The sequence below is a fragment of the Sander lucioperca genome, chromosome 23 (genome assembly GCF_008315115.2).
Source record: "Sander lucioperca isolate FBNREF2018 chromosome 23, SLUC_FBN_1.2, whole genome shotgun sequence".
Lineage (NCBI taxonomy): Eukaryota > Metazoa > Chordata > Actinopteri > Perciformes > Percidae > Sander > Sander lucioperca.
In genome coordinates this window covers 14,780,300-14,852,295 of record NC_050195.1, presented here as the reverse complement: position 1 = coordinate 14,852,295, position 71,996 = coordinate 14,780,300, and the positions used below count along the sequence as shown (strand labels likewise).

The following is a 71,996-nucleotide window of genomic DNA, read 5'->3' as shown; positions in this document are numbered from 1 at the left end:
GTTTTTTTCTTTTTATACAAATAATGTGTTTCACGTCATCATACTTCCACAAATCTGTTATCGACCTCGCGGTCTGTTAAAGAAAGCCGTGAACGCGCATCTATCCAAATGACTTTATCCTGACTCGACCTAGTCTCTCCTCCTCGGCCCGACTCCACCTAGTCTCTCTTCCTCAGCCCGGTTCAATCTAGTCTCTCCTCCTCAGCCCGGCTCGAACTAGTCTCTCCTCCTCAGCCTGACTCCACCTAGTCTCTCCTCCTCGGCCCGGCTCGACCTAGTCTCTCCTCCTCGGCCCGACACGACCTAGTCTCTCCTCCTCAGCCTGACTCCACCTAGTCTCTCCTCCTCGGCCCGACACGACCTAGTCTCTCCTCCTCAGCCTGACTCCACCTAGTCTCTCCTCCTCGGCCCGACACGACCTAGTCTCTCCTCCTCAGCCTGACTCGACCTAGTCTCTCCTCCTCGGCCCGACACGACCTAGTCTCTCCTCCTCAGCCCGACTCCACCTAGTCTCTCCTCCTTAGCCTGACTCCACCTAGTCTCTCCTCCTCAGCCCGACTCCACCTAGTCTCTCCTCCTTAGCCTGACTCCACCTAGTCTCTCCTCCTCAGCCTGACTCCACCTAGTCTCTCCTCCTCAGTCTGACTCCACCTAGTCTCTCCTCCTTAGCCTGACTCCACCTAGTCTCTCCTCCTCAGCCTGACTCCACCTAGTCTCTCCTCCTCAGCCCGACTCCACCTAGTCTCTCCTCCTTAGCCTGACTCCACCTAGTCTCTCCTCCTCAGCCCGACTCCACCTAGTCTCTCCTCCTCAGCCCGACTCCACCTAGTCTCTCCTCCTTAGCCTGACTCCACCTAGTCTCTCCTCCTCAGCCTGACTCCACCTAGTCTCTCCTCCTCAGCCCGACTCCACCTAGTCTCTCCTCCTTAGCCTGACTCCACCTAGTCTCTCCTCCTCAGCCCGACTCCACCTAGTCTCTCCTCCTTAGCCTGACTCCACCTAGTCTCTCCTCCTCAGCCCGACTCGACCTAGTCTCTCCTCCTTGGCCTGACTCCACCTAGTCTGACGGCCCGCTTTTTAGCTTTTTGTGACGATGCATTTTTCATTTTATTTTTTTCGTTTTTCTTTTTAACCCTTGTGTTTTCCTTGGGTCAAATTTGACGTTTTTTTAGTACAGAAATATGGTTTCTTATAAATCTAATTGCCCAAAAATAACAGGGATGGTTCCATAAGTTCTTCAGGTAAAATCAATGATTACTTTTATTCAATCTTGGGTGTTTTATTCAATTTTATAGCATTTACAAAATGGTTTTAAAACAGTATCCTGACTAAACTTTGACATAAACCAGTCTGTGATTATCCACTCAACATCCTCTGAGCTTAACTATTAGTCAAAATAATTCAAAATAGCAGTGCATTGTGGATATTTTATAGTGTACCATATAGTGAATGAAATTAACCGCGGAGAATTCAAGCTGTGTTGCACCTGGTAGGGCGGGACAAATAACAGCTTTGTCATCCTTATTGGTAGAAAATATTTGTGACCTAATTAAAGCTGCAAGCAGTGATGAACAGGCCCTCGCCTTCTTGCGTAGGGGGTACTGGCAGACGCAACATCACATGTAGACCACACATTCTAAGTTTCATGTAAATCGGAATAACTTTTGCCAAGATACAACTGTCACCTGTCAACTGTCTATAACAGCCACCTACAGGAAGTTGTTCCTCTGTAACTTGCGCATTGTGTTAGCTATCAAAATTATTTTGATCTTTATCCAAGTTTTTGTGTAGATTGGACTCACGGCCCAGGAGGAGTTAGACAAAGTAGGTTTCCCATATATCGCGATGTGGCTAATTAATAAAAAAAAATTCTAACAGCGCCATTTAATGGACAATTCACTCTAAATGTGGCATGGATGCTCAAGCCCTTATGCGGAACAACTGTGTCATGTTTGGTGTCAATCGGAATAAATCTTGGTAAGATACGCAACTTCCTGTTTCCACACCCACCTACAGGAAGTTGGTCCTCTGTAACTTGCGCATTGTGTTAGCTATCAAAATTCTTTTGATAACAGATACTACCTGCAAAGATTCAAGAAGATTGAAATCACGGCCTAGGACGAGTTCAAAAGAATGTAAAACACATGAAAAATGCATAATTAAAGGTAAATGGGAAATATGTCCGCAATGATTAGAGCAATATGTGTATTAAATCTGGTGAAGATCAGAGCAACTATGTCTAAGTTAAGGCCTTCCACGCATTAGGGGGCGCTATGGAGCCCGCTTACAGGTATGGGCCAAATCGCTGTACAGTCTCGCAAAGCTCCCAGGTGTTTATGTGGGCGCCAATTCTTGTGAGTTTTCGTATATATTGAGACCGTCAAAAATGTGCCCAAGAGCTAAAACCAATTAGGGTCCCATAGGCCGGTGTGGCACTTTGACCAATCAGTACCTTACTGTAGGGGTGGCCTCATGAGTGGCCCTAGATGGTACCCATCAAATTTTGTAAAAATCGGATGAGCCGTTCATGAGCTATAAACTTTATGTACTTGTAGCACCCGCTAGTGGCCAATTTTCGTAAAATGTGTGGGGCACCTCCAGAGGGTCATGGCAAACAAGAATCTTAAGTTTTGCGTTGATAGCAATTATTTTGGTCGAGATATGGCAAAGTTGGTGTTTTCATACTTAGCTACACAAATTTGTTTGTGCATAATATGTGCAATTTTTATCCTATAAAAATTCTTTGGATAACTTTTTGTCAGGTCCATCTGGAGATGCTACCTGCCAAGTTTCGTGCAGATCGGTCGCACAGTCTAGGAGGAGTTCGGCAAAGTAGGTTTTCGATAAATCGCGTTTTTTCACGCATAAAAGTCTAGGCGGAAATGGGCGTGGCCTATATCAGGAGATTCGGCTGGATCCAGGGAACGCGAAAATATATGGTTTTTGAATGTGAGATGTACGATTTGGGAGTTATAGGGCATATAGGCACCGTTAGGGCCTTGCACTTTCGTGCTCGGGCCCTAGTAAGTTCCCCTCTAAGCTCCAGCCCACCTTCAATCTGAGGAGAGGTGTAATCAGACAGAATAACTGAAACAAGCCTATTAGATGGTCAGTTATCACCATCTAGTGGACACATAGTAGAACTCCATCTGATGTGTGACTTCTCTGACACTGAATGGGCATCATCAACATGTTAGAATCAGAATCAGAATCAGAATTGACATTGTCATTGTTAAGTACATACAACCAAATTAAAAGTGCTACTCCATGGTGCAAACATAAAAACACACTAAATTAAACTAAGAAAATGGATCAGAGAATGTGAAGATGGTAAAAAGTAGACGAGTCAATAGTAAAGTAGTGATATAATTAAGTTAAAAAGTAAAATAATGCACTCGTATTGCACATTTTTACGTGAAGTGCAGGTGCATAGCAGCAGAGTGGATGGATGTGCTTATTTTCCCTTATTTAATATGCAAATAGCTTGTGGAAAAATTGTCCCTGAATCTGGAGGTGCGTGTTTTGGCGGACCTATTAACACCTCCCAGAAGGCAACAGTTCAAAGAGTTGATGGCCAGGGTGGGTATAGTCTTTTATGATGTTAGTAGTCTATATTCACGACTTTACACTTCCGGGATTGGTGCGATGCCGTCGGAAATTCCGCCGGATGTCCCTCTTTACGGCCGGATGTCCGTCCCCTTCCTCTTTCTTTGTGTTGCCGTTCTAACCTCCGGTGGATTTGTGAGGACTATGGTTAACTGCTCCTCAGATCTCTGGAGGGTAAATCCAGACAGCTAGCTAGACTATTGTGGTATCTGACGATTTACAATTGTGATCTAAGTTCTTGGTATAAGGAGATGCATGAACTATACCCCACATTTACTGAAAACATATGGAAATTGTTAACATGAGCAGAGGTCCCCCCAAGACAGAAGATACCTTTTTTGGAGTTATGCCAGATAACAGGCATGGATTGGTCAGTCTTCTGTTCCAATCATATTCTCACATATATCACGTTTTATGTTAATACGAGGCATGGAATATATACTGTGTACACACAAAGAAAAGGCAGAGCGGCAAATTTTGAGGTTTGGGTCGGTCGTCTCTCCAGATGTCCATGGCGTCTGTAAATTGATGCTGAAATCTCTGATATAATAAACCTTTTTATAATCAAGAACAGTGTCAACGAAGTTCCTTCTCCACACATCGGCAACGCAGTGCTGCCACTAAAGATACCACACTATCTGTCCAATCTGAGTTTTCTGTTGCACGACTAAAACTACTTTTGAACGTACACATGTTCCACCAAAACAAGTTCCTTCCAGAGGCTGTTTTGCAGCGGCACTGTGGCTCCGTCCGGTGCTTAGCGTAAGTGTATAAGTAGAATATCAGCAACAGGTTAGACTGGTCCTGACATCATTCTGAAGTTCTGAGGCTGTGCCGGCGTCCTCAGATCACATGCACAGTGACACCACGACTGACGAGGGAGAATGAGCAGCTTCTTCCTCGACACATCCGAATAAGAATGAAACATGAAAGTAGAATGTATCTGTAAATTGACTTAAAGTTATTGGGCCTCATTCACCAACCGTTCTTACGAAGAAATGTGTTCCTAAACCCCACTTAAGCACTTTTTACGAAGATTCTGACATTCACTAATGTTTTCTTATCTTGGATTTGTTCTTAGCTAAGAACAAAATCTACGAACACTCAAGAGCTCTTACGCACATTTGAGTGATGACAGTTTGCTCCAAATAATTGGTTACTGCGGAGGGCGTTTTCTTATGCTAATTAGGAACAACTGGCACGCGCTTTCAATTACGAAGACGTGGGATTCATCAATCCTAAGAACACAGCTGCGAACAATTCTGCTGTTTAAGAACACGTCATGAATCCGATGTAGACTTTTCTTAAGGACTTTCTTAAGATCATATTTAAGAGAAAACTTAGGAAGATATTGGTGAATGAGGCCCATTGTCCGTAAGATTTTCATCTAGTTAATTGTCTGTTAAGTTCCCTATCTATCAAAGAGTGAGTTAAAACAATGGTGATTGAGCATATGACCCATAGATGAAAGTGATTGTATTTGCTGCTTTGTCAAGTAATAGGATCTGAGTGTCAAACGCGCGTGCACCCATGGTGTAACAAGGACAGGTTCAACAAGTCTCAAGATAAAAGATAATAGATACTTTAAGTTCGAATTCTGTTGATTCTTTTAAAAGCAGTTGAAGACTTTGTTATTCAAACAGGCTTTTAGTTAGACAAGGCTTTTTATGGCCGTCTGATTTTATGTAGGCTACTTATGTCTTCTAATTATTGTATTTCACTTTATTGTGAAGCACTTTATGATTTTTATCTGTGAAAAAATATATATAAAAAATATATAAATAAATGTATATATTTATAAATAAATAAACTTTACTTACTTACTTACTAATGTATACAGATAAAGATAAAAAAAAAGTGATATATACAATTAGAAAAGATAAAAAAAGAGGCTTCATAATATATACAATACAATGAAGAAATTATAAAAAGTGCAAATGTAAGGCAAAACCGAACAGTAGTCTATAGAATCTAAATATTTTGAAAATGTGAAGAAGAAGAGGGAAGAGGGAACAGATGTACCTCCCCTTCTTCTCCTTCTCCTCCTCCTCGTTCCTTCCTTGTTCACCATTGAATTCCTGACATTCGTCGCAGTATGCTGTGGAGTTTCAACAATTACCATGTGATGGTGGTATAGTGGTGAGCATAGCTGCCTTCCACGCGAAGGCCAGTCGCGTATAGGTGTAGAAGACTTTTTCGAAAAAAAGTGAAAGAAAAACAAAAAAGATGTTTTCCTGACCGGAAGCCTCTCCAAAAGAACAGGGTTCGAATCCCACCTTACCCCCAAAAAAATGTCCTGTATTTAGTTCAGAATATTATGCTACAGCATGTCTGTATTACACAAAACAATTATATATATAGTTTTTAACCGTTTGTTAAATTTAATTCAATATTTTTTTTTTAATGATGTGGAAACAATAAGTCTTTTAGGATGATAACACCTTATGATTTGAAGGTTATGACAATAATAAGTTAAATAAATGTTGCTACTGGTAAAAGTTAAATTGAACTTAATAGTATATTAATATATAATGATATAAAATTCCAAAGCACTGTATATATTTATATGTATAATTTTATTTCATTTTCTATCACTTTTACTTCCTCAATTAAAAGACAGTCACAGTGATGCTCCCAAGATATTTTATTAAAAAACAACCTCATTCTAAAACACACAAAATAAAAACTGACATTGACACATTGCTTCCCCAACTTTATAAAACAAATTAACAACTAAATATAGACATACGTTTACAGAATTATTTATTATTAAAATATTACACATTTACACACGTAGAGGGGACACTGCATGTGAAGGTGCTAACTGAGAGACTATTTGATAATGATGATGATTAAATGATTCAGACCAGAAATCCAGTGAAGGTGAATACAGTTGAATTAAACTAAATATCACAATTGCTTGGCTATGAAAACAAAGAAACAGTCCTGACAATGCACAGTGGTGTGTCTCGTGTACGTGCGTGAGTGCGTGCGTGCGTGTGGTTACGTGCGAGAGGGTATATTTGGGGTTTGGTGGGTTAGCAGTCAATTTGTCTCTCTTCTCTGTGAATTTTTGTGTCTCTCAGCCTCATAGAAGTCAGGCAGTTTGAACTCCCCCCAGGTCATCTCCTTCCCCATGCCCTGTGCCTTGTAGAGGGAGAACACTCTGGAGGGGCAGTAGATGTATTTCCCTGGTACCCCAGGGAAGCTGTCATGTGTGTGAGGGCTGTCAGGGCCCTGCTTTAGAGGTTGATGACAGAACCTGCACAGGCGCCCTGTTGGAAGCTGCACCGCTGACTTCCTCTTCGCCCTCTCCTCTGCCTTCATCTACGACTTCAGCTGACTGTAGGCTAAACAGTTCCTGGTCATCTTTTTCTGCTGCTTCGGCGGCTGCTGCTGCTGCTGATGATGTTGTTGTTGTTGTTGTTGTTTTGCCAGGATGTCTGACCCAATCCGCTCCACCGTAGCCTGGCTCAGGGACTCCTCCTGGTGCGGAGCAACAGGTGAAGGGCTGAGAATGGCAGGAGCATATGTTTATATGTTATAAGTTTCTTACCAAACTCGGACAAAACATGCATCAAAAATTGTTTGAGGATTGTGTGAAGAGTCGTTTGAAATAAATTCAGTTAAAAAAACAGTTCAATTTGTTACATTTGTTATATATTATATTCCCCCATAGTTTTGACATTTTGCATAGACTAACTTATTACTTATTCAATATTATTAAGCCAGTTTTTTTTAACTGTGAGGTCTGTAGGAGGATGGTAGGTAGGTTATTTGAATGACCTGTATCCATCAAAGACTGCCTCTGGTAGCAGCTGTGTGCTGGGACGGCTGGGACCGGGAAACTGCTGAAAGACAGGATCAGCACCGCTCCAACTGGATCGTCACTGGTCTCCTGAAATACAGCATCACATATAGTGATTTAGTCAGTCTAAGCCTACAGATCAGAATAGTTTGCATTCATTTGCTATTGAGTCATATTACTCTCAAATGCAATTATACACGTTCATTGTGTAAATCCCTTCATGCTAAATAGAGCAACCAACAATCACAATAACCTATCACACATATATAAGATACATAATAGTTATGTGATATTGCTGTAAAAGTTGTAAGCTAAATGAGGAACAATTCAATTTACTCACAATTTTAAACACATTTACACTGCAAGTGTAAGATTGAATTTACAGCTGTGGAATATAGAGCATGCAGGAGACAGACTGGGGCAAGAGCCTCCCCGTGTAAGAAGAAGGGGCATTAGATTGTGGGCTGGTGAGGGGGAGAGGAGTGTGGGCTGGTGAAGGGGTGAGGAAGAGGGAGAGAGGGGCACGATGACAAAGAAGAGCCAGAAAAAAGGCAAAGGCCCAGTGAAATATCAAATGAGATACAGGCAACAATGATAGACTGTAATCAACCATGGCCTAAGAATGACAGAGGCTGGGCGGAGAGTACAGCCTCTTTTCTTTTTACCTGCACTTATTGTACAGCAGTTCCTAATCATTTTGCTGTTGTACAGTCGTGGCCAAAAGTTTTGAGAATGACACAAATCTTAGTTTTCACAAAGTTTGCTGCTAAACTACTTTTAGATCTTTTTTTCAGTTGTTTCTGTGATGTACTGAAATATAATTACAAGCACTTTATAAGTTTCAAAGGCTTTTATTGACAATTACATGACATTTATGCAAAGAGTCAGTATTTGCAGTGTTGGCCCTTCTTTTTCAGGACCTCTGCAATTCGACTGTGCATGCTCTCAATCAACTTCTGGGCCAAATCCTGACTGATAGCAACCCATTCTTTCATAATCACTTCTTGGAGTTTGTCAGAATTAGTGGGTTTTTGTTTGTCCACCCGCCTCTTGAGGATTGACCACAAGTTCTCAATGGGATTTAGATCTGGGGAGTTTCCAGGCCATGGACCCAAAATTTCAACGTTTTGGTCCTCGAGCCACTTAGTTATCACTTTTGCCTTATGGCACGGTGCTCCATCGTGCTGGAAAATGCATTGTTCTTCACCAAACTGTTGTTGGATTGTTGGAAGAAGTTGCTGTTGGAGGGTGTTTTGGTACCATTCTTTATTCATGGCTGTGTTTTTGGGCAAAATTGTAAGTGAGCCCACTCCCTTGGATGAGAAGCAACCCCACACATGAATGGTCTCAGGATGCTTTACTGTTGGCATGACACAGGACTGATGGTAGCGCTCACCTTTTCTTCTCCGGACAAGCCTTTTTCCAGATGCCCCAAACAATCGGAAACAGGCTTCATCGGAGAATATGACTTTGCCCCAGTCCTCAGCAGTCCATTCACCATACTTTCTGCACAAGATCAATCTGTCCCTGATGTTTTTTTTGAAGAGAAGTGACTTCTTTGCTGCCCTTCTTGACACCAGGCCATCTTCCAAAAGTCTTCGCCTCACTGTGCGTGCAGATGCGCTCACACCTGCCTGCTGCCATTCCTGAGCAAGCTCTGCACTCGTGGCACTCCGATCCCGCAGCTGAATCCTCTTTAGGAGACGATCCTGGCGCTTGCTGGACTTTCTTGGATGCCCTGAAGCCTTCTTAACAAGAATTGAACCTCTTTCCTTGAAGTTCTTGATAATCCTATAAATTGTTGATTTAGGTGCAATCTTAGTAGCCACAATATCCTTGCCTGTGAAGCCATTTTTATGCAACGCAATGATGGCTGCACGCGTTTCTTTGCAGGTCACCATGGTTAACAATGGAAGAACAATGATTTCAAGCATCACCCTCCTTTTAACATGTCAAGTCTGCCTTTCTAACCCAATCAGCCTGACATAATGATCTCCAGCCTTGTGCTCGTCAACATTCTCACCTGAGTTAACAAGACGATTACTGAAATGATCTCAGCAGGTCCTTTAATGACAGCAATGAAATGCAGTGGAATTTTCATGGCAAAGAAGGACTATGCAATTCATCTGATCACTGTTCATAACATTCTGGAGTATATGCAAGATATTATTAAGTATATTATAAAAACTTAAGCAGCAACTTTTCCAATTTCCAATATTTATGTAATTCTCAAAACTTTTGGCCACGACTGTATATCTTTTTTCTGTACAAGCTTTCTTTATGTATTTTCGATAACTGGTATGTACACACAATGACAAGATACATGTTTTGTTGAAAGTATAGTGTGTGCCACGGCTGACATCAATACTTTTCAGTTGCCTCAATATAAAATGTTAGCCTTTGGACAATATTTCATAGTGGGTAACTATCACACTTTCAGAGTACACTGTCAATAGACGAGATGTCTTTGCATTTTGACTGTGTTGGTCTAAGCAATAATAGATAATGATTGTTTTGATGCCAATGATTTATTCAGGTCACATAGATTATTGGCGTGCTGAATGTCCGACGTGTTGTGAGGGTTGTACTTAAGAGTTTTGACAATTGTAAATTTGGTTCAGTTAATGTGGCAAAGAGTTTGAGAAAAACTGTAATCTGGATTACCTGAAATTCTGTGGCCACCACAGCAGCAGGGCAGTGATCCTCCGTCTCCATAGCTACAGCAGCTGGGCTGTACCCTGTGCTTGTCACAATTTAACACACCATGACGACAGCCTGGCTCCACATGCTGAAGTCCACATATCATCTGAGCTGAGGAGGGAGAAGGGGCTGGCAGCGAGGCCTTCAGCCTGGCTGTAAGAACATTTTGGTCACAACAACATTCAGTGCATTCATGATGGTTCAAAGTAAGACGCAAACTAATATAATAACCTTTCACAGAAGCAACAATCCCAGAGGAGTCATCAGGCTCGGCAGGTCTGGAAACTGTAGCTGTTGGCTCCGTCCTGTGTGCTGTAAAAACAATTCGAGTCATTTACCTCACACAGTCAAGTTTGTTTATGCTTCACAATGTGTCTTTACCTGTCGTCTCTCTAACAAACTGAGTACAGACTGAAAACACCATATTTCCTTAAATTATAAATAGCTATTTATTTGTAATGACAAAACACAATGCTTTTAAGAAAACAGGTAAAGCACAGAAACAATATCAATACATAGTAAGCACCCTGCCTGTCATTCAAAGATGTGGCATGGCAAAAAAATGCCAAATCCTTGAATGACAGCCTGAGAAAAAGCATGCAAAAAAGAAAACACTTACCATCATCGCTGACATGTTAATTCCTTAGGTTAGTGGGAGAGTAAGAGAACACAAGCATCAGAACAGGCCTGAACACGGCCAAAATAACAAACTAGTTGACGGAGAACAGTAATAGCAGGAGGATTCTACACTGATGGAGAAAAACATGTTGGTGGAGACACAGCCGGGGCTCTGGAGACTGCTGCTGCTGGCCCTGAAAGCACAACTGACATTAGACTATTATCATGAACAGTAGGAGGAAGAATTTAAAAAATACTTTTATTAAACTAGATCCACCTACTTAGTTCAGTGTCAAATTTCGATGGAGAGAGATTCAGCATCCCTCTCTCCAGCTCCTTGTCCTCCTCCATCACCAGGAGATTACTGTAATGATAACATTTATTGGGTGTCAGGTATATTACCTGATGGAGCCTTCCTGAAAGACACCGTAATCTTTCCTAGAAAGAAGTTGGATGTCTTCTTCAGTATATCCTGTGCACAGCAAAACACAATGCATTTTATATAGTAATACTTATTAATATAATCATACTATTATCCTAGACAGACAGACAGATAGATAGATAGATATATAGATAGAGAGATAGACAGACAGATAGACAGATAAACAGATAGATAGAAAGACTGACAGATAAATAGACAGACAGACAGATAGATAGACAGACATAAATAGATAGATAGATAAACAGACAGACAGATAGATAGATCACCTATTAATCTTAACAATAATTTAATATTCTGTTTGTCATAGCACCTACCCCATCCTAGACATGCTGTAGTATTTAACGTTACCCATTCAAAATATACACTATAATTGCCTGAAATACGAAGTATTCACAATGTTTCAGTGTTTATATGATTTGTAAATACAAAACATGTATTTACACGACACTGGAGCAGTGTCAGCAAGAGAGGAAATGACTCTAAAATATAACGTAATGCATGACGTTTATGTATTAACCTTAATGTTAGCTAACATCATACCGTACCTTAACTAACAACAGTTAGAACCTGTCAATCATAAAACAATAACACTAAACGTAACGTAAGTTTCCCATATAAACAACGGAGACACGTACATTTACTACTTACGTTTGATAAGTTTAACAGCTTGTTAGACGACAGAACAGTGATTAAAACGCCGTACATGGCAGTGGCAGTGGCCAAGTGACACGGGTTCGATTCCCGGCCATCGCAGTTCTTTTCGTGTAAAGGCAGATAGAGCAGACGATGTTAGTTTGCTGTCTGTCTAGCAGCGCTGCCATCTCTGTACTCGCGCATCACAAACTGCGTTGAGTCGCACTCGCATCTTCTGTTATGTAGCCTATCATGCTGTGAAAGTGTGAGGTCTGAGTTTACACTGTGTTCACTGTCAACAGCAGCAGACAGACGGGCTGTGGAGTCGTTTTTTCGACCTTATTTAAGTATCATGAAGAGTTCTCGCACGTTCAGTGTGGTGTACATGTTTACCGTACCGACGCGCTACACGGAGGGTTTAGCTCTACGCATGGATGAGTCATTACTCCTGCAGTAAATGCAGTAAGTGCATTAGAGATTTGCGATGACCGGGAATCGTACCCGAGTCAACTGCTCGGCGCGCTTTACTCTCTTAACTTGTACCATTCGTTCTCTATGGTAACTCTTAAAGTACGGCCTATATGTCATATATCTGTGGCCACAAGCCGGGTTTTGGGGGCGCTGTTTCCCCCTGTGGATAAAGTTAAGGAGAGCCTCTTTTTTTCTTGTTTCCTTACAAACTGTCGGACTTTTATGAGGCTGCCAGACACAAAAAGAGCACAACTATATTCTCAGAAGGCGAAGCACTGCTACTTGGGCGGAGTGATTAGCGCAACACCTGAAAAGCACCGTCTGCTCCTCACCACGGGGCTTCTCAGGTGCACTGTAAACCCGAATAAGTTACCAGAACTCAAAAAATGTGAGGCAATCAGTTGCCACAATTTTTTTAAGTTGATTAACTTAAAAGTCAAAATTTTCCAGAACTTAAAAGGTTGGATGAATTGCTACATGTACCTTTTGATAACAGTTAAATTAAAAGTGCTCATTTAACTCAACTCAAATATTTGCAGTTAATATGACTTACAGTTTTCTGTTAAGGCAGCTCAATTATTTTCAGTTATTATGACTTAAAGTTTTGAGTTTACAAACCACAAGAATAAGTTCACAGAACTTTAAAAAAATAAGTACACAACCACACCAGTTTATGTTAACCAAACTCAATGTTTATTAGTTTGTGTTGTCATTGTTTTAAGTACACATTAGTCAAATATGTTGAGTTTGTTTACTTAAAAACATGTGACTCAAAACTTAAAAATTTTGTGGCAACTGATTGCCTCACTTACATTAAGTTTACCTAACTTAATATATCTAAAAGTCATGAAAGTCCACTTTTGAACAGTTAAATTTAAAATTAAATACAAAAATAAATAAACATTTATAAATTAAAATAAATAGAATAAAAAAATAATTTTAAAATATACTTAAATAAATTGTATATAAATAAATAAATACATTTGAGAGATTTTTAAGAAGAAAAACTTCTAGCCTTCCAAATGTGTTCCTGGTCACTTAAGGAACACACCGACTTATTGGGACTTTAGCTTAATCCCCATATCCCTCAGAGTTAGATAAGTCCGTACATACCCTTCTCATCTCCGTGCGTGTCTGACGCACCCACTGCTAGCTGCTGAGAAACAGCCATCTTCTAACCGTATACATACTGACAACTATTCTCAGAAAGGGTGAAGCACTGATACTTCTGCTACTTGGGCAGAGTGATTTGCACCTGAGAAGCCCCGTGGTGAGGAGCAGAGAGTTCGCCTGGAGTTCTGCAAGCAAATCACTCCACCCAAGTAGCAGTGCTTTGCCTTCTGAGAATATAGTTCCCAGTTTGTATACGGTTAGAAGATGGCTGTGTCTCATGTGACCTTGTTATTCGTACACGCTGTGACTATACAAATCACAACATGTAAATAGGAAAATGTTGGCGTTATTTTGTCACTTATTAGGAGCATAGATGGAGCCGGTTACCTCCAGGATCTGTGCTAAGCTAGGCGTGGGTGCATCAGACAGAGTTACGACACGCACGGAGATGAGAAGGGTATGTATGGACTTATCGAACTCTGGGGGATACGGGGAATAAGCCCCAATAAGTAGGCGTGTTGCTTTAAGGCCCTAGGAAATAAATATGTATCACAAATTTCTGATATTGACCAGACAACTAATCAGATAGTCAGGAAAATAATCGGAGTAATCAAAAACAATAATAAATAATACCAAAATGAAATTATTGTTTGCTACAGCTGTAAAAGAAAAAAAAACACTGCTTTTGGCTTCCTGGTTAATTCCTGAGTAAGGCAACAGGGCAGCAATTTGGGTGAAATTTCAAAAATTCTATAGACTTTAAGAACATTTTCACTTAAAACTCTAAAATGTAAATGTTTTACATAACCAGTATCAAATGCACAGTGAAATGTGGGTCATCTTGTGCAGCCCACAATGGTTAAGAAAAACATTAAAACATACAAAACATTAGCGTTACTTTTGCATTATATTAATGAGAACAAAGGCATATTGTGTAGTTTGGGCCTATTGGCTGAACACCTGCAAAGTAGTGCAGTAACTTTTTGAGGCATTATTTAGACAAAAGGAGATAACTTTGAACTAGCCTTTTATAATGCTTTACCCTGCAGCCTTTTTTCAGATGAGTTTCTACATCATTAAGCCATTCTTGAGGGTCTGCAACCTTGGTGGTAGTTTACCACTTTCTAACCTGTTCACATCTTTAATGCAATCAGACAAATGGCAAACATAAAGTGGACTAATTGCAAAATTCACAAAGCTCATTTGAATCATTGAACCTGTTCAATGTTCCACTGGGTCAACCTATGAAATGTGTAAACATCTATTTACCTGTTCATCATTGATTTTTTTTTAATTTTAGCCAGAGCATCTGCTGTCTTCCCAGTTTTTGATGCCTTCTGTCTGAATAAGGTCATCGGTTGAGGAAGATGGCGGTCAAGCTCAGCATAGCATGTGTTGGGCAGGTTCTGATTTGTAATCCGCTGGAACTCTGCATACAACTGCATAGAAATAACAGCAGGAGGAGAACACTTAAAAAAAACAGTCCAATTTGACGAATCTAGCACACATTTATAAAGCAAAAATATCGGCCAAATGAGTAAGAATCACAATTTTCACTTTAAAAGAGAGAGCTGATCCATATTACCTCAGACTCTATTTTGAGACCAGGCCAGAGGTCCATGAGCTCGTTCACTGGTGGGCAGGATATCACTATGGTCTGTCGGCATAGGGGGAATGTGGTCTCCACCATCTTTCTTCAACAATATTTGCAAGCAAATACAAAGTAAAATATGATCTGTTCAGTGCCAAAGGTTAAATATCAATTAGGAAGATGATATTCGTGAACAGAAGACATTCATGAACTGTTGACTTGAATACGGCAAAAAGCATTATTTTGATCAAACAGGCAAGTAGAATAAACAAATGATATGTGGGAGTGTGTATGATTTAGGGTTACCACACTAAAACATTGTCTGAAAAAAAAAACAATTTAAGTTACTGGTATTTAGAGGTGTGTGTGTGTGTGTGTGTGTGTGTGTGTGTGTGTGAGAGAGAGATTCATTGGATTACCTGGTATCTTTATCACATCTCCAGTTATCTTCCTTAACTTTTTGAAACTGGAACAGAGAGATGCAAAGGCATAAACTGATCTGAAACTGAACAAGTAAAAGCATTCAAAGAGTGTCGAATTATAAATACTTATAAATGTTCCCTGTTAATGATCTTTTCATTTGATCCCTAAAGTGTGAAGTTACTAAAGCCATCAAGCAAAATTAACATTACTGTAAAGAAAAGCAGCAGCACTTGAACCTTACTGCATGCTTAATCAACAATAATGCCATTTCTACAAACCAAAGCTTTACTGTTAAGGGTTTTTACTTTATTCATCTTTGTCATGAAAAGCAGCTTGCCTCCAGCAGGGTCGTTTGTTTTAAAACCGACGCAACACAAGTGGGCGAGCACGGGCAGTTGACTCGTGTTCTGTTAATAGCAATCTCCGTGTCTCAGACAGTCTGCTCACACAGAATTTAAAACGAGCGTCCCTAGAAGCTACAGGGAGCGCGGACTTGCAGTGTAGGAACTCAGTTTGACTCATTATGCTCGTTTATGCTCTTTTAATATGATATTGGACCTTAGCGGTGCACTATTGAAAGTTTCCATCAACAAAAAACTAACTATCGCATATGAGGTGTCTGTTAGTGCTTCTACTAACAACTCATTTTCTAACACCACCTTTAAGCGGGGAATGAGCGTGTGATTACTAGATTCATCCGTCGTAAAATTCTTCAGTGAGTCTGGTAGTGGTAGGTCGCTAGCTGTGCTGCTGGAGTGTGTAACGTTAGTGGTCGCGCTAATTAGCTAGCTAGCTCTTTAGCATCTAACCTATATCTGACAAGTTGCCAATCCCTACAAGACTTCCGTGATAAGCCAGTGAAGGGCGGGGGCTTGGAGAAGTTCTACACTCTCTGAGACAAACGCATGTAAAAATGTATAATGTATAAAAGAAGTAAAAGTGAATGAATATTAACATTCAAAACTTACAGTAAGTCCAGTGAGGCTGATTGCTGCTGCGTAGGTAGTAATTTCTGCAAGCCTACTGTCTGTTGCTTCCCGCCTTGCTGCGTTGTTCAAACTTTTCTTCTTCTGTTTTTTTCCAAAGAGCGGTAAGGAAGGTAGTATGCATATTAGCGCCACCTTCTGTTCGCAGGTTGAATCAGAGATTAACTCGGCATAAAAAATTATCCCTGCAGCTGCTCAACACTTAAATAAAAATAAAAAATATATAAGCAACATTAAATTGATGACAATAAAAATGCAAAAAATAAATACATTTTGTCCTCCACTAATGTCTAATGCATTTCAGACCATTTGCCTCAATCAAATTGTTTTAAAAATACAAAAAATAAATAAAATAAATACATGTTGTCTTCCACTAATGTCTAATGCATTTCAGACCATTTGCTGATTGCAATTTATTTATTATGATCAATTTTACTTATTTGGTGAAGCACTTTGAGATTTTATTGTATTTTAACATGTGCTATATAAATTAAGTTTTTTTTTTTAAATCACCCCTATTTGAAACAATAGAAATAACAGGACTTTATCATTCTTAGTATGTAATTACTTAATTCTATTAAGTTGCACTTAAGTTATGTTTTTAAGTTATGCTTACTTATACACAAAATAGTTCCATTTAATCAAAAATTATTAGTTAACAATACTCAAAAATGAAGAACATGTTACACCAACTTGACAAAATTAAGTTAGTATAACTTTTTCTAAAATTTTGAGTATACCCCACTTAATCTATTTAATTACTTTGAACATTCGGGTTTACAGTGTGCTGCGAGCAAATCACTCCGCCCAAGTAGCAGAGAGTAGCAGTGCTTCGCCTTCTGAGAATATAGTTCCCAGTATGTATATGGTTAGAATATATCATGTGACCTTGTTATTTGTACACGCTGTGACTATACAAATCACAACATGTAAATAGGAAAATGTTGGCGTTATTTTGTCACTTATTGGGAGCAATAGTCTAGAGCCGGTTACGTCCAGGATCTGGGCTAAAGGAGAATTCCGATCGATTTCAACCCGTAGCTCTGTTATTTGTAAATGTGGAGTCAGTAGCGAGAAAAACGAAACCAATCGGTGCTGCCTACACCGTGTTATCCTCCTGCTAGAGTTAGCACTCAACAGGCTTAAACAGGGCAAGTTTTAAACGTATTTTTAGCCTCTAAACATGTTGGAGATGTCATTAAAAGTGCAGGGTTTCCCGCAGAAAACTTGTTAGTTAAGGTGGTAGGGTTGCCATCTGACGGGGGGGGGTCTGTAGTACTAGTAGTAGACTCTATACTACACACTACACTAAATATTACATTTAAATAATAATAAATAACCAGCTTTTCAAAACAATAGTTGCAATGTGCAATTTTAAGCTCATTAAACTATTTTCAAAAAAAGTGCTATAACAGTGTTACTGCCATTGCTCCCATTATCCTCGGTGACACGCTCTCTTCCACTTCACCTGACAACTCTTCTCCAAAACAAACAGCTGTGAGATAACAGAGCTCAGCCCACAGCTTCACTCACTCCAGCAGATAGTATGCATGAAATAAAAACAGGACACATAATTTCACTGTGTGTAGTGTTAACTATGCTAACTAACTGTGTGTTGTGAACCGCGTGTAGTGATTAAAAAAAAGACCGGGCAGCAGCAGCAGCCGGGACGTTGAGAATCCACCGTGAGAGGTGATGATAGTTCCAGTCACTTCGTCATGTATTCACTTGGTTGAAACAAGAGAAGAAAGCCTCACTGATGTGAAGAACAGGACAGAGAAACATATAGAAATGCTCTCTGCCTGCTATATGCCAACACTCCGGTAAGTCCATCACCCCGTCTCTGCCCGGGCAGTGGGCATGCCCCAGCTGCCCGCACATTTGTTGACAAACTCCGACGCACATGCGACGGTGAAATGGCGATTTATCCCTTTAAATGTGAATAAACGACAGTTACACTCACCGCCAGCAAATGCTCTTTCCATTGTGATTGGTGGTATCTTTACAACTGGCCGTTACCTTGTTTCCTACAGACTGTGTTGATGAGACAGTACATTACAGCCACTCAAACAGGACAGAGTAACACAGCGGATATATATTTTTTGAAGACTCAGTTAAGGCGGCATGCGCGTGTTGTTAAGGCGGGCCGCCTAAACTGCAAAGGGCTGTAGGAAACCCTGAAGTGCCTACCCATGTGAAGTGATTCCTTCCGAGGGAACACAGTGAATCTGGCTGCAGTAGATGTGAACAGTGTTGCCAACTCTTTTCCAATGAAAGTCGCTAGCACCAGCTCCAAAAGTCGCTAAAAGTCGCTAGATGACGTCATACACTCATTTGCATATTTTTGACGTCATTACGCAATCATTTGTATAAAGCTTAGTGGTTGTGTCAGCAAGGTAGATAGAAAGAAATAGAACTCTTTAGCCAAATAATCACAAATTCAATACAGGAATTTATTTTACCTTATAATTATTACTTAGGTAGCCTATCTTTGAAGTAAAAAAAATAAATTCTACAAAGAGGAAAAAGATTGATAAAGAATTCTCAAAGAAGGCTGGCTTGCCCAGGACCAGGCCAGCTCAGCGGTGTCTTTCTCCCGTCACATCCCGCTGTCTCTCCTACCTACACCGGCCCCCGCACACCCTGTCCCCCTCAAGGGGGTAAGCTTCTCCTCGGACCGCGAACCTCCTATGTCACCATTTTGATGCTACCAAGCTATCACCCCCCGTTAGCATCCCATTGACTGCCATTCATTTTGACGTCACTTTGACAGAGAATAACTTTACATCTGAAGGTTTAAAGACTCTATTTGTCCATTGTTTATTTCTAAAGAAACACGACAATGTATAAAAGGCTCCATTACCTTGTAGCTCACGTTATGGCTCCGTAGCAGACGTTTTTATAAAAATAGGCTAACGATTGGGTCATAACCACGAGACTTACTGTCTCATAGTAGAGGAATTACCGTATAGTACAGGAGAAGCTCTCAGGCAGTTTGGACTTCCATTAGCTGTTTAAGTTTAATCACTAATGTTAACTATCATTTTAGTGATCAATAATTAGCCTGTGTCTATGTTATCTCCTTACATATACCTACGCTCTCCGTCTCTGCTAGATTGGGAATGATTGAGATTTCTCTTGGCACAGCTACCAGAAGACTTCCAACTTTCAGACAGGTTGCTCACGGCACATTTACGTCGTCTCTCTCAGTTGGAGGCTGCTCAGTAACGCTCAGCCATCACCAGAAAAGTGCTTCTATTGGCCTTCACTGGTCTCCGCCCAGAGCAACGGGATCTGTTGGTCCGCTCTTAAATACAGTCTATGGTTCCCCTCCCCTTCTACCTGCACACTGTGCACAGAGCTGCTGCACATGAGGAGAGAGGGGAGAGGCTGCTGCTCCGCTGCTCCTCTGTCACAGAACAGAAGACTGTTTTGGCGGCTACAGGAGAGAAATACCTCGCGTGCTCGCTGGACAATACTGGTGACTTTTCTACAGAAAGTCGCCAGATTTGTCACTAGTTGCTTTTTTGAAAAAAAGTCGCTAAGGTGGTCTGAAAAAAAGTCGCTAAGTTGGCAACACTGGATGTGAAAGAAATGCATAAAAGTTTTGCTAATTCAGCTCTGTTTAGTTCCGGTGTTGAGACGGCAAGACGAGTGCTTAGGGACCATCTAAAAACGACACTGAAAAGAGATAGCTACAAAAATATTTTCAAAAATATGCATATGCTTATTTTTTTTAAATAGGTGCTGTAGTACAACTAGTAGGAGACAAGTTATAACTGAGGTAAGTTTGGAGACACTACCTTATTTAATCATTACATTAATAAATATTTTTGTTGTATCTCTTTTCGGTGTTGTAGTTTGTAGACGGTCCCCAAATCTTGCCGTATGAACACCGGAACTAAACAGAGCTGAATTAGCACAACTTTCATGCATTTCTTTTACATCTACTGCAGTCAGATTCACTGTGTTCACTCAGAAGGAATCACTTCACATGGATAGGCACTTTTAATGACATTTCAAACATGTTTAGAGGCTAAAAGCACATTTAAAACTTGCCTGGTTTCAGCCTCCTGGGTGCTAATGCTAGCAGGAGGATAATGGCGTTTTTCCATTACGTGGTACCTGCTCGCCTCGCCTCGACTCGACACGCTGTGCGTCCGTTTTCCATTGCAGATTTTAGTTCCGCCTCAGCATGGCTCGTCGTTATGTCGGCTCGATGCACACACCAGCGCACAAGTATAAACATCAGGCCACTTGAGCTTGTTTTACAGTTCTGTGGAGGCTCCACGCAGGCAGAGCTTTCACCGTAGCCTATGTAATATGTGGCCTGATGTATACATTTGTCAGCTGGTGTGTGCGTCGAGCCAGCATGTGTGTGTGTACTTAGGATATGGCGAAAGCTCTGCTGGAGCCTCCGCAGAACTGTAAACAAGTAGCGCAGTAAACTACTGTGACCTAACGCGACACACACACACACACACACACACACAGAACGTGGAAGGTGAGTTGTTGCCAGAAGACACATTTAGTTTCTAAAGAAGCTGGAAAAAAAAAGGGGGGGGGGGGCGTCAGACAGAGTTACGACACGTACGGAGATGAGAAGGGTATGTATGACTTATCTAACTCTGGGGGATACGGTGAATAAGACAAAGTCCCAATAAGTCGGCGTGTTCCTTTAAGATCTTAATGTTAGCAATGAATTGCAGTCAAACAAAGAAACCGTGATTATGTAAAAAATTTGACAAGAGACAGTCCTTTTAAAGAAAAATCATTAAATAAATGCATCACTTGAAACTTGCTCTTTGCATCAAATCATGTATAACATTCATGAATGTAACAAAATCAGAGGCAACATGTTTCATGCAAAGACTTTTATTTATTTGTTTATGAACAGTATGCAGTACTGTACAATAGCACACACTTGTCTCTATTTCTGATCATCAACACTCAATGATCATTTCAAATATAGACAAACGTGCCTTCAAAACAGTTCCCTTTTCACAATAATCTAAAAAATACCTTGTTCTGTTTTAAATATGTAGAATACTTTTTTTGGAAAATAAAATATACATTTTATGAAATATAACAGTTGTTTATTGGATAAACTATATAGTACCAAATGCAAATATATGCAAATATGCCTTCTCTCTGTGACTTCTTACGCATTTCATGCACAACAAAAAGGAGAAAAAAATAAAAATAAAATAAAGATGCCGCGCATACAAAAGAAGCTGTACATACTTCTGTATGAAAATAGAAAATATCAAAGCAAGATGTGCACCAATAGTCTATATCATGTTACAAAGAACTTGCAGTACAAAAAAGACCTACGAATGGCCAGATAAGACATTACCTGGAACACAGAGGTACGGCTACTGGGTTGGTAACAGGACAGAGACGAAACCTCGCGCTGAGCTTCCACTAGCCCCTTCTATGCAAGTCTACAACCACATCCAACTAGGTTCAACATCAAATACTGGAGCAAAGAGTGACAGGGTCAAACAAGCAAACCAGAAGTTGCAGTTTTTCAGCTTTGAATTTTGATACTAAGCCCAGTAAATGTAGGTGTCCAATGCATAGCAAAAAGTTTGGTTTGGTATGTTTTTTAATCTTCTTGTATTGCTACCCCATACGTGAAGTGAGTGTAAACCCATTGCCAGTTATGCCCACAACACACAAACAACACACTGATATGTCAACACGAAATGATTGAACATGTTCAGATACTGTGAGTATTCCAACAGCAATGTTCTGTACAGCATCAATATTAAGCTTCAACAGATAAATAGTATTATTATTATTGCCAAAAACAACTCCCAAATGTTTTCATTAAAGTAAAAATGAATCACTTAAGTCCAGTTGAAATTAAGAGTCGTAACAACTGACAATACTGGATGTGTTACACACAAATGAAGTTCTCCACAGAAACAGTGTGTACAAGGCACACTGCAATCAATATAGCTACATCTGTTATTTCCCGCCCAAAAAAGCACTTCTGAAATCACACATGAACTAAGATGTGGACGAATGAAAAACAGGGTTAAATATAGACTTCAGGTAATGCCACAAAATATACATTTTCTTCTTTAACAGTATGAGAATGAACAAAAATAACACTTAAATCAGACGCTTTGATACACGTTGCTGATGCTGAGACTGACGGCGGTGGAGAACGGGGAGGGTGCCAACAGGAATCCCTCCAAGTGTAATCTCGGAGCATTTGAAGAGATTACCAGGTGCTCACTGGTAACATAAAGCCAACAATCTCAGCAGTGCAAACCTAACACTTGTACCAAAAGGTGGAGCTTTAAAGCAAGACGTTTAAATGAGATCAGCTCCTGGAAATGGAGACTTACTCTCAAATCATGTCACAGATGTCCCGCGTACGACGACGATATTGCTCTTATAGTGAAACTATTCAAAGACCACAGTGTTTCTAATTGCAATCCAGGCTTTCTGAGTACATTCTCTATCACACAAGTATAAGAATAAACGGGGTCATTATTAGTAATACACCCAAGGACCACACTTTCAAAAATCTAGTCTTTTCTTAACATAGATAAGAAAATATACATTTCTTCAGCAATTAAATGATTTTAATTGATTGATATTCTTAATAAAATCTTATAACTCTTTCTTATTTACATTTGGTGTAGGTTAATACTGATTGTAATGCAATACTGTTGCTTTCTTGTTTGTTTTTTTTTTTACATGTTACATTTCTTATGTTTGTTGAGCAGAAGCACTTTTACATTCATTTTTCAACACCGAAGCTCGAGAAGGAGCCCAAGTGCAGACGGGAATAATGACATGCATTTTTCCGAAAATCAAATAAAAAAAAATAAAAAAGACAACTTCAAAAGGAGGAAGTCCACTTGCTGGAGCAAATGAACATTTGGAGAGGCGGAGAGACTGAAAGGACGAGGACGTTGAGGTTGAAAGGCCTGGAGAATTAGGATCGGCGGGGGCCTTTATTTGGCTGTAAAAATGCTCTCGCAGCACCATGACAGTCAGTTCAGTGGACTGCGTAACAATATTGGAGGGGTCATGGCTGACTAAGCGGTGAGGCGAGATGAAAGCCTTTGTTGTTGGGGAAAAAGCTGTTCACTTGAGAACAGACAGATTTCCACTGAGGTTACACTCTCTCCACTCGACTGGGGTCGTAGGAGTCTGATGAGGGAAAGAGAGGAAACAAAAGATGAGACAACACAATCAGAACAAGTCAGAACGATATTATTTGCCCTTACAAAGGTGGAAATTAAAGGTACCCTGTGGAGTTTTTTGATCATTCGTTAAGCTCAAGGATTCACATGATGCCTGTTGGTGAGTAGTCTCGCTTTGCCAGACCTTCCTCCACAGCGCTGCAGAGGAGGGTCTGACTAGTCCACATAGCATTCTGGGATGGTAGAAAAACGTGCTCTGGTTTATTGGCATTTCTTTAAACCAATCACAATCGTCTCGGGCGGCGCTAAGCACCGGACGGAGCCACGGTGCCTCTGCAAAATAGCCTCGGGAAGGAACTTGTTTTGGTGGAACATGCACGTTCAAAGGTTGTTTTAGTGGTGCAACAAAAAACTCAGATTGGACAGATAGTCTAGCTAGCTGTCTGGATTTACCCTGCAGAGATCTGAGGAGCAGTTAACCATAGTCCTCACAAATCCACCAGAGTTTAAAATGCCAACACAAAGAAAGAGGAAGGTATGGGCATCCGGCCGAAATTAGGGAAATTCGGCGGAACTTCCAGCAGCACCGGAGCAATCCCAGAAGTGGAACGTCATGGATATAGACTAGTTGGTGAGTAACACTGAATGTAAACAATAACTTTGTTTACAAGAAACTCCTCAGGAAACCTTTATAACAGGGATCTTCAACAGGGGGTACGGAGTCAATGCAGGGCGGCCACCAAATTATTGTTAATATTTGAAAGTTTAAAAAAAATAATTAAAAAGTCTTAACATCAATCCAACGTATAAATCCCCACTGCTTGCTGGCCTATAGGTAATGTAGCCATCCGCAGATACAGTTAAAAAGGATTCACTCTGCCACAAATATGTATGTTTAAAATTAAACATGATTTATCAAGTCATGCCAACAATTATAAGGCTATTATTAGCTTAGTATTCTATACAAAAAAGGTATGTTTAAAGGCTTTAGGCCGCCTTACATGTAATTGTAGGCCCAGTTTATTATGCCACTTAATTTTATACAATATATGTATATATAGATATAGATCCGTCTCTCTTTCAGTTAGGGGTCCTTCCCTTAAAAAAACGTTGCTTTGAAGGAATAGACCAACATTTTGGGAAATAGGTTTATTAGCTATTTTTTTGGGACAATGAGATAAGAAGATTGTCCCGTGACTGTGCATTAAGTACGTAGCTGGAGTTGGAACATGTGCTGACTAGCTTAGCATAACATTATGGAAGTATGGGGAAACGCTCGTCTGGCTCAGTCCAAAGACCTAGGGCACGTTCAATCTCAAAACGGTTTTGCTACGTTTTCCGCATTGAACGGCATGTTTCCTCAGAACGGTGTAAAACAGCGTGCAACAGCTATGAGATATGTTTTCTCTCGTTTGGTGGGTGTGTCTTTCGTTTATTGGCTGTGTCACAGGTGATATCCAATCAGCAGAGACGTGTCTGTAAACTTGTAATAAAAAGGCAGAGCGCTTGCGCGCACAACAGGATGTTCAATGCACCCGTTTCAGTTTAAAAAACCTTATTGCTACGTTTTGTCGGGGCTGAACGTGGCAAACCACATACCCCTCAAGCTGAGCACTTAATGCACATACACTGTTATCCCGAATTAGTTGACCCGTTGCCTTAAACTGTTTAAGTTTTTACACAAGGTGAAACTTAAACAGGTGAAGTTGTATTAGCACAGAGCAGTAAATCAAGTTTACTAGGGCTGTGCTCGATTAAAGAAATTCTTAGTCGACTAACACTCATTCAATTGTATCGACTAATCGATTAGTTGATTTAATCGACAGATCTGTAAATCTGAGTTTCTCTGCAAAGAGTCATGCAAAAGCACCACTTTAATTCTTGTGTTTACCAGAGATGTGCTCGTACTTTTCTTGGAAATAAGTCATTCAGCATGAAAAAAGCATAAAAAAAGACTAAAGAAATCTAAGATGACTAAGACCAAAACGACCGATTAGTCGACTAATCGACTAAGAGGGAGCAGCCCTAAAGTTTACATTAACAGTCATTACTAAAAATCATTTACTTTTGTTAAAATATAATAAATATGAAACACTAGGCTCTACTTATCAAAACTATAAAAAGAAATCATTCTCATAAATGTTTTTTTCTTTATAACAGTATAGTTTTAAGAACAATATATTCAATACATTAGTTCCAGTAAAACAGAAAGGATGACAACGCTTAGATAGTACTTTCCAACATGCTCTGCATGGATCTGAGTAACCTTACCCTATCTTACTGCCCAGACCCCATCAGTCCCCCCCCAGGTCTCAGTCATGGTGCAACAATAAATGGAGCTCAACATGAACACTAAATCAACCAAAACTAAAACCCAGATAATATAAATGCACACCCAAAACAGTAACAGAAAACTATTAAAACACACTTTAACTAGAACAGAAACTGTTCACAACATATATTTGTTCCCATGAGCCTTTGCACCGCTTCAGCGCAGAGCAGTTCAAATGAGCACCGCCCCTCCCATACAGAAACTTAAGATCCTTAGTTATCACTAGGGTTGGGTACCGAAACCCGGTTCCACTATGGAACCGGTTCCTACGCAAACGGTAGTATTCAGACCAGATTAGAACGCAAATTTCAGTTCCTCATTTCGGTTCCGACTGAAATATTTTCCCTTTGTCGCTCCGGACAGCAGCCAACTCTTTTTTTTCTTTCTCCCTTTTCTGCCGAGTGGCGCACGTGCTCGCTCGCAGTGTGAAGCGCATGTCCGCGCTATTCTCCGACATGCACTCTACGATCACAGCAGATACACGGCTTTTTGTACACGCTCCATAACGGACGTAAAAATATCACCCTTTCTCTGTAGTCTACGGTTAGCTAGCTATCATAAATGTAGGCTACTTTTAAAATGCCATATTTTCCCTCTGGGCTCACCAAAACGCACGTAAAAACATATTAACCATTCACTGCACGTGATCGCTAGTAAACATATTACACTTGCTCTGCTAGTCTATCGTTCAGGACAAGACCCTGTAGCCTGGTGATGGGGGATGGACATCCATCTTCTTCCGCTTATCCGGTAACGGGTCGCGGGGGTATCAGCTCCAGCAGGGGACCCCAAACTTCCCTTTCCCGAGCCACATTAACCAGCTCCGACTGGGGGATCCCGAGGCGTTCCCAGGCCAGGTTGGAGATATAATCCCTCCACCTAGTCCTGGGTCTTCCCCGAGGCCTCCTCCCAGCTGGACGTGCCTGGAACACCTCCCTAGGGAGGCGCCCAGGGGGCATCCTTACCAGATGCCCGAACCACCTCAACTGGCTCCTTTCGACGCGAAGGAGCAGCGGCTCTACTCCGAGCTCCTCACGGATGACCGAGCTTCTCACCCTATCTCTAAGGGAGACGCCAGCCACCCTCCTGAGGAAACCCATTTCGGCCGCTTGTACCCTGGATCTCATTCTTTCGGTCATGACCGAGCCTTCATGACCATAGGTGAGGGTAGGAACGAAAACTGACCGGTAGATTGAGAGCTTTGCCTTCTGGCTCAGCTCTCTTTTCGTCACAACGGTGCGATAAATTGAGTGTAATACCGCACCCGCTGCGCCGATTCTCCGACCAATCACCCGCTCCATTGTCCCCTCACTCGCGAACAATACCCCAAGGTACTTGAACTCCTTCACTTGGGGTAAAGACTCATTCCCTACCTGGAGAAGGCACTCCATCGGTTTCCTGCTGAGAACCATGGCCTCAGATTTAGAGGTGCTGATCCTCATCCCAGCCGCTTCACACTCGGCTGCGAACCGATCCAGTGAGTGCTGAAGGTCACAGGCCGATGATGCCATCAGGACCACATCATCCGCAAAAAGCAGCGATGAGATCCCCAGCTCACCAAACTGCAACCCCTCTCCACCCCGACTACGCCTCGATATCCTGTCCATAAATACTACAAACAGGATTGGTGACAAAGCGCAGCCCTGGCGGAGGCCAACTCTCACCTGAAACGAGTCCGACTTACTGCCGAGAACCCGGACACAGCTCTCGCTTTGGTCGTACAGAGATTGGATGGCCCTGAGAAGGGACCCCCTCACCCCATACTCCCGCAGCACCTCCCACAGTATCTCCCGGGGGACCCGGTCATACGCCTTCTCCAGATCCACAAAGCACATGTAGACCGGTTGGGCATACTCCCAGGCTCCCTCCAGGATCCTTGCAAGAGTAAAGATCTGGTCCGTTGTTCCACGACCAGGACGGAATCCGCATTGTTCCTCTTCAACCTGAGGTTCGACTATCGACCGAACCCTCCTTTCCAGCACCTTGGAGTAGACTTTACCGGGGAGGCTGAGAAGTGTGATACCCCTGTAACTGGCACACACCCTCTGGTCCCCCTTTTTGAAAAGGGGAACCACCACCCCGGTCTGCCACTCCTTAGGCACCGTCCCCGACTTCCACGCAATGTTGTCAACCAAGACAACTCCTCCACACCCAGAGCTTTAAGCATTTCTGGACGGATCTCATCAATCCCTGGGGCTTTGCCACTGTGGAGTTGTTTAACTACCTCAGCAACTTCCACCAGGGAAATTGACGACAATCCCCCATCATCCTCCAGCTCTGCCTCTACCATAGAGGGCGTATTAGTCGGATTTAGGAGTTCCTCAAAGTGCTCCTTCCACCGCCCTATTACCTCCTCAGTTGAGGTCAACAGCGTCCCATCCTTACTGTACACAGCTTGGATGGTTCCCCGCTTCCCCCTCCTGAGGTGGCGAACGGTTTTCCAGAAGCACCTTGGTGCCGACCGAAAGTCCTTCTCCATGTCTTCTCCGAACTTTTCCCACACCCGCTGCTTTGCCTCTTTCACGGCAGAGGCTGCAGCCCTTCGGGCCCTTCGGTACCTTGCCACTGCCTCCGGAGTCCTCTGGGATAACATATCCCGGAAAGACTCCTTCTTCAGTCGGATGGCTTCCCTGACCACCGGTGTCCACCACGGTGTTCGTGGGTTACCGCCCCTTGAGGCACCTAAGACCCTAAGACCACAGCTCCCCGCCGCAGCTTCAGCAATGGAAACTTTGAACGGGTTCAATGCCCCCAGCCTCCACAGGGATGCACGAAAAGCTACGCCGGAGGTGTGAGTTGAAAGTCTGTCGGACAGGGGCCTCCTCCAGACGTTCCCAATTTACCCGCACTACCCGTTTGGGCTTACCAGGTCTGTCCAGAGTCTTCCCACACCCTCTGACCCAACTCACCACCAGATGGTGATCAGTTGACAGCTCTGCCCCTCTCTTCACCCGAGTGTCCAAAACATACGGCCTCAGATCAGATGAAACGATTATAAAATCGATCATTGACCTTTGGCCTAGGGTGCTCTGGTACCAAGTACACTTATGAGCATCCCTATGTTCGAACATGGTGTTCGTTATAGACAATCCATGACTAGCACAGAAGTCCAACAACAAACAACCACTCTGGTTTAGATCAGGGAGGCCGTTCCTCCCAATCACGCCTCTCCATGTGTCTCCATCATTTCCCACGTGCGCGTTGAAGTCCCCCAGCAGAACTATGGAGTCCCCCACTGGAGCCCCATACAGGACTCCATTCAAGGTCTCCAAGAAGGCCGAATACTCCGAGCTCTTGTTTGGTGCATACGCACAAACAACAGTCAGAGTTTTCCCCCCCATAACCCGCAGGCGTAGGGAGGCGACCGTCTCATCCACCGCGGTAAACTCCAACGTAGCGGCGCTCAGCTGGGGGCTTGTGAGTATCCCCACACCCGCCCGGCGCCTCACACCCTGGGCAACTCCAGAGAAGAAAAGAGTCCAACCGCTATCCAGGAGTATGGTTCCAGAACCGAGACTGTGCGTAGAGGTAAGCCCCACCAGATCCAACTGGTAGCGCTCCACCTCCCGCACAAGTTCCGGCTCCTTCCCCCACAGAGAGGTGACGTTCCACGTCCCCAGAGCCAGCGTCTGCTGCCCGGGTCTGGTCCGTCGAGGCCCCTGACCTTCACTGCCACCCATGTGGCAGCGCACCCGACCCCAGCGGTTCCTCCCACAGGTGGTGGGCCCATGGGTTGGAGAGAGAGGTGCCACGTAGCTTTTTCGGGCTGTGCCCGGCCGGGCTCCGTGGCAAACCCGGCCACCAGGCGCTCGCTGACGGGCCCTCCATCTGGGCCTGGCTCCAGACGGGGGCCCCGGGCTTCCTCCGGGCAGGGTCACTCCATCTCTACCTCGTTTTTTCATAGGGTTTTTGAACCATTCTTTGTCTGGCCCCTCCCCTGAGACCACTTTGCCTTGGGAGACCCTACCAGGAGCACAAAGCTCCAGACAACACAGCCCTCAGGTTCATAGGGACACACAAACCTCTCCACCACGATAAGGTGATGGTTCCAGGAGAGGGGAGGCGGGACAGCCTCCCCAAATTGTCTGCCCTTTCAAACTCCTCCCTGTGTGTCCAGGACACCATCTGAGAGTTTTCTCCTGTGCAGGACATGCCATAAGTCAGGAGAGGTGTCTTATCTTGCCAGAGAAGGCAAATATGGTCATTTTTCTGCAGAAGAACTGCTAAAGTTTGAAGCTGGTTGGCATACCAACTCAACAACATTTATTTTGTTGTTACTTGTTAATAGTGTAACTGTTATTTGTTAAATTATTGTAGTTATGTGTTAGGTGACTTAGGTTTACTTATTATATATTTAAGTACTTCAAAACGTTAATATATTGTTTAATTTAAATAATTTTCCATTTTAAAAAAACTCCATAAAAAAAGCTTTTCTTTTATGTCATTTTTCAGTTTTTCAAGAATCGGTTTAGGAATCGGAATCGTTTTAAAAGTACCGGTTCAGCATCGGAATCGTAAAAATCAAAACGGTACCCAACCCTAGTTATCACTGCTATACATGATCTGTGCACTGCACACTTAAGCTGATTATTACAAACAACTAATGTGATTTAATAGTGTAGATGGTTTTTAACAAAACATGAAAGAATAAGAAGTGACCACTAAAAAGTTTAATTAAAACTAAATCTGGGTTTACAGTGTATATGAGATGGATATCAATTAGCGATGTAATGGTACACTCAACTCACGATTCGATACTAATCACGATTTTAAGTTCACAATGCGATTTTCTCACTATTTGTTTTAACAGAATGAAATAACTGAAATATATTCTTTATTTATATAAACTGTGCAAAACAGCAGATGTGTCCACTTATCAGAAGTGCAACTGAAATATTATTTTATCTTAAATAACAAAAAAAAAATTAAAGATGAAAGAAATGCTGGTTTATTGCTAAGGCCATATGGTTACATTTAAATGACTTATTTAAAATGTAATAACAATACCTTATAACTACAACGTTTTTCACCAGTCATTTGCTGTTAAACGACAAAAAGAAGAAACACTAGATGGCAGAAGGGTATTTTACAACAACATTGACACAACACAAGCTTACGGAGCAACACCCAAATGCAACACTCCCACCACTGTTGTTTATCCAACAGTGGCAGTGACCACGCTGTCTCAAAGTGCAGCTAGTCTCCTCTGTGTCTTTAGCTGCAGACTGTTGTAAGTCCCGCTGTTGGAATCCTTTCCAGTGAAATATAGTCACACTTTACGCCATTTAGCTGTCAGCATTTTGACAGTGTTTAAGCCAGCTAATGTTACTAGCTACGTTAGGCTTATGTTACCTGCTGTATGTTAACGTAGCATCACACCCTAGGCTGTTGCATCACGATTCATTTTTTTTTCTTTAAAATCTTTACATGTTTAAATTGATTTTTAATCAATTCAATCTTTACATCATTTCAACCCACACTCAGAAAGAAAGCAAATGATATTTCCCAAAACATTGAACTATCCCTTTAACTATAGATTCACAACACATTTGTACATAGCTAATATCCATATTATAGAATGACGCTGCTTCACTTTGAAGGCCAAAAAAAGCATGTCAAATGATTATTCTCTTAATTCTTCCGTACCCACCTGAGACAGAGAGCATCTCCTCATTCTCCATATTTGAGGGACCACAGGTCCCAGTGCTGAAGCTGAGAGGCAGCATTATTTCTCTCTTGGGAACACTGCGAGGTTTAGGAAGCAAAGGAGGCTTCTGCAGCCTGGTGCGCTGCTTTGGTATGGGCAACTTTTCTCTGCCAGCGTCTTGTGTCGCCTCAGCTCTGCTGATCTCGGCTGTATTATGTCCATCTCTTACCTCCTCCAAAGGCTTTTCTTTACCATCCTCCACAATTTTCAGCTCCACCTCTCCTTCTGACTCTTCTGATTTTAATTCACTATCTACTTTTTTACTCCCTTCATTTTCTGCTTTTAGTGCAATCTCAACATTCATATCATCTGCCTCCTCTTCTTGCCATTGCTCTTCCTCACATATCCCTTCATTTGCTTCTTCTTTATGTTTACAATCTTCTTCAGAATCTCCCAACTTGCCATGTGTTTCTGGGTTATCCTCCCCCTTCGCTCCTTCTTCCTCTGTTTTCTTATCCTGTTCCTCTTCTCGTTGCTCTACAACTTCCTGAACTTGACTCTCCTCTCTGTCACCATCCCTATCCTCAGAATCAACTTCTCCTCCAGACTCTGAACCTTTGAGGCTGAGGCGCCTTATTCGAGACACTGAGTCCAGCTCTTTCAGACGGGCCATTCTGTCTGGGGTTGACCTGCCCAGAGATGAAGCAGACGAAAAAGCGGAGGAGTTTAGCTTTTCTTGCAGGGATTCGATTAGTTTGCATGCTCCACCTCGCCCCCTCCTCTCCACACTGCAAATGCTAAGTGCTAGCTCGTCATCAGGGGTGACAGGGAGGGATAGGGGAAGCTTATGAGGTCGGAACTCGGGCAGATCCAATACCACCAGGGACTGAATCTCAGTATCCTCATTGTTTTCACTATCGCTGTGGTTGCTGCTGTGCTTTTGTCTGTCTCCTTCTTCGTGGTCCACTACTGATCCTGTCCCCTTGACCTCCTCTGTCTCTGCTCCCTGGACAAGGGACTCATCTTTGACTTGCTCACACTCTCCTATCACTTGCTGTGTTTCTTCCCCTGGACTTTGTAGTTTATCAACTACAGTGGTATCCATATCGTCCTGGTTGTCCTCGGACTGTTTGTCAGCCACACCCAAGGCCTCCACTGGAACTGCAATACCCAGAATTCTGGCAGCCCTCTGCTCGATGGACTCATTTTCAGGGATACCTTTTGCGCATTTAACCTCATACAGGTTGCTGAGGTCCTCTGCAGGTAAAGAATTGGCTTTCTCCAGAATCAGTAAGTTTTCTAGATGCTTATCTGCAATGGTTGACTCATTCTTGTAGGTCAGAGGCTCAGAGATGGCGTATCTCCCATTGCCATCATCATCCTTCAACACAGAAGAAACCCCCCTGGTCAGCCTGGTGATATGTGGAGAACCCTCTTTCTGAGGTGATCTGCTGCCTTCACTCCTGGTTCTACAGATGCTTAAATTCACCTCACCCCTGAATGGTGGAACATTGTCTGATTTAGCCTTTCTCTCAGCTTGAAGCTCTTTATTTGAATTGTGCTTGCTGCTACCACTATTTTTAACAAGTGCTGTCCTGCTCTGACACGAGAGCTGCACTGACTGATTAAGCTCCTTATGATCGAGTGGAGGGGGGACTGAGAGTGAGCGCTGCATTGGCTCCCCAGGACCACCAGGAGTCTCTGTGTAAACGGTTAACCCTACATCCCTCAGCAAGGACTCTTGAGGCACTGGGATGTCCTGTCTATAGAGCCGGTTTGACTCATTGTATGGGGATAGTGAGGGCAGGAGGCAACTGTCTCTGGGGCCTGGGTTGGAGAGTATGGATAGCTCATTTTTCAGTGATATGTTGTTAGCCTGTAGTCTGGAGAAAGCACTCTTCATGTCCATAGAGTCTAGATCAGCGGTAGAAGCAAAGGACTTTGATCTGACTTTTATGTTGTTGGGTTTTTCTATGTGCATTGGTGGAAGACTGATTGCTTCCCTGCCTGGTTCTGGACCAGCAGTGAAATGTGCTCCTGATTTAAACAGGTCTAATCTCTTATTCACCCCATCTAGATCGTCAATGCAGTGACCCACATTGGGTCTCTTGCTGATTGTGTCTTCCATCTCCTTATTAATGGTCTCCAGTTCACCAATGGCATCACAGGGTCGTCGGTTCACTGGCTTTAAGAGAAACTGCCCAAAGCTCACTTGCTCTGTACTCTCCGGGGGACTGGAGTTGCTCTTCCTGGGGGAGCATGGCTGCTCTCCCTGATCCTGGGCATTTGATGGGGAGAATGGGTCTTGTTGAGAGGGTAGAAGGGATGTCGGTTGTGTTGGGCTGAGGCTAAGACGGGAGAAGGCGCTGTTGCTGGAGGGATGAAGGTTTTTCTGGCCTGCCATGGGGTAACCATAAGAGGAGCTACTGTCTGTCCCCACACCATTGTCTGTGGTTGTGTCTGAGACAGACTGAGCAGGCTCTTGTCTGCCAGGACTCTGAGGTTCTGGAATTTTCACCACCGTCAAAGGTGAGCCAGTCTGTGTTTCCTGGTTTCGGTACTGGTTTCCAGGCCAGGACCCAGCATAGCACAACTCTTTGTCTTCACTGGCTTGAAGGGCCCAGGCATCTATTATCTCCTTCCTTAAAGGAGCCCTCTTGTAGTTCCTCATTGAGGACATGCTGCTGGTGTGAAAGTGAGAGTAGTAGTGTTGGATGGGCATCTCATTCACCGACTTGCTCCGTACGTTGGGGCTCTCTTTGAGGCCTACAGCGAAAGTGTTTGTGTTGGTGACAGTCAGACTTGCTATTGTCTTATTGTTGTTCTGATCTGCTGCTAAGTCTTTGCTAATGTTAGTTGGTGTGTGAACAGGGACGGACACAAGGCAGAAGATGGTCTCGCTCACTCTTCTCTTAGTATTCTCTGGCCCTGAATCTGGGACAATTTTCTTCACTTGTGTGATGGTTTCTGCAAAGACCTGATCTGAGCTGGACCCCTGGCGGGAAGAACATCTTGGTAATGGGGCCTGGAAGGCTGAAGAGGGAGATGAAGGAGGACGTTGATTTTTGGGATATCTGTTGTTGCAGTTTTGGTCAGTTGCTGGGAAGTTATCGACAGCCTCTTTGTGCAAATCACTGTGCCACCTGTTATTTTCATTGTCGAAGTCGCTAGAAGACGTCTGGTTAACATCATCGGCCAGTTTGGCAGCGATGAAAGGCCCCAATGGCGGGGGCAAAAAGGCACTGTCGTTGGATACAGGCTCCGACACGGTGACGCTGGGAAGCTCGTTGCGGATGTGCCGGATCTTGTCAGCATCCGTCAGGGAGTTGCCACCCAAGGCTGAGGATATATGGCGGATGCGGGGGTCATCAAAGGGGATATATTGGATCCCTCCACCAGGGCGCTCCTTGGTCGTATACACAGGGTAAAGCTGCTTCTGGCTGGACATGCTCCTTTCTCTCTGGGGATCCGGCCAGGAACCAGCTGGATGTCTGGTGAACCAGTGAGATCCATCTGGAGCCACTTGTATCTGCTGGTACACATCCCCTCTGTACCTAGGAGTAAAAACAAAACACAGTTGTACTTTATCTAAGCAACAATGACTTCAACAAGACAAAAGGGAATAAACAAAGAGTTATAATGATTAAAGTGACATTAACCTAATTATATTGCTCTACACCAGTATCTGTTTAGCAAGTTAAGAACTACTTGGCACTCAATTTCAGAATACAACATAGAAGTACTTTCATTGCACTGGAGAGATACCTTTATCAACGAATATCACAAGAGATCGTGAGCCTCTCTGTTGTCATTGCATAACGTAAAACCTACTCAAAGAGATCTGTCACAATCTGGCTTGGGCCTTACATATTAAAAATATAGTAGTCTCGTGCTTTGTCACACTTAAAAACTGAGTAGAATTCAAGATGTATATGTGTGGCATATAGGATTAGGGGGCTGTATCAAATTCAGTAATAATGTCCTTTAAAGCATTCTTACACATTCTAACAAATAATTGTATTAAAACATCTTTAAATGTTATATGTGGATGATCTGTACTTTCTGCAACTCTGAGCTATACATTTCTTAAATTAAAATATAAAATTAAAAAAAAATATTTTAGTCTCATGTTTACACTACAGAACATTGCAGCCTCTGGAAGAAGTCCAACCAGATAATAATGCTAATGTAAAACCAAGGGTTGGCTCTTACACACTCTGTTGAATTTAAAGTGTAAATTTAAGTTCACAGCTAATTAATGTAAAAGGGAAAACTGTCTAATTTAGGAAAAAGGAAAAAAAAAAGATTTACCTGTAGTCAACAGCAATTTCACCATATCCCCGGCGCCCCATTCCCATTATAGGAGCTCTTTTATATGATGGGGGAGGGATGTATCCTGGAGGTCCAGAGTCCTGTGCAAAATAGTCCAGTTGAGGGTCACCTGTCCTTGATATTGGAAGTGGCGTTCTGTCCCTGGCCTGAGGAATCACTGAGTCTCTCCCGGACAACATCTCACAGCTTCCCCTGATCTGCTGGTGCATCTCATAAGAAGGAGGTCTGGGGGGTCGGGTGAAGCGGGGCTTTGGTGTCATTAAGAGTTGGTTGGCGCTAGCCGGTCTGCCATTCTCCAGCCAGCGGGGTGCCCTGTAAAGGTCGTGGTGTGACAGTGGGTGACCATTGACCCGCCTGTACAGTTCCAGGCCGGATGAGTCTATGTCCACATATTGCAGGCTCTCAGGCTGCAGCATCCTGGGCAGGGACTGGGATTTGGCTTTGGTCCTGGGATGGACTACCATACCCTCTGGTGTCCTGGCTTGGAGCCGCTGCTGCTCCTGTGCCCAACGCTCACCCTCACTCTGTGACAGCTGGCGGCCAAAGCTCACGGCTGGACGCCACTCATCTGTCCCCAGGCTCTGGCACTTCCTCTCACTCGCCATCCTCCAATGATGGAGAGCAGCTTCCCTCTCTCTAGAGCGAGCCTGAGCCTGGACCTGGGCCTGAGCCTGCACCTGAGCCTGGGCCTGGGCTGCCCAGCGCTGCCTCTCCTGAGCTGCCCTCTGACGCTCCTCTGCAGACAACTCTTGGCCTCTTGCTTGTTGAGACCCCTCTGGCCTTCCGTAACCCACATGGCCTCCTCCATGGGGCTCTTTGAGGTCAGCATAGTCCAGCAGCACAGCAAAGTCCTGGCCTCGTCTCCTCCAGTAGGACACATCCTTGGACTGTGACTGAGGACCTCTGGTGCCATCACAGAACCTGTGAGGAAACACACGCAAATAAAGGTGTCAATATGCTTAAATGCTTAAATCAAAGTGCTTGTTGGATGGTCGAATAGTGTCTGAAATACCCTCCCCCTACACGTTTCCCACATTAGAATTGTGTTTTTGTAACAATCTGACAAGCAAGCCCAGTTAATACAGCGATTGGTCAGGTGTGCAGAGGCAAGTAGGGTTTTTTTTGCCATTCTTTACACGATTACTTCTGTTCCTTTTTGTCTGCAACATTATAATTTCCTTCCATAAAAGACTGAGCCAAAGTGTCTACTTTTATCCATATTTTTGATCGAGGATGGCAGGCAGCCTTGGAGTATGGCCGTTTGGAACAGCTATAAACACTTTTGCCTTCAGACATTGGCAGACTATGTGTCATGCAAACTACTTTGTTTTAAGCACCACCCAATCTTTAAGATCCTTTGGTTTGTATCTGATTTAGAGATGCAACGTGGTAAGCTACTCACACTGAAAATGTGTGAGCAAAGTTATGAGCACTTTGAAACATTAAAGCATTAAAATAATCAAAACCCTGAAATACAATAGTTTAGGATCATCAAATGCCAACAAATAGATAATGTCCAAATGATAAGAGGAAAATAACCACTAACAGTCTACAATGTGGACAATTCAAGAAAAAAGAAAGCTTCTCCCACTAGATGGAGACAGATGACCATGAGTAGAGGTGCAGTCTCTAGTAACTGGGATTTTCTATGGGGCATCATGAACACATTACACAATGATACACTGTGGCTGTTAGTCCCCGATGTCCTCCAAGACAGATCAACAATTTAGAGGACGTTTCATTGACAATCTTTGTATTGCTCTGTTCTTGCGTTACTAATCTGAGAAAATGAGCAGCATTTCTCTCAACCAGTGTAAGGAAAACTCCCACTATATCTCGGAGAGGATGTTCGATGGCAGACCTGATGGGCTACAACAAGATGCAATGGGTCTCTGCATACAGTCTGATCATTTTAGGCTATTTGTGGAGTGACTGACTGACTGAATGACAACGCAAACCAGACGCGAGCACATGTGTACACCCCCTCGAGGCCCAGGCCACTGAGTGTCCTTGACATTTCCATCCATGATCATCACTGTCCAGAGATGTTTGCTGGGGGAAGGGGGGCTCGCTATGCCAATCTGCTGAATTTGAAGGCATCTTATGTAAGATGAGTTACCATCATTAGTCTAATTGGGTCTAAGTAGCACTGCCTAATGGCAGTGCCAAGATAGGCCTGTTCCTTATCTAAACTAAAGCTGCCAGGCAAAACGGATTTCGATGAGAGGAAAAAAAGAAGGATGAACAAATAACTGAAATCGCAGAACATATGTCTTAGCAATTCCCACATTCCCAATAGAATGCTCGGTTAGCACTGGCAAAGAAGCGGCACGAAAATGCGGATTAATCGTCTCAAAGAATAAAATGGAAAAGGGAAGGGAAAAAAACACAAGCACTGGCATTATTCAAGGTCATTTGACTATTTTCAGATGCTATGTCACTGGCTGGTGGCAAAAGGATTAGGGGAAAAAAAGAAAGTCAGACTAACAAAATGTAAGAAAAAAAGGGGAAAAAAACTGCCTAATTGTGTGGACATTGGGACAGCTGTATTGACTTTGTCTCAGTTACAGCACACTAACCCCCAGAACTGGTGCAAATAGGCAAATTAAACAATCCTGTTTTCAAGAAAAAACAGATTGGCTGCAGCCGGGCGATATCTCTGGAAATATGATACGTTCTAGCAGTCCCTACCCAAGAGGCTTTCAATTGCATAACTCCAGACTAAGCTAAATATAGCCTATCCTTCATATACATATTTAAATACACCCTATATGAATCCTGTATTATTGATGGGGCATGCATTATATAAGCAGATAAAATACTTAAAAAAACAGTGGAAGCCGGTTATATTGGTTATGATTGGGAGTAGAAAGGGTATCTGACTAACCTGGCAACCTGTGTGTGTAAGAATGGGCATGCTCAAATGGGGCACATAGGTTTACCCCAAAGCTGTTTTGATTACAACTCCAAGGTCCCATGTGGCAGATTAAGACTCCAGCACACACTATCCCTCCTCCCCTGCCCACGACTTGATTGGGAAGAGGAGGAGAAAATAGAGATGAACTGAGAGGAAGTTACACACAAGGGGAAATACAGACGCAACAGAGAGATGGCAGGAGCGACTGAGCAGCAGTGTTAGGCAGTTCCATTTAAGATTGCCAAGCAAAATCCCCATGCAAAACTGCTTGAGGGGGTATTTAATTTAATTAATCTGCTCCATCAAAGCACCATGACAATGAATGACCGTGTCATTTATCAATAAAGATTGAGGACAACCATAAGCAGGATAGGGCATGCAAACAGGTCGCTCAGGCAGAAGCACATCACCTGTTCTCAAGGTACAGCACAGACTATGTCTTACCCGCTGTCCGAGGTCAGGGACTCTCCCAAGGAGTGGGTGTCAATTTGGCCCCGACCCTCGCCCTCCTGCCTGGACAAGCTTCTGTCCCTGGGTTCGTTGTTGTTGTTGGGACAGGCGCTGCCATATGCTTGAGGCTGCCTGGATCCACCACCGTTCCCATAGGGCATCCCGGGACCTCTTTCATACCCGTTCACTGTCCTGGGGCCGGGCCTGTTCTCCAGGATTTCATGGTGTTTGCTGTAGGACGGCAGCGAGGACGAGGGAGCCTGGCGGGACGATGACACGGGGGCTGGGATAGGGGTGGAGGAGGTGGAGGTGGTGTGCTTGGACAGCTTGTATCCATGAGAGATGAGGAGGTCCTCCACGCTGTACATGGTCGCATTTGTTTATGTTGGTGTGTTTTCTTTTTTTTCCCTCTCTCCGCCTTTAGAGAGAGGAAGAGAGAGAGAGAGAGGAAGGTAGGTCGGTTGTCAAGGCGTCTCTGCTTCTTCCCTACGTGCAGCGGCAGGATCACCGGCACAGCTGCGCAGCTGAGGCCATCACTGGGAGAAAAAAGAGAAAGAGGGGGACGACATGAGGCGACAAGGAGAGAGACAAAAAGAAGGTGACGCTAAAACCATTACACCCGCTACCCGTGTCCAGTTTTTTGTCAAGGGTCCCAACCCATATGGACAGTTGATAGGACGAAAACAAACAAAAAAGACCCCCGAAAACCCACGGCAAAACCAAGATCACTCGCCATTCCAGCAGCCTGTCCCTCCCTCCTCTCTTCTTCAGTCCTCCTAGCAACAACCCTCTTTCCATCTCACTCGGAGATCACCGGCGCCAAACACAACCATGTCTAGAATTGAGGAGGACGGGGAGGTAAACAAACACCCTCAAAAGGAAACCCTAAATAGCATGATGTTCAACGGCAACAAGAGTTTCAGAAGGCTGCTGGTGCTGCAGTGAAATGTCACTGTTTACAGTGCGCATGCAAGATATTTTCTGGGATGAGAACATTTTTTCAAATATATGACCTTAAAAAAATTTGGGTTTGTATATTCAGTACCTTCATTTCTGAATCCTTAGACATACACAATTGAAATCAATATAAAAAGTATAGACTAATCAAAATCGAAAGGAACTAAACAAATGATTCAACATGCTCCATGCCCCCTCTTCTCGTGGGTGTGTGTTTGTGTGTGTGTGTGTGTGTGTGTGTGTGTGTGTGTGTGTGTGTGTGTGTGTGTGTGTGTGTGTGGAGCTCCAATGATTAGCAGATGAATCGATCAACAGAAAATCAATCGGTTATGTAATTTTTCTTAGACAAAAATGTCAAAGATATGATTGTTCCTGCTCTTCAAATGTGAATTTGATGGTTTTCTTAGTCCTCTATGATAGTCAATTGAATATATTCGGTTTTTTGTCTGGAGGGATAAAACAAGACACAAAATGATGGGATGGAAATCCTTCACTATTTCCTTGCATTTTATGGACGACACCATACTTTAAGCTATAGTGTGTAGTTTGTGTCTCCCTCATGAGGAATTCTAAGTAATGACAACACTGTCGGAGCGTCCACATAATACAAGCCTTCCGTGATCACGCACCACCCCCTCCCCCTCCTCCACGCAGTTGCTAGTAGCCAAGGAGGACACGGAGGATTAAAAAAACATGATGGACTCTTCAGAAGAGGTCATTATCTTCACTTGAGTTTCTGCGCGGGAAAGTCACCGGACGCCACAATCTTCTGAACATAGTCATACTGAGAAATCCAGAGAGAGTTGTGTGGAGCTGATAGTCTGAATTAGCTTTGTAGCAACTCATTTGGCGATGGCTTGAATGTAACGGATGTTCATTAATATTAAAAAGTTATGCACTAAAGCTTTAAACAGAGAAACAGACAGACACACAGACAGAATGGAAGAAAATAAATTTACAAACTAGGGGTGTAAGAAAAAATCGATACACTTGAGTATTGCGATATTTTATTTTGCAATACTGTATCGATTTTCAAAAAGGCAATATCGAAAATCGATACAGTATTGCAAAATAAAATATCACGATACTCAAGTATCGATTTCTTCTTACACCCCTAGTTTGTAAATTATTTTACAAACTATATAAACTATATATATATATAAGAATACATTTTTATTTTTTTACGTTAAAAAATATTCATGTAAGACAGTGGTTCGCGTTTATGTTGTGTTTAAGCCCCGCACCGCTAGATGGCTATGCTGAGACTCACCACTAGTGTCCTCGCCTAGCAGTCCCTAGCAGTGCCTAACAGTCCTAACAGTCCCTAGCAGTGCCTAACAGTCCCTAGCAGTGCCTAACAGTCCCTAGCAGTGCCTAGCAGTCCCTAACAGTCCCTAGCAGTGCCTAACAGTCCCTAGCAGTGCCTAACAGTCCCTAGCAGTGCCTAACAGTCCCTAGCAGTGCCTAGCAGTCCCTAACAGTCCCTAGCAGTGCCTAACAGTCCCTAGCAGTGCCTAGCAGTGCCTAACAGTCCCTAGCAGTGCCTAGCAGTGTCTAGCAGTGTCTAACAGTGCCTAGCAGTGCCGAACAGTGCCTAGCAGTGCCTAACAGTCCCTAGCAGTGCCTAACAGTGCCTGACTTTTTGCTAGAAGCTAACAACGTAGCTATGGCTAAACTTTGACCTACTTTAGCATATCAAAATTAGCTCACTAAGAATCTGTGAACCACAATCCCAAACTGGCAGTTTGATTTTCTGTGTACTGACTTTTGACTTTTATGAACATCATGTCATCTTTTTTTAAATATTAGTTTTTCTAAAATTATACTTAAAAAAAATCCCAATATATCGCCTTACACATAGTATCGAAATATATTGCAATATATTGAATCGTGACCCATGTATCGTGATACATATCGTATCGCCACATTCATGCCCTATTACAAACCAATCAATAATAAAAAGGAATAGACAGTTGCAACCCTATCTGTGTTTTCCTTGACAAGCACTAATGCTGTAAGTGTTTTAATTAAGGGACAACCGCAAAAACAACTGAGCAACGGATATTGCAATAAGACTGACTAAACTCCAATAATCTACAAAGATTGTAAAGGTAAAATCAATGACTTTTGCGTTCTGCAGAAAGAAAGAAAAATGACCATAAGTATTAGTATCAAGGACTGATGAAGAATTGCATTGATGATACCCAGGGTGCATCTGCTCATGATGTAACGCCATTGATGGAGTCATGCTTGCTGCCTTGTCAACAGGACAGATGCTGCTGCAGCCCACTCATTCAATACTCTCCACTGGAGCAGACTGCCAACAACCTGGCCTTAATAAGAAATGGCTTTCAGGAACAGCAATGTGAGACTCCTTGCCAGAATCAAATGCTGTTCAGACAGTTTAAAAGCCAATCACACTATGATTGTTTAATGGTATGGCCAAATTGCTTGTTTTCAGTTCTGAAAATCCAACGGCCTGACACAGCCTCGCCGAAATGTATTCAGCTGCAAACAGATTAGCATTTGTTTTACTTCTTAGCATTTGTTTAGCCATGGTAGTCCCATAGAGATGACAAAATCCATCTATGAAAGGGGTCCTGACTCAGAGGGCAGCATCACTACCCCACTCTGTTTTCTTCCGGCTCCCTCTCTCCCCCTCGCCCCCCCCCTCCTTGTACCTGAACCCTAGGATAGCCTACTAGGTGATTAACAGGATCTGAGACCGTGAAATGCCGCTCTCTTTGTATGTCTGGCTCTCTAATACGATTATCTTCTTCATTTAAAACCTTAAACCTGTTAGTTTTGGAGGATTGACTCTTGGCGCTTACCCAGTTAATACTTTGTTGAGTTTAACTCTTCCCATTTGCGTATTTTTGAGTAATCCCCTCAAGGAGAGGCTAGTTCTGAGTTTGGTAGGGAGGTTCGTGTGAACAATGTTCCAACAAAAAAATGGGTTTTGGTTTTCTTCATTTGCTTCCAAATGAGAATGCGGACCTGGGAGGGACACAGTTTTCCATTGACTGTTATTTCATGAACTGTAGATGAACTTAATGGGCAACGGGCCAGTGACTGTGTTCAAAAAGTCAGATAGTACTGTAAATGCCGGAAAAAAAATGGAACCCAAGATGGTAATATTTGCGGTCGTTTGTCACTAAAGATTATTCAAACTCACGTGAGGAACAAGAATGTTTCTCTAAAATGTTTAATTTTAAATGAAGTCTCCCTACAGCGTTGGAAAAGCCCATATCAGACTCCGAGATCAGAGTCAGATTGGTATCACCACCCTTTTTCTTCCTGTAGATAAAGCCTATCCCTCCAACCAGGCAAAGGCTTACAGTAATTGAGTGAGCCTTAGGTCAAGGGCTATGTTCATTAATATGATAATTCATTTTTGTTATGATCGCTGCACATGAGCCTGTTTTAACTACATATCCATATGCTGTCTAATCTAGCTAAACCTTTAATCTGAGGCAATTGCTCTTGGTGTCATCACTACATGAGGATAATCTCTATCATCAGTAAAAGTGAGGATATCCTCCTGTAAAGTCACCTGCCTGCTTTCAGTGGTACCCACCACTACCCCACCCCCACTCCTTCCTTTCCCATGACAAGCTCTGTTTAAATACTGCTAATGCTGTTACGCAATGGAATTACCCATTTTATATCAAATAAAACCTCGGATTCAAGCAGCGGTATGCAACAATGGCCGGCTTTCATCCCCCTAAACACAACAACATTGTGTTTCGCAACAATGCCTTCTTGTCTGGAAACGACTGGCATTACAGGCTCTTGAATTTGGCAAAATTGGGGGTGGGGGGGGGGGGGGGGCAATCTGCTGTATTTTAATGACACGGCTCACTCAAAGAGAGAAATTAATGATACAGTTTATGGATAACGTGCTACAAAGTAAACTAAAAATAAAAAAAGAGCCACATGGGGGCTGGCGTTTCCCTAAAGATGACCCTCAAACCAGCCTCCACATTTTCTCTAATCAGCCACTGTACACTACTACTCTAACATCATTTCCATTTACTACACAGTGAAAAATGGAAGACCGCTGCCTTTGGGGTCAATGAACTTTTGTCAAGGCCAGGCCAGGGCTTGTTTATTACTAAACAACTACTAAAGTTTATTAAAACTGATACAAGCATTATTTTTTTTTTCAGCATTTATTGGGACAGCTTAGACATGGAAGGGGGGAGAGAGAGGGGGAATGACAAGCAGGAAAGTGCCACAGATCAGAATTGAACACATCACCTCCGCATCGAGGACTGAGACTCTATATATTGGCACGTGCTCTACCGCTAGGCCATCTAGGCCCTCAGATACAAGCATTTTAAAGCAGTGTGTGTGTGTGTGTGTGTGTGTGTGTGTGTGGGGGGGGGGGGCTGCTTGATTATGGAAAACATGATCACAATTATTTTGGTCGATATTGAAATCACGACTATTTAACACAATTACTCATTGACTTTTGGAAAGATGTTGCAATTACTGAAAAGAAAAACAAGTCAACAATGAAAAAACACCTAGAACTGTGAAAACTTCCCTTGATACTTTTCCCATTTGAATTTTTTTTTTTCCATTCAGAACACAAGACAAAATAAGAGTTTACTTGCAAAACGTAATGTGATATATAATTGTTTTTCTCGATTATTCAGATTTTCCGATCGTTAGGAGCCGAAATCGCGATTAAAATTGTGGTTAATTGCACAGCCCTAGCCTGTGCCCATACTGATGGCTACACCAGCTGCAGGCTGCAGGGGCATGACGGCCTGCAGGCTGACAGTTTGGTGTCAGCTCCTTATTCATGGCCCAACTGAGATGGGTGCATAGCGGGAAGGTGTGGAGGAAGGGGAGCAGAGGGACAGCATGGGTGGCAGACAATCAGCCATGGAAGAATATTCAGATCCTTTACTTAAGTATAAGTACTAGTACCACACTGTAAACATACTCTGTTACAAGTAAAAGTCTTGCATTGAAAATGTTACTTGAGTAAAAGTATGCAAGTAAAATCAGGAAAATGTACTTAAAGTATTAAAAGTAAAAGTGCTCGTGCAGAACTCTCCTCCCGTTGTAGAAAGTGTAAAGGATCCAACCAGTTGTGTGTTTAATGGTCTAATCATCTCAGCTGGACTTGTAGCCGTTATATTGTTGGCTAGTTTACTTTAGAATCAAACATCAGATAAACTACATGTGTTTTGTGTGCAGGAATCTTAATGTGTAAAGTAACTAGTAACTAGAGCTGTAACAGATGAATGTAGTGGAGTAAAAAGTACAATATTTCTCTCTGAAATGTAGCGGAGTAGAAGTAGAAAGTGGTATGAAAAGAAAAGACTCAAGTAAAGTACCTGAACATTTGTACGTAAGTACAGTGCTTGAGTAAATGTACTTAGTTACATTCCACCACTGCAGACAATGCAGGACAGAGACCCAGATCAGGCCTCAGGGAGGACAGAAGTGCAGTTTCAGGGCGTTCGTAAATAGTCCAGAACACAGGCATGGGTTACAAAGTATGTAAATAAACGTTATCGATATGGGTCTATGGAAATATACTGTATAAGAGAATATATTTTTCATTGTGGTCAAAACAAATTAAGTAACAGTGATAGAAGTCGTCCTGAAGAAGACACTGAGATGTGTAAAAATTAGGGCTGTCCTCGACTAAAGAAATTCTTAGTCGACTAACACTTATATGATTTTGTCGATTAATCGATTAGTTGATGTAATCGACAGAGCTGTGCTCTTTGAGAGGTGGTTAAGACTAGAAAAGCACAATATAAATGTAGTTAATGAACCATCTGTAAAACTGACTTTCTCCACAATTAATCCTGCAAAAGCACCACTTAAATCTTCTTACCAGAAATGTGCTCATAAGTTTCTTGGAAATGAGTAATTAAGCATGAATAAGCATAAAAAATTACTCATCAACTAAAGAAATCTTAGTCGACTAAGACCAAAACGACCGATTAGTCGACTAATCGACTAAGAGGTGGCAGCCCTAGTTAAAATAGCACATCCCTCCTAAAAGTGAAGAACTACGGACCAAAACAAATCTAGATTGAACAAGCTCCAGCATAAAAAAAAACACCACAACAAAAGAAATCTCATACGCCAGAGCCTGGAAAAACCACGATTAGCCTGCTTCCTAAAAAAGAGCCGCACCTCTCCACCACATTGTTCCCAGTCTCCTTGGATCTATAACAAGTGACCCGAGTGGGTGTGTGCTTGGCTAGTCTCTGGCCTGCATCTGTAAGGACTGTGCACACACAGGGATTTTCTCAGGGATGACAGCCCATCACATTCAGCAAAAGCAACGGTCCACAGATTGTTTATCTATGTGACATCACCGTGTCCGGCAGAGGGGCTGTCTCTCTTCCTGAGGAAGTGCGTCGTCGTGGGGACGGAGCAGAGCCGACGGTGTCGCAAACGTTTTCAATCAGGTTCTCTGCAGGCTCCCTGTTTGTCCAGGGGGAAAGAAGTTGGAGGCTGGTTTTTGGCTGGTGCCAGAGGAATAAACAGTCAAACAACCTCGGGCCATATTTTAAACACACTGACCTCTAGAAAGCACAAAGTTCTCCACTTCAGGTAGACTGTAACTCAGCATCATAAAGTGTGGGCATATTATCTGGGGAGCTATCTGCCCTCTGGACACTCTCCATCCATCAGAAAAATCCCACTATGCTCAAGAGACATTCAACTGTAGTTTAGGGCAGAGATCTTCAACAGGGGGTCCGGGACGTTCCAACTCCGGGATTGCTCCGTTGCCGCAGGAAAATCCGCCGGATTTCACTCATTTAGGCCGGATATTCGTTGCCTTGGACTTGTGTTGGCATTTTAAACTCCGAAATTGTAAATTGTTTTAGTGGTGCAACAGAAAACTCAGATTGGACAGATAGTCTAGCTAGTTGTCTGGATTTACCCTGCAGAGATCTGAGGAGCAGTTAACCATAGTCCTCACAAATCCACCAGAGTTTAGAACGCCAACACAAAGAAAGAGGAAGGTAGCGGACACCTGGGCAAAAAGAGTGTGATTCGGTGGAATTTCCGGCGGAACCGGAGCAATCCTGGAAGTGGAAACAAGTTCCTTCCTGAGGCTATTTAGCAGAGGCACCGTGGCTCTGTCCGGCGCTTAGCACCGCCCAAGACGATTGTGATTGGTTTAAATAAATGCCAATAAACCAGAGCACGTTTTTCTCCCATCCCGGAACGCTGTGTGGACTAGCCAGACCCTCCTCCGCAGCGCTGTGGAGGAAGTTCTAGCAAAGCGAGACTATTGCAGCCCCAGTTTAATATGCAACTTAATTTTATACAATATATGTAATAGGGGGTTCCTGATCTGTCTCTCTCTCTTAGCTAAGGGGTCCTTGGCTTAAAAAATGTTGAATACCCCTGGTTTAGGGCAATTATGACCTATTGCAACAATGACAAATTAAAGTTGAAAATCTCTGCAACAGGTTTGTAAACTAACACGTGAATCTCTGTTTAACTGATGGGAAACAAAAAAGATTTCACTAGCCATCACAAAAGAGAGTTCATCAACACGTTGCAACCCACGTGCTTCCTCTAACATCCACGCCCTCCTCGTAGAGAGAGAAAATAACAGGCATTGTGAATTAGCTCATGCAGAAAGGTTTAGCCAAAAACGCCCACTTGTATTACTTTGCTGAGCATATCCCGTGGCAACAGTTGCTTTGCTTTTGTGAATAGCAGCTCACGGACAATAGCATGTGGGCTGCTAAGATATTCCCTGCTGCATTGTTTCAGTCCTAAACTTATTACAGTCAGACTCCACTGGCAGCAAAATCAAAGGCAGGATGGGATGGGGAGTGGGGGGAGTGTGTGTGTGTGTGTGTGTGTGTGTGTGTGTGTGTGTGTGTGTGTGTGTTATTCCACCATATTCCAACACATAACAGTCTGTACGGTTTGTTTCTAATTCATTTCAGACTGTCAAAAAAGTAGTTAAGCCAAACATTTTTCTAATGCAGTATCAGTGTTTCAATCCAAAGCAAATGTTCAACAACAACTGGCTCACGCACAAGAGCAGTATAGCTTACAGCTAATTAATGCACAAGGCAAAGCTGTGCAGCAACCAGTAAGACACTGACTATGTGAGGGTAATTATACCAATGGACCCAGTTTCCATTGTAGAGCAGGCTTAGCTCAGTTCAGCTGCAATGTAGCGATTTGACGTCATGAGATTTCCTTCAACTGAATGCATCCAGCACTCTCCAAAACAGCACAGCTCATGCCAACCTTTGAAAATGATCACGTCATATGAGGAACAAAAACAAAACATAAAGGAGAGGTTTTAGGCGCACTAATCCAACCGCGGCATCACCTGCACTGAACTATTCCAAACCCATGCTGTTTCGGAGCATGCCAAACTGGCTTCGTTGTAATTAGTGTCTGTCAAGGTCCGGGGCTTGCTAGGGATGACAGTGGCATGGTTTATCAACCAGAAACACAGTGATCAAAGGGTTAGCACACTCTGGCTTCCTGCTAATCAGATGAACTCTGCATGCCTCCTGCACAGCATTATAGAAAGAAAAGTAATAAACAATCCCACATAAATCTATTTTACCAAACCAAGAGAGTATGTCTTATCAGGACAGCTTGAGCACGTCAAGAGTATGATATTTAAAGACAGGTAACAGCAGAGTTATGTTGACAGATGATTGTGTTGCAGATTACAGGTGGGATGAAAAGGCTCTCCCACGCATTGTAGATAAGGTGCGTAAAGTAGGGCTGGGCAATAATTCAATATGATAATTTATCGTATTTCAATGGAATCATATCGTGATGAAATCATATATCGAGATCGAGATATACAATTACGTTGTCTAAACTGAAAATAACAAGTACAGCCTTACTCTATATTCTTAGGAAATCTGTCGTGAAATATGTTGAGGGAATATCATTTGAAGAATTGCAGATTTGTTTTAACGTCACACTATTTTTGAGCACGCATGTAAACATAGTCAGTATATCTCATTGTGTAAATATTTTGTGAAAGCACCAATAGTCAACCAAACAATATCATTGCAATATCGATATTGATGTATTTGGTCAAGAATATGGTGATGTTTGATTTTTCTCCATATCGCCGAGCCCTAGTGTAAAGTGTGGCCTGGTAAATTTGGAAACGTGCTATGTAAACTAGGGCTGCACGATATGAGGGAAATATGCGATGCGACTTTGTTCAATATCGCGATAACGATACTACTTGCGATACATAAACAGATATTAAAGTGTACTCCGTTCCGCTGCTTTCAGTGTTCTGCTAAAATACAACAAATTGCTTGTTGAATTTTAAACGAATGAAAGGAAATCATTTCCAACATTCTTTTATTGAACAAATTAAACATTTAACTGAAAGGCACCACTAAAAAAAGAATAACAGTAACATTACAAAGTGCAGTTTTCTCCTGATATGTTCTTTCAGCTAACACAAAAAATCTCTGAGGGTCTTTCGTGATGTGTTTATTTCGTGATGTGTTTATTGCGGCAGTTGATATCACGATGACCACAAAAAAAAAATGTTGTGCAGCCCTAATAAAGCAGTAAACACGTGGAAATGAAGGGTCAGGGTTATCTCAAGGGCTTAATCGCCGCACTGGCATAAAACTGACACGCAGAAATCACAAAGCAGGCCGCTCGACCATCTGCCACACATATGAACATCAACCAGCTAGCATCCAGATAGGACGTTAACAGTATATTCACTGAATACTCTGCATGCCGTTGCATGCCTCACATTCTCTGCCCTGCGCTCTCGCTCTCTACAGGCACACTGGCAGATGTCAGTAGCTTTCACACGTTTCTGGCTGGCTTCATCCACGGGCCTCCTTCCTCCTGCCTGCGTCACCTCTGCTCTGACATCACATGTGACATCAGGCAGGACCTCCGAGGGGATCCCTGTAGCCGGGCAAACATCAGAGGACTTTCAAAGGCTTTGGCTATAGCTACCCCAATGGCACAACAACTCATTTTCTTCATGCACTTGGCCTAGAAACTTAAGACAGACAGAGAGTGGACTGAGGGAGTAAGATAGTCTGTCAAACCTGCTAAAAAAACAACTAGTGCAGTGCACACACGCTATTATTGGAAAAAGGGAAAGTCTAGCCCTGGGATAACCGGATTGCCTGCAACACCAAGAAGTTATTCCAGCCCCTTATCGCTGGCTGTTTTGGACCACTCCTGAAAGTTGAACTGGTATGACTCATTTCATAGCTGTAGAGGGCCCCTCCAGTTTCGCTGATCAACCCTTTCCCCCGCTGCTGGAAGGAATTAATGAGCTGCTTCCCTTCTTAATATGTTCCGCGTCCCACCATCTCCCCCCCTCCCCCCCTCAGGGCATCTAGCAGGGCCTTGTGTTCACACACCATCCCAGTCTCAAGGATGTGTGAAAGACTTACCACATAACACACAAGGGCCTATGCAACACACACCTACGATTTTTCCTTACCCTTTTTCTGGCGCTGGTGTGGGAAATGCAAATCCTGCACACTGTCAGGAAAAAATGCTTCTTTACTGACATTTACTAACAGCTTTTGATGTAAGCTCACTGAGCTATGAAAGGTCTTGGCGAGATGGAACAGATCACTCCCGGGCAATGTTAATAGACTACTTCCATAAAAACTATAACCAACGCAACGTAAAATAATCTGACCTGAGGCCACGACAGACCAGTCCAAATAAGACGTGGGTATAAAATAGGAAAACAACACAAACATCTACTTGAGATGATGGCAATCCATTTGTTCACTGCAGCAACATCATAACTAATGTTTCACTTGAACAGATTAGGGGGGGATCTTGGCTTTCAATCAATCAATGTGGCCTCTAGAGGTCCCTAAAGTGACAGTAACAATTTATGTGCAAGACCTTCTAAAATTAGAGCCATCAAGCAATTGCAAACACTGTGACATAATTTGAGGTGTGAGTGAAGAGCAGGGAAGTGATTTATCATCCAGTCTTGAAGGCCATTAAATATTACAACGCTGTAAAACCTTTTAAGTTCAGCATTCAGTATAAGAACAAATATAAATCTTAAGCACATAACATACCAATTTCAGCAAACTGGCAGCAGGACGGCTGTTTTGACAGTAGCGTATAAAATAATGCAAGATTGTGAGGCAGAGCGTGCAGGAGGCACGCATGGAGGGGAAGGAGAAGAGAGGTCAAGCAGCAGCCATCATCATGCAAACAGCAGGTGTGACAAAGTGACAGCATGCAAACATCAAAGCAACCTAAACTTGGCATGCCATTTGCCAAGGGCTGTTTGCAGCTCATTTCCATCGCCATTTGGTGTCCCTAAGCGTCCGAGCAGAACCGAGAGCGATGCACGTTCCTGGTCCCGAGTGTTGTCATCATGTCGTTATACGAAATGATTGACAGGCTTGGGATAATGCTAGCCCTGCTGGTTGCGTTGCAGGTTGCTGCCGTAGCATACTAGCCTAGCCCCGATGCGCGCAGTTCACAGACGCCAGGAGACACCACGCCAAATCCCGTTAAAACATCAGTCTGTTTAAAGGTTCGTTACAGTAAGGAATATATGCATACCTGTTTCAACAAGACTTAAGACCTCGTACGGATCAGTAGAGGTCTATGGTTAAATTCGGCGGATGGATGACCCACTGTACAGACTGTATTTCAATGATGGCTCTGTTTTATAACTCCAACTGCTTAACTGCTTACTGTCGCCCATCACAGCACATTGTGGATGGAATCCCACTGAGGAAATGTAAGGCAAAGCAATTCTACAAGTTTAAAATGTATCTCTAAGTAATAGCTTTTTGGAGTAACACAGAATGCCTACCGAATACAAGCCATGGCCGCAGTATTTCACTTAAGTCCTTAATTAGTGTCCCTCTCGCTATAAATCTCTGCTGGAAAGCCAGGACATATAAAGCTGCGTAATTTGGACGGAGTTTGGCCTCTCTTCCAGAGCCGACAAAACGGCACATAACGGGGCTAACGCTAGCCTGGTTAGCTCCATCGGCAATCTTTAACCTTCAGCTGATAGGAGCGCGTCCGCAAATAGTGGCAGTCGCCCCCACACACGCTTCAAGTTAAAAAATAAACACCGCCATCCTCCCATGCCTTCACCTTCTAATGCCGCGTCCTGAAAGTGCCACAGTATGGTCCTAAATCCTCTAATGCCGGTAGAGGAAGCAGGGACAGCCCGGACAGAAGAGGTAGCTGGCTTGACTGGCAAGTTGAGGGACCGCTGGAAATGTTGAACGCAGAGCAGATGCGACTCTCAACCTCCGTGCACTCCTCACAGCAGCAGCTCGCCTCCTCGGGACGTGTACATAAAAACACACACACACACACACACACACACACACACAGAGCGCCAACGAAAGTCGGTGTGTCGCTCGACCTGAAGCCACTCTACCTAAGTAGCCTACAGTTACCTGTGAAATGCGTCGTTGCGTTGCCGCCTAGTCCCCAGCGCTCATCCCCGCCGCTGCTCTGGACGGACTGAGCTGGGAATGGGATCTGACGAGGGAACATGGAACAGCCCCTCTACAGCACAGCACGGAGGAGACATCCCTCTTCTCCAGCGGGGAGGCAGGCAGCAGCTGGATGCTGCTCAGCGATAAGGTCACTTCACACTCAGCGTTTCAAGACAAAGTAATCAAACTCTGGCAGTCTATAGATCTATAGGCCTATATCTTGTCTTTAACTAGGCAGACTACTGGAATTAAATTATTACATGACTGACAGAGCCTGCTGGGCACTATGGCTGTAATCAGTATGATTGATGTCAAGCTATGAAGGTTTATTAGCCTACTTGCAAAATAAAAATGTGTGTAAGCTGACCATCAAATCCACACATCTCTTATTGTATTGTGTCTTTATGTTTATGCACAGTAGGCTTAATATGCAGTCATATGCTAAATATTGCCTTTGAATTTTAAAGTGTTAAAATTCAATATTATAGGCTACGAGATGTTTTAGCTTATTATTCTACCCTCCCAGACTTGTGTGAAGCTTAAACAATTAGTCAATTAAATCAATCCATAATAATGATTTTTTTTTTAAAGATCATCCCTTTGGGCATTTTCTCGCTCCTAATTGATAGGACAGCTGTAGACAGGAAGGTAGGGAGAGAGAGAGAGAGAGAGAGAGGGGGAAGACAGGTCGGATTTGAACCCTGGGCCGCCGTGGAAAAGACTGAGCCCTGGCACATGGGGCGCACACTCCACCAGGTGAGCTACCAGGGCACCCTGAAGCAATTTGAATTTTCAAGCAAAAATTCCAAAAGTTCTCTGGCTTGAGGTATAAAATGTATACATATATATATGTATCTGCTAGAATGTCCTTATTTACAGCAGTTAATCCAACTTTGGTCCACTTTTTTGTTTTGGTTCTCCTGTAAGGTTTGCCAAAACCTGCTTTACACCCTTCTGGCTCCAGGCCATCAGAGCTGAAAGCTGTACTCCCTTTCCACCTCTTAAAAAGAACAGAGGACTCTAAAACCTCCATAATATTGACACAGATGTTGCATACAACTGAATTCCCCTGAAACTAAGGGAGGGAGGCTGGTAGGCTTCTGTCCGCCCTGGCTTGTGTATTCCCACAGTGAGAATCATTTCAGTACACTGCCTAGTATCCGGCCATTGAAATACATATGTGCCTGTCCCCTTTGCCTCAATACAGCTGTTAATGTGCCCCCTTGGCAATAGCTGCAACAATAATGATCATGTTTACACGAAGTCAGCTTAACTATGAATTACCTACTTGATGATTATCTCCTTTCCTGTAACAATGTTCCAGTTGTTGACTTTACATATCCTGTTGCCACTTAAATGGAGAAAAAAACATCCATAATGACTAAATAGAGTCAATGAGACAGTGGTGTTTGAGTTTCCTGTGGCGCTTGTACTAGGGCTGCACAATATATCGTTTTTTTTAATCGTTATCGCAATATCAACTGGCGCAGTAAACATATCGCGAAAGATACTCAGCGATTTGTTTTGTGTAAGTTGGTAGAAAATAACAGCAGAAAACGGCACTTTAAAATGTAACTGTCATTCCTGTTTTAGTGGTGCCTTTTATATGCAATTCAATGTTCAATTTGTTCAAGGAAATAAAGTTGAAAGTAATTTCCTTTCATCCGTTTTAAATTCAACAAGCAACTTGTATTTTAGCAGAATACTGAAAGCAGCAGAACTCGGCACACTTTAATATCTGTTTTCTTTATCGCAAGTATCGTTATCGCGATATTAAAACAACGTTATCGCATGTTTTCCTCACATCGTGCAGCCCTAGCTTGTACACAAATTGTCTCATAGAATGAAGCATTTAGATAGCAGAGGTTATGACTTTGGACAACATGACATGTTACGGCGAGGAGAAAGTGAGAGGAACCTGACAAGAACAATGGGAGTGATATGAGATACTGTAGCTGCTGTGATACAGTAGTTTGGGAAAAGGCATATCATTTGATTTGGCCTGTGTGACTTACTGGCATCTGCTCAGTATCACTGAAGGTCAACACTTGTGCTGCTCCCTGTGTTCATAGAGTGCACACCGCCTGAATACTGCCCAGCAACCAACCGTCTGGCTGTGTCTGTTTTCAATTGTGCCGTACATATGCAGCTCATATGCAATGCACTGAAATGTGGTGCAGAGATGCTGATGTCACCGCTTCGTTTTGCCAGTTGTGGTTTTGAGTCTGAGCGTTTCGGAGCTTGTGTGAGCAGTGCTGCCCGCTGTGGGCTACTGCAGTTGCCGCTCCCCAATTCCCCATAACCCTGGGTTAACATCTTGAATCTGTGTGTGTGTGTGTGTGTGTGTGTGTGTGTGTGTGTGTGTGTGTGTGTGGAGGGGGGACAGGAATTCATGAATCTTAAGAGTGACACTCAGTGGTGGAATGTATCTAATTACATTTACTCCAGTACTTTACTTAAGTATTGGAGGTATACTTGTACTTTACTTGAGTCTTTTCTTTTCATTTTTCATGCCACTTTCTACTTCTACTCCACTACATTTCAGAGAGAAATATTGTACTTTTTACTCCACTACATTACTCTGACAGCTCTAGTTACTATACACATGAAGAGTTTTGCACATAAAGCACGTGGTTTATAAAGATATGATGTTTTACTAGAAATTAAGCTTCCCATGGGTGGCCGGGTTGGTTCAGTGGTAGAGCAGGCGCACATGTACTGAGAGGTTTAAGCCTCGATGCAGAGGTCCAGGGTTCGAGTCTGACCTGTGATGATTTCCTGCATGTCTTCCCCCCCTTTCTCACCTAGCTGTCCTGTCAAATATTAAAGGCAGAAAAGCCCAAAAAATAATCTTAAAAAAAGTTAAACTTCCTATAATAAACAATAGAACAGTGTACATACAGCTGATATTGGTGGATTAAACAAAGAACTGTTTTGACGCTTTATTTGACGTTTTGTTTCCAGTTTGTAAAATGTGAAAGTACATTTTCCTGATGGAACTTGCTTACTTATACTTAAGTAACATACAAGACTTGTACTTGTAACTATTTCTACAGTGGGGTATTAGTACTTTTACTAAACTAAAGGATCTGAATACTGCTTCCACCACTGGTGACACTATATACAGGGGCTGGGCGGTAGCTGGATTTCAGCACAGAACAGAACAGAACAGGAAATTAAAAAAGCTGTCTGGGCAATAAATAAAAAAACTAAACTGAAATATCAGGGATGTCTTGATAGAGTTGCAGTCCATTTTGCACAAACCACATATGACTTGTTTCAAAGCTTAAAAATCCTCCCCTAACTCCTCAGCATTTGTTCACGTATTTACGTCCTCCTTTGTGATTGGTACAGATTTAAAGGAATAGTTCGACATTTAGGGAAATGCACGTATTTGCTTTGAAGATTGATGCCACTCTCGTATTTGTCCGTTAAATAATAAGCTACAGTCACGAGACAGTTAGCGTAGCTTACTATAAAGACTGGAACAGCTGGAAACAGCCCCTCTTGAACTAGTCACTGCATATGGACATTAAATAGTCCAGCCCATAACCTCCCATAAAACCTTGTCATTTTTACACTTAGTTTTTTTTTTTGGTAGTGATTAAACAAAACAAGAGACAACTGTTTATTAGTGCAACTTTAGGATTTTGTCACCTTCTAAAAAGTTAGCTGTTTCAAGTCTTTCTGCTAAGCTAAGCTACGCTAACTGTCTCGTGGCCATATCAATCAATCAATAGATCGATCAATCAATCAATCACATCATTTCACATAAGGTACAATTCCAGTGAAATGTAATCTCGCCAGTTCCTTCAAATTGTGCATTAAAAAGAGTTTAAATAGAATATGAATAATATATGTGTACGATCCTAGTGGCCTGAGGGTAGAAGGTCCTCCTGAGCCTCTAAGTGCTGGCCTGGTGGTACCGGGAGAAAAAACTGTTACCTGTTTGGATCTTTACTGATTCTCCTAGTCTTATTCTTGGTGTGCCTGTGTACAGGAGAAATGGAAAATAAAACAGAGGACATTAAAGAGGGAATTTTGGCATTTTTTCAAACTGGACCCTATTTCACTATGCATTTGTGTCTAAGAGACATTATGTGAAAAAAATCTTTTAATTGGTCCAATATTAAGCGAGAACACTTTAAACGGCAGGCGCAAACCGGGCTGCAATGTTACTCTGTAGGGCTAATGTGCACCAGTGTACATCCACTAAAAGTTCTTTTTTGCCACTGACAGGCTCAGATTGTTAGTAAGTGTCTGACAACATTATTGCAAAAAGGTGAAGTATTTTCTTTTTTTTTATTTAAAGATTGTTTTTTTGGGGGGCTTTTTCCATATATTTGACAGTGGATAGACAGGAAAGGGGACAGAGAGAGAGGGCATGACACGCAGCAAAGGTCCGCAGGTCGGATTTAAAACCCTGGGCCACTCAGCCTACATGGGGCGCACGCTCTACTGGGTGAACTAGAGGTCGCCCCAAGATGGTGAAGTCTTGTTCTGAAATCTCGTATGGTGACTTGCTGGAAGACAGCGGTATGGAACGTGAGTAGGGAGAGATGGGTTCTGGGCAGTGTGTTTTGGAGTACAGGAAGTGTAGCTTTGTGTTTTTTAAAAGATTTTGAATTATGATTTTACGAATTGTGCCTACAAAATGTCGAGCTACACTTTGCGCAGCTTTGATAGACGTTACCTTTTAGATACAGGACAGGTTGAAGTTGAGGCTAGTTGTGCTATAGCTACAAATGGATCATAACTCCGGTCCATACACTGAGCCATGCAGACCAGATGGTCCAGGGATGACTACTGCCAGCCAAAGAGGAGAAGAAATCCTATACCAAAGTACATTTCCTGAAGAACAATGCTGTTCCAATAGTGGAGAGCTGCAGACAGAGCAGAGGTAAGCTAATGCTATTAGCTAAAGTTACTGTGTTAAACTGGCATCAGTAAGTTACACAGGAAAGCATGGCAGAATTAAAGGCAACTTCTCCATGTTTCCAAAATGTAGTGAGACAATTATAATAACAATCTGAACCTGTCAGTGGCAAAGCAGCACTTTTAATGGACGTACTTTGACGGTGCACATTTGCTCCTGTAGCAGAGATCTTCAACAGGGGGTGGGGGGCCACAAAATTATTGTTAATTTTTTGAAAGTTTTTCATTACAGAAAAATACTTTGCACATTTATAACGTGAGACAGGTGCGTCGGAGGGGGATAAGTAAGTCAAAAGTTGCAAAGAAACTCCCGCACGCTGTCTAACTTGCAAAAAATAAATTTAATAGCAGGCAACGTTTCGGTACTAGACCATCATCGGGCAACATGAATGAAGGGAGTTTCTTTGCAACTTTTGAAAGTTTTTTTCAAAAATGAAAATGTCTTAACATGAATCCAACAAATCATTAGCAGATATAAATCAGCCTATTTGTGAAAAAAACACATTGATGATGGTCTTACTGGCTTATAGTAAGGTAGTCATCCACAGATACAGTTCATCCTAAAAATTCACTGTGCCACATGTATGTTTAACATTAAAACCTGATTTATAAAATCATGCCAATAATTATTTAATAGCTTAGTATTTTATATGAACTAAAAAGGCATGTATAAAGGCTTTAGGCTGCCCGCACGTTATTGAAGTTCCACTTTATTATGCAACTTAATTTTATACAATATATCTAGTAGGGGTCCTTGCTCCGTCTCTCTCTCAGTTAAAGGGTCCTTGGCTTAAAAAACGTGGGACACCCCTACCCCGTTGCAGCCCGGTTCTTGGCAAAGAATTTTGTATTTGTTATTAGTCACTTACACACAAATGCATGTGAAAATATGGTCCAGGTTGAAAAATACCGAAATTCCCCTTTAACTCAAAGTGCACTCATCTGTAACGACAGCCCTGTCTGGATAGACAGACCCTATCATTATGTCCAATCAGTGTACATGTTGTATTGCATAAGTTACCTCTACTGAGGTGGCCTCACATCAAAGGTGGCCGTGGAGAAAGGCCTGCTACAAAAGCTTTAAATAGACCTGCAGGTAATGGAAGGCTGTAATTGTAGCAATCCTAACGTAGCGGGTGAGGCCACCTTTTAAAGCTTGGCATGGGCCGGACAGATTACCATCAGGGGGCTACAGTGCCACCTGGCAAACATGAGCATTTCTGTGATCGGTCTAATTTATGGCCACCGGTTATCCAGAAGCTGGCTCACAGGCTCTTGTCTCAGCATTTGTTTTTAGTTCTCTACTGACAAATAACTTATAATAATTGAACCTTTCTTCTTGGCAACGAAAAAGAAAATGGGCCTGGCCATTTTTTAAAAGATGCAGGGGTTATGAAACCACTTCCAGACCGATTCTATTTAACGTCACCTTGATGGCTCGCTCTCAAAGAGAATTGCCAAAGAATGATTTTATGCTGCTTCTAGTGTATCTAGCTGATTTCAAAAGTTGGATGCTTTTTTTTCATACAGGAAGAATGTGCTAAACTTGGCTCGGCTATAATAGCTGCACATTTGTGGGCCTTGTGGACCAAAATTGTCCATTTCCCATCAGAATCCATCTGCAGACCTATAATTAGGATTATTTTAAGAACGCCAAAGTATCCAGTGGTCACTGCATCCTCTGAATCTATCTCACAGAGCCACAGGAGCTGCCCTGAACCCAAACAATTGCACCACAGTGTAACACAAACACAAAACTGATTCTGTGTTACATTCCTCAATCCATCACCACTGCCTACGATGAAATTGTGAATCAACAGCAGGAAACCATTGTCAACATTTGGGGGTATTGTTGAGCAGTGACTATGAACATGTGCTCCTTGTTTTCCGCTCGTAATACTGCTGTCTGTAACAAAATGTCTGGATACCAAAGTCATTTGAAAACAAAATGTGTTGTTCAGCCATCACATGCTACGAGATGATTACTTTTCAAATGCACTGAGAAGGAGTGAGCTCACTACATCATATCCCAACACTGGTTATCTAATCTACTCAGTTTCTTCCTCCGGGGAGCTTTTATTTTCCTTGGCTTTGATCCCACAGCAACTGGTTAGCGACTAGCTGAAACAGCAGATAGAAATTTGGGGGTAAAGTAGTCTATATCCGCCGGATGTCCCTTATTTTCGGCGAGATGTCCGTTACCTTCCTCTTTCTTTGTGTTGGCATTCTAACCTCCGGTGGATTTGTGAGGACTATGGTTAACTGCTCCTCAGATCTCTGCAGGGTAAATCCAGACAGCTAGCTAGACTATCTGTCCAATCAGAGTTTTCTGTTGCACGACTAAAACAACCTTAGAACGTACACGTTCCACCAAAACAAATTCCTTCCTGAGGCTATTTAGCAGAGGCACCGTGGCTCCGTCCGGCGCTTAGCACCGCCCAAGACGATTGTGATTGGTTTAAAGAAATGCCAATAAACCAGAGCACGTTTTTAGGGTGAGACTAGGGTGAAAGCAATGATATTCAAGGCATTACAAACGCATACAGTCCCATGTTCACACACACACAAATACTGAATCTTCTCAAATATGATTTTAAGGCCTCTCCCCCTAGTCCTGGGTCTTCCCCGAGGCCTCCTCCCAGCTGGACGTGCCTGGAACACCTCCCTAGGGAGGCGCCCAGGGGGCATCCTTACCAGATGCCCGAACCACCTCAACTGGCTCCTTTCGACGCGAAGGAGCAGCGGCTCTACTCCGAGCTCCTCACGGATGACTGAGCTTCTCACCCTATCTCTAAGGGAGACGCCAGCCACCCTCCTGAGGAAATCCATTTCGGCCGCTTGTACCCCTGGATATATCTCCAACCTGGCCTCGCCTCGGTGTGTAATGTGGCTCGGGAAAAGGAAGTTTGGGGTCCCCTGCTGGAGCTGCTACCCCCGCGACCCGATACCGGATAAGCGGACGAAGATGGATGGATGGATGGCCTCTCCCCCATATAACACAACCGTTATCAAACCAGCTCCACACCAACTGAGAAAATCCCTAAACAGCTGGGTTTTGAAGGAGTAAAGTGCCTACTGTAACTGAGGACAGATGTTGAGAGGGCCGGACTGTATGAGGTCTGCGCCTCCCTAGCGATATCACACCACCCACAGGCATCTGCTCAGGAGATCTGAAGGCCCGACCGGGTATTTTTTGTGTGTTTCGGTCCAGCCGTGGATTGTGGTTATTGTTGTAAGGTAAGAGATCTGTGAGGAAGAGGGCACGCAGGCCACTCGCAACACATGAGGATCATGTAAAGCCCCCTCACCTCTGAACCCATGGTGTGAACAGCTGTCTTGTGTTGATGCAGAGATGAACTTTGATCCACCTTGATCTGGATTCATGCACACAACTGAGTCGCTTTTGGAAATTGCATGATGTTCATCTACCTGCGTTTATGATCTACCTGTTTGGATGTAATATTCTCCCACCAGGGCTGGATTAACCCGCTTGTGGGCCAAGGGGCAAAAAGTGAGTTGTGGGTCCATATACATTTCAGTGTTATTTAAGACAAAAAGTAATGTAAAGTATGATGTTATTGCCCTTCGATGTTTTTTTGTGAGGACTCTTGTTGTGTTTATTGTGATATTTTTCCTCTATTTATCTATTAATGGATAAGGTACCAGTGGGTTTTGGAAATAAGCCTAAATAGTGCCTTTTAGCTGTTTAGCGTGTCCTCACTTTCCCTAAAAGCATCTACTTCTACTTCCTAAAGGACTTCCTACAGTTCCCAGAAAGCCTCACAACAATCCTCTTAAGCAGTAAGCAGTGAATAACAACCTGCTTAACGGGCTGATCTTTAGAATACGATATTGATCGTCTTAGATTGAAAATCTCAACTAGTCAGTGTTTTCTGGAAGACAAATTATGTGAGACAGCTTCTAAATAACCACAAACATATATTTTTGGAATTTCTGTACAGCAATTCCATGTCACTTATTGGCCGACATATATGCTGATATGTCTGCAGCGGGATGCAGACTGTTGGCAATTACGGGGGCGACCTGGCTTCCTCGATGGAGCAGTGATCATCATCGGTAACAGTCTCGACTTCCACAAAAGGCCAGCCGGGGCAGCGTGCAGTTCATAGCGGCGGCGAATCACCAGCTATCGGCCAGCCAGCGATCAGAGCAGTCTTTACAGTCATGGAGATATGGGTGAAATGTGATGGTGAGAAAGAGTGATAAGAAGTATTTTTTATCTGAAAAAAAACTGAATGTACAGTGCTGTAGCTGCATAGCACACTTGATCGGATTTCTGCTTCTGTGGGTGGAGAAAATGGTATGTCAAGAATGCAAGGTACTGGATATCACTAATAGCTGTATATAACATTTGCTACAATGTTTATTTGTCTTAAAGCAGCCATATTATGCTCATTTTCAGGTTCATAATTGTATTTTAAGGTTGTACCAGAATAGGTTTACATGGTTTAATTTTCAAAAAACACCATATTTTTGTTGTACTGCACCGCTCTCTCTCACTGCTGCAGATCCTCTTTTCAGCTGGTCTCTGTTTTAGCTACAGAGTGAGACCTATCTTTGATTGCACTTGCACATGCCCAGTAGCTCAGATGTAGATCATGTCAGCTAGCTAGCTCCATAGACAGTAAAAGAAAGGCTGTTTCTACAACTTCAGTCAGTTACAAGGCAGGATTAGCTGGGAGACTTCTAAATGAGGGCGCACATGGAAGTAGTTCTTTTGTAGATTATGGTGAACTTGTGTGTGTTGTAGCAGTGCTTTGCTATTGAGAATGAGGTAGCATGCTAGCGTTAGCATATACGAGCTACGAGCTAATGGTTGCGGTTAGCCTGCTCGATTCGGCTTGCGACGTCACAAGCCGTTCCGATTTTGACCAGCTCACCCAGAGACTGAAGGCAGGACACATTCAGAAACCGTATCTCACTCTAAACAGCATGGATGGATTTTTTTCAAAGTTTGTATGTGTGTGGAAGCACCAGAGACACAACATAACACCCCAAATCCCAGAAAAAGTGATTTTTTCATAATATGGGCACTTTAAGACATTCCATCAACTAGCTTTCTGTTAATGGATGGACCTTTCAGCATGGCTTGGAAAAAAACAGGGACTGCAGTGCACTGAGGAAGCAGTTTGCATCAATACAGTCCTTGTAGTTAATTGCTTGTTTCAGTGGATCTCAGATATTTAGTCAAGGACTGCAAAATAGTGAGCCGTCTGGCTGCGGACCTCATCGGCCTCTCCTTTTTGCTTTACCAAGATTTCATTTAATCTGCTTAAGCTGCTTGTTTTAAAAGTGGTGAAATAATTGGTAGGAGAGGAACCAATTAAGTAATGATACACCCATTCTCTCCTCGCATTATGGTACATTAATTTAATCCACTCCTTATTCTGATGTTGCCAGCCTAAAGGGAGCATACAAGGTCACTGGTCCCTACTCGTTTTCATTATGTTTAAGCCTTTTCCTGAGGCATGGGCGTACATTTCATCTAACAGATGGGGGGGACAATAAACATAAAATTTATTTAGAGCTATAATTGAAAGGGACACTAATACAGCCACAATTGTACTTGTAGAGGATATGTGTAGTTGTGGAACTCCAGTAAGTAGGCTGGCAAAGCTATTTTATTCACTTTAAACATCAGATGAAGTGATTCTTTTCTGTAATACAGATGGTGCTGAACTGCCTTCTGGAAAGCTGGCTAGCTAACTAGCCAGCCAGCCGGCCACTAAATTAGTAAAGTTTAACAAGTTAAAGTTTCATTCACACACTCTTGTCACAGGGTAGAAAAGCACAGCGCTCTCGCCAGATGAGTGACAACTTTGTTAGGCTCGTTTTCGGTAACCAGTGAAAGCATGGTGGGTGGAATTAACAAGCTAAAGTTAGCTAATTATCTATCTAACTGACGCAACTCGATCTCTCCCATGAGTCCCACCGGACTTCTGAATCTGTTACCGTAAAGGCCTTTTTATGCTTCTGCGTAGAATCGACGGCGTACCCCCGCAGACCCCTCTGCGTCTACGGCGGACCCTACACCGTAGCCTGACGTGCATGTCGCGGCGGCGCACGTCGCTCGGCCGTGGCTTGGTAGCGTTGCATTTCCCCCGACTCATGTCCTGGTTCTCCTTCTCCATCAACAACATGAAATCAAGGAGAGGGTTAACTTGTGTCTCCCCTGTGCTCAGAAAGAACAGGGGAGACACTTTGTTTCTCTCACTATGACTCTAGAGTCGCTACTCGCTCAGAAGCTAATCGCCGTCACTCTCTCACTTTCTCACTTTCTCCCTCGCTCTAACACACTCCCCACACACACACACATGCCGGCTCGTCGCACACACCAGCGCACAAGTATAAACATCAGGCCACTTATGTAGGCTACGGCGAGAGCTCTGCGTGGAGCCTCCACAGAACTGTAAAACAGCCTTTAACGTAAAGGGAGAAAACCCAGCAGTGGACTAAACCACTGTGAGGCAAGGGAGGGGGGACTCATGTTTCTAAACTTAAAACACATTTTTTTGCCCTGTGTGCGTTTGTATTGTTTAACTACTTACACAATTATTTGAAGTGTATATTATATTCGATCAAACTTATAACCCACAGAGAACTGAAAAAGCACAGAGCATTAGCCTGATGTTCTCTGCGACATGTCCCTTTGTTTAAATGCAAGTATGTCTTTCATTATCTAAATTTGATAAGATATAGATGCTCCATGAAGGCAGGACATGAGGTGCCCATGGGCGAGATATTTGACCTCTGCTTGGTATATGAGTCATACAGATAAGTGCTTTCATGCGGACATCATGGCTAATTTGAAATGTCCACATCAGGGCTGCTCATGCCAGAGATGACATCAGTACACTTCGCAGAGGGCCGAAGCATGAGAAACTCAGTGTGACTGATGGCTGTCGTCCTCTGTGCTTTATAAAGATGAAATATCGCAGGGGTAATAGCAGAGTCATGGTAATCCAATTCACATTACTGTCTGCAGCAAGGATACTGAATCCCACTGCACGTAACAGTCCTTTAATAAGTTTAATTCATTTCGCCACACGTAGCATTTGGATGATAGATCTATTCGGGAGTATGTGCACTAACATGGATCACTCTTTCGGAAAAATGTTTGCCAGACTTGGTTGACAACTAAGTGAATCAATCTGTGTGTTTTGCCATCCCAGTGTGTTGTTTGCACTCCTCCTTGCTCCCTCTAAGTATCACTGGGCTGGCATATGGCAAAACACACAATTCCAGTAACACACACACACACACACACACACTCACACACATGGTAAGAGCAATACAGGCTGTCTTCAGTTTCTCATGGGATCTGACTAGAGTGCAGCAGACATACAGACAGCCCAGTGAGCCAGACATGGAAAAGAGAGGGAAGGAGAATGGAAGAGTGCCAGAGGGAAAATACAGGCTTATCGTGTAGACAGCCCAGTGTTTCCAATCTGCAAAAAGTTTTATAAGTTAGCAGCAATGTGTAATTACACCACAGCTAGCCTAATTACCAGCCTGACAATGCATTACTTCAGGGCCAAGTGGTGGATGATGTAGAGGTGACAGGACGAGAGCTACAGAGGTTTTAAAGGGCTTGTTCACCCACATTAATAAAAAACTCACTTTTTCTCACTAAACGCTTGTGGTGTCTGGCCACACAGACAACTTTTGTTTAGTTAGTTTCTATTTTATTACTGCATTCATCTAAAGAGTTTTCCAGGATAATCTGGATAATCCACAGAACACACTGTCAACTGTTTTCATTGGAACCATTACACACTATATACATGTAAACATGGTTTGTGTGTTCTGGAGTAACTGACGCATTGCTGTAAAACCTTTGAAATGTAATTTTTTTTATGATTCCAGCCCTTTAGACAGCCAAAGTCCTAAAATCACCCAGGCTAGCCGCTGTCCCACTAGCAAACACAATCTCTCCAAAAATATTTCATTCATCTGTCTTTCTGGAAAACTGTCCATATTCTAAGATAGATGAGAAACTAATGCAGCACTTGCTACAATGATAAGCATCGTGAGCCGCTGACATGAGATGAGATAACTCACATCTGGAGCCACAAACAGGGTTCAGCTTTCACTGGAGTCACTAGGCACTGAGAAGGGGGACAGAAAACCCTCACTTGAGTCAGCTGCAAAGCTCATACTGACTCTGAGAAAAACCTCTCCATCTAGTCTACTACACTGGGCCCTCTCCTTATTCATTGTTCAGTGGGTGAGCAGAGCACTGGTTCAGTTAACAAGAGGCAGGAAGGGAACATTGAAACTGACCAAAACCACAGGATTGCACAATTTGTGTAAAGTCATTCCTATCAAAACTAAAAATGGAATTCCAAAATAGCAAAGGGTGATGATACCATGTTTATTTAACTAAAACCTGCAACTTTTTATCGTGCCGGTTAATTTCAGCAGATGGTATGTGTATGTGCAAAACTTAGTCTGAAGTGTGACATACTGTAGAGTCTCCATTATCACTTACACACACACTTCAGCATGCACGCAAACACACAGAACGACATCCATCCTTCCCAGAAGAGACATTAGCAGTATGTTTCGCTTTTTTGGGCCCAACAGGCGTGAGAGATGGAAGAGGGACAGCGGTTGATGGAGAGTGCACACACACACACACACACACACACACACACACACACACACACACACACACACACACACACACACACACACGGTTGGGATTCCTCAGCATTTTCCCTCCTTCTCTCGACTCTGTTGCTCAGGGATAAGGAACTCTCTTCCTCCACCCTGAGGACTCACAGCGGTCACCGTTTGCTTTCCATGAAACCATTCCAGTGACTAATTATAGTGTCAGCCTATCTGCACCCATTCCTACACCCAGCTGTTCAACATACTCCCTGGGCTTTGCCTACTATAGCAAAGAAAACGTTGCTCTTCCAGGATGCAGGAAACTAGGCAAAACTCATATTTCTTACTTACTTCTTACTTTATTTTAATGGATGGGTTATGCAGGAGCGGAGTGGGAGCCGATGGCATGAGAAGCACTTTCGATAAAGTTACATAAGTCCCATTGCACTTAAAAAGCCTTACCTGAATGTTCTGCTGTAAGGAATATTATTTTGAGTTCTTGATAAATGTTGCCTGGTATGATTTAGAAATTTGAGAGAAACTAACCAAAAGAGAGAAAAATAGAAGAGAAATAAATAAGCAGGTAGAAACTGGGAGGTAGAGCATGGATAAGTGGGAGAGGTGTGTCTTGAGTGTATCAAAACAAAACCAATGGCCTTTTTGTAAGCTCAATTGAACATTGAATCACTTTGGGCGAGGGAAATATGACACAGTGTTATTTTTGCTGAGCTTCAATGCAAGCGCTCTGGAGAGGTAAAGACTGAGCGTAGCAGTTGAGCCAAGAGGACTAAAAGCGTTTGTTGTTTTTTAGCATGTTGATCCTGAGTGGAATCTAAGCTCTCTGTGCTGTTCAGTGCAACGCTGGAGGTCTGTGGTGAGGAATCGCTCAAGGATGAAGTCAAAGGCCCAATCCGCAACGCTCATATGGCCCGTGGATGCTTCATTATTTTTGTTGCGGCGCTGCACGGTGTGGGACGGAGCTGGGAAGGGTGTCATCTGTGTCAGATTTATAATTCATGCATCTGGATGAATGCTCCTCTCCAGCAGTTTGTGTAGGTGTAAACAATGTGATGGGGGACAGCAGGAAGCCCGGGGACTAAATCTGGATGCTCCATTGTGCTGTGCTGTGCCGCCCCGCCCAATTTGGTCTGCTACCAATCAACAATGTGTAGACCTCCTACGACGCAGCTGCATACGCACACATCGCTCAACACGTTCCATTGGCTTCCATCGCCTCATTTATGAACATTATCAGCAATTGCCCAGTTCACTGCGAGTCCATCGAAGCAGACTGGAAGCAGCACACAGGGTCAAACACAGTGCATCACCGCTGAATCATTCTTCCAGAGTTTACTCTGAGCCATAAGACCAAGGCTGAGGAATACAGATGTAGTGCTAGTGAATCACCGCTGCCTAAACTGCACCAACCTCAGGCTGAACTGTACAGCTTTACAATATACTGTAGAGGCACTCCTCATTCTAATCACCATAATATATTAAACAGAACTTGTAATGCCAGAGGTCAATAATTCAGCACATTGATGCACTAATTAACACATATGTCCAAGTCAACACACTTCACATGACTACTATTAATATAAAAGGATCTTAAAGCATTAAAAGGGATTTGGTGCTTTCATTAGTATGCAAATGTATGCATCTAGGTGCTCCAGTATCTAATCAGCTCACGTGCTCTGTATGTGGAACATGTACTGCGAGAATCATATTCCTAACATGTATTGTTCTTCAACAAACACACACCGGGATTACACAATGTACCATGGTGGAGAGACATAATGAGGGAAGAGGCTGTGATGACTGATGCAGGACAAATGCCCAACTTCATTGACTTCCAGTGCAGTACAGTCCCTGTGTATCAGCTGTATCTACATCCTGTTGTCTATGACTATAACCAGTGGTGGAATGTAACTAAGTACATTTACTCAAGTACTGTACTAAAGTACTAATTTGAAGTACTTCACTTGAGTCTTTTCTTTTCATGCCACTTTCTACTTCTACTCCGCTACATTTCAGAGAGAAATATTGTACTTTTTACTCCACTACATTCATCTGTTACAGCTCTAGTTACTAGTTACTTTACAAATTAAGATATTTCCACACAAAACACATGTAGTTTATAAAATCCAAGGTTTTATTATAAATTAAACTACACAACAATGTAACGGCCTACGGCACTTAGCAGGATTTGGTTTTGGGCCCCACCCTCATTGTAACCAAGGGCAGAGCAAAGGGGTGGCTTCTGGGGCTCCAGCCCCGTATGTTTTCTCAAAAGCCCCGAATCTTTTTTACTTTTAAAATAACTTTGTGTCATTTCCCCTCAAGTCTCTCTGACTGGACCAGCAAATCAATGGAGCGAAAGTTCTATTTCTGGGGAAATATCACCATTCATTCTCTAAAAAAATAGGTTTTTAGGATTAGTAATGCTGTTTATGCCAAATTCCTACCCTACCTATGTTATGTAACTTTAAAATAGTAACATCAGACAATTGTTGGCCCCTGTTTAGGTGGCAGAAGTGAAAAGTAGTCATCTTCAACATTTTGTTGTGTTCTGGTTTCAGAAAGAAGAAAGGATATGACAACCAAAACCACATAATAAAGGCAACCGTATGGTAAAGAACATACATTTATTACAATTAACCAATAAGACAAAGTCTGTGCTTGTACTGGCTGAAGTCAGCATCTCCTCTACTGACAAACTTAAGCACCTGTAAATTACAGATAACAATACTGTTTTCCAGCTGCATCATGGCTCAACCAGATATCCTTTGGATGGGAGAAAGACGTCTTCTGGTTTATTGGCATTTTATAATTTATACTGTTTATTGATCCCCAGTGGGGAAATTACAATTTACACTCTGTTTGTTAGAAATCACTACACACAGGCCTGAAATACACACACATGCTCAGGACCTATTCATGCACAAATGGAGAGATGTCAGAGTGAGTGGGCTGCCAGTGCTGGACCAGCACCCTGAGCAGTTGGGGGGGGCTACGGTGCCTTGCTCAAGAGCACCTGGCAGTGCCCAGGAGGTGAACTGGCATCTCTCCAGGTACCAATCCACACTCTGTACTTTGGTCCGTACTGGGACTTGAGCCAGCGACCCTCCGGTTCCCAACCCAAGTCCCTACGGACTGAGCTACTGCCACTTTTTGGTGGAACATGTGTACGTTCAAAGGTTGTTTTAGTCGTGCAACAGAAAACTCAGATTGGACAGATAGTCTAGCTAGCTGTCTGGATTTACCCTGCAGAGATCTGAGGAGCAGTTAACCATAGTCCTTCCCAGAAGTGGAACGTCATGGATATAGACTAGGCACAATGTCACAGAACACAGCCCTGGAAGTGGCTGGCAAGCAAGCAATACAAAGACAGACCAAGAGATGTGCTGCCCAGAGAGGTAAGCAAGACAGAGAGACTAGAGAGAGATGCACTGCAAGCTAGCACGTCAACTTAAAGGGGCTGTACTCGGCCACAGGGGCCCTAAGCAGCCACTTAGTTCGCTTATGCGTCAGGCTGGCTCTGCTGTACAACAAAATGATCCTTCCAACTTTTTACGTGCGATCTCTTCTGTCTAAAAAACATCTCCACCGTTTGACCCTCCCTGTCATGCAGGCACACATTCCTGGTGGATTGCTTTTTAATGCGAACACTGTACTCTACTGTTTACCTTAACACGTCCCCACCAACACGTCGCTACGGTGTGTCAGTACACCATGACATCATGGTTGGGTGTGGTTACACTACATACTGTTGGGTGTCTAGGTTACTCTAGATACAACGAGGAGCACAAATGATGAAACCTGCATACATAGCAGTCTTGTAGTCAAGACCTCCTAAACCGAGATCAAGTCATTACCAAGACCAGAGTGTGTCGAGACCAAGACTCTGAGGGGTAATGACAGAGTCAAGACCAAGACCACGGCAGGGCGAGACCGAGTCAAGACCAAGACCAGACCAAACAACTGAAACATACAGTATATGTATACACAACTAGCTATTATGTATAGCTAATATTCGCTAAATCCCTTTGGGTGAGGGGTGAAGAGATTTCTAGGGAGTTTTGGTACAGAAGCAGGTGAATTACCTTAAGCTAGCTAACTTCGCTAGCGTCACACTTACCTTTCTTAATGCTTCCTTACGTGCCAATACAAATTGTAGGTGGTCCCAGCTGTGTTGGTTAGTGATACATTGCAGAATTTACACATTGCTGTGTGTTTTCTTTAAGATGTTGTTTTGCAAATAAACTCTTTAAAAGAATATAATAACTAAAATGTTATTACCGACGATTTGGCTGACATCTCCCAGACAGCCAGAGCTTCTTCTCCTGTCACCTACATTCACTTTGGGAGTGCGTATTAAGGGGTGCGGGGAACGGGGGTTAACAGTAACACATTTCAAACTAGAAATGAGTCAAGTTATTGGTTGCATTTGAAGCAAGAATGTTTTACGTCCAATCACACTAATGATGTTAACACATAAATCAGACAATACACAGGCAATTTAGTGATATCCCTGCAGTTGTGGTCTTGAATGGTCTTGAAATATAATCCAGAGTCCTCTTCATCCGAGACCGAGACAAGACAGAGTAAAATGTGGTCGATTCCGAGACAAGACCGAGACCTTCAAAAAGTGGTCTTGAGACCGGTCTTAAGACCAAGACTGATCTTGAGTACTACGACACTGATACTTAGTACACATAAATAAGACATCTGTTTTCTCAAATGAACATAATAGAATGTTGGGCTCTGCAAAAATCTAAATCAATCACCAATGTGACATGTGTGCTGGTAAAAAAAAACATAAAGATGGAGTAGTGTGCAGGTTAAGAAATTGGTCACGTTGCAGGGCAGGTCTGGGGCTGCCTGGCACGGCCTGTTTTGCTCTGAGGTTTGTATGCACACAACCTGTGATCTGAAGCCAGCAACCAGCTATCCAACCAGCCACCTCCACCTCCCTCTTCCTCTGTTAACGGCAGTAATCTGCCGTCCAGCTGCAGCTCAGGGACAGTGGTGGGAGTCAGGGACATGAGGCGGCCATGGAGCCTTGACACTGTAGCCAAGGGGAGATGGGATAATGTAGAATGTGGGAGAGCCCTTGATTGGTTCTCTTATTATTTGTTAGATAGGAGTTTTTTCTGTGGCTGTTGGCCCTTACATGTCTGAGTTCACTGCTTTAACATGTGGGGTGCCCCAGGGTTCGGTTCTGGAACCAATTTTATGCGCACTTTATATGCTTCCACTTGATCACGATATATGTAAATTTAAAGGTCCCATGGCATGAACATTTCACTTTATGAGGTTTTTTAACATTAATGTGAGTTCCCCCAGCCTGCCTATGGTCCCCCAGTGGCTAGAAATGGTGATAGGTGTAAACCTATCTGAGAAAATGAAAGCTCAGTTGGGCCGATCTGGAATCTTCCCTTTATGACGTCATAAGGGAAAGGTTTCTCTGCTTTGCCCGCCCAGAGAATTTAGCCCGCCCATGAGAAAGAGAGAGACATCATGGCTTGAAAACAAGTGAAGCATGGCAGTTGGTCAAGGCCACACCCCCACCCTCCACCTTGCCCCCCCTCTCTCCTCCTCAATAGCATTTAAAGCTACAGACACAGAAATGGCACATCCTAAGGAAAGCTCATTGTGGGACTGGCTCTAGTGGCTGGAATTCTGCACCAAGGCTGAATTTCAGGAAAGAGACTTCAGATACAGTATTAGGGGACCACTAAGACCTATATAAAAGAGACTTCAGATACAGT

At 42.9% G+C, this 71,996-nt stretch overlaps 1 protein-coding gene and 1 long non-coding RNA gene across 5 annotated transcripts; both read right to left on the bottom strand.

Annotated features, from left to right (window-relative positions):
- Nucleotides 1–21,250: 21,250 nt before the first annotated feature.
- On the bottom strand, nucleotides 21,251–52,835 carry jcada (junctional cadherin 5 associated a). 4 transcript variants are annotated; one of them, XM_031307786.2, is made up of 5 exons: nucleotides 52,615–52,835; nucleotides 39,230–39,771; nucleotides 35,848–36,789; nucleotides 31,540–35,090; nucleotides 21,251–23,564 (listed from the first exon to the last, which is right to left on the bottom strand). In XM_031307786.2, the coding sequence occupies exons 2-5, from the start codon at nucleotides 39,601–39,603 to the stop codon at nucleotides 23,530–23,532; spliced, it is 4,902 nt and encodes a 1,633-aa protein (XP_031163646.1). In that variant the 5' UTR covers nucleotides 39,604–39,771; nucleotides 52,615–52,835; the 3' UTR covers nucleotides 21,251–23,529. The 4 variants fall into 4 exon arrangements, with proteins under 4 accessions (XP_031163646.1, XP_031163647.1, XP_035853920.1 ...); XM_031307787.2 differs by lacking the exon at nucleotides 52,615–52,835 and adding an exon at nucleotides 52,304–52,531; XM_035998027.1 differs by lacking the exon at nucleotides 39,230–39,771 and having other exon boundaries at nucleotides 52,615–52,700.
- Nucleotides 52,836–57,006: 4,171 nt separating this feature from the next.
- LOC118494332 lies at nucleotides 57,007–68,962 on the bottom strand. Its single transcript, XR_004896457.1, has 3 exons — nucleotides 68,952–68,962; nucleotides 61,421–61,423; nucleotides 57,007–57,079 (listed from the first exon to the last, which is right to left on the bottom strand). It is a non-coding gene; the product is annotated as an uncharacterized LOC118494332 (long non-coding RNA).
- Nucleotides 68,963–71,996: the final 3,034 nt, after the last annotated feature.

Coding starts and splice junctions, on each gene's coding strand:
- jcada (XM_031307786.2), bottom strand. CDS start 39,603: ATGTACAGCGTGGAGGACCTCCTCATCTCTCATGGATACAAGCTGTCC. Junction 36,790..39,229: donor TCCCTGACCTCGGACAGCGG/GTAAGACATAGT, acceptor GTTTCCTCACAG/GTTCTGTGATGGCACCAGAG. Junction 35,091..35,847: donor GAAATTGCTGTTGACTACAG/GTAAATCTTTTT, acceptor TTTTACTCCTAG/GTACAGAGGGGATGTGTACC.